Source organism: Vanessa cardui, chromosome 21 (assembly GCF_905220365.1).
Source record: "Vanessa cardui chromosome 21, ilVanCard2.1, whole genome shotgun sequence".
Taxonomy (NCBI): domain Eukaryota; kingdom Metazoa; phylum Arthropoda; class Insecta; order Lepidoptera; family Nymphalidae; genus Vanessa; species Vanessa cardui.
In genome coordinates this window covers 1,019,161-1,080,108 of record NC_061143.1, presented here as the reverse complement: position 1 = coordinate 1,080,108, position 60,948 = coordinate 1,019,161, and the positions used below count along the sequence as shown (strand labels likewise).

The 60,948-nt window shown below is 33.3% G+C and overlaps 5 protein-coding genes across 9 annotated transcripts in view; all 5 read right to left on the bottom strand.

The window, feature by feature from the left end:
- Nucleotides 1-1,685: 1,685 nt before the first annotated feature.
- On the bottom strand, nt 1,686-25,600 carry LOC124538839 (UTP--glucose-1-phosphate uridylyltransferase). Of its 4 annotated transcripts, XM_047116068.1 has the most exons (7): nt 25,455-25,599; nt 24,938-24,964; nt 6,615-6,801; nt 5,853-6,085; nt 5,002-5,207; nt 2,717-3,488; nt 1,686-2,126 (listed from the first exon to the last, which is right to left on the bottom strand). In XM_047116068.1, the coding sequence occupies exons 1-7, from the start codon at nt 25,482-25,484 to the stop codon at nt 2,019-2,021; spliced, it is 1,563 nt and encodes a 520-aa protein (XP_046972024.1). In that variant the 5' UTR covers nt 25,485-25,599; the 3' UTR covers nt 1,686-2,018. The 4 variants fall into 4 exon arrangements, with proteins under 4 accessions (XP_046972024.1, XP_046972026.1, XP_046972027.1 ...); XM_047116070.1 differs by lacking the exon at nt 24,938-24,964 and having other exon boundaries at nt 25,455-25,600; XM_047116071.1 differs by lacking the exons at nt 24,938-24,964; nt 25,455-25,599 and adding an exon at nt 16,233-16,390.
- A 1,356-nt stretch (nt 25,601-26,956) lies between these two features.
- LOC124538823 lies at nt 26,957-29,584 on the bottom strand. The gene is made up of 3 exons (XM_047116032.1): nt 29,466-29,584; nt 28,504-28,644; nt 26,957-27,960 (listed from the first exon to the last, which is right to left on the bottom strand). Exons 1-3 carry the CDS (start codon nt 29,494-29,496, stop codon nt 27,785-27,787), a joined length of 348 nt encoding a protein of 115 aa, XP_046971988.1. The 5' UTR covers nt 29,497-29,584; the 3' UTR covers nt 26,957-27,784.
- Nucleotides 29,585-30,737: 1,153 nt separating this feature from the next.
- Nucleotides 30,738-44,084, bottom strand: LOC124539076. The gene is made up of 8 exons (XM_047116399.1): nt 43,885-44,084; nt 38,479-38,605; nt 37,717-37,881; nt 36,864-37,031; nt 35,940-36,125; nt 33,488-33,691; nt 32,438-32,597; nt 30,738-30,855 (listed from the first exon to the last, which is right to left on the bottom strand). The coding sequence occupies exons 2-8, from the start codon at nt 38,510-38,512 to the stop codon at nt 30,738-30,740; spliced, it is 1,035 nt and encodes a 344-aa protein (XP_046972355.1). The 5' UTR covers nt 38,513-38,605; nt 43,885-44,084.
- A 2,463-nt stretch (nt 44,085-46,547) lies between these two features.
- Nucleotides 46,548-48,113, bottom strand: LOC124539075 (kinesin-like protein Klp61F). The gene is made up of 3 exons (XM_047116398.1): nt 47,750-48,113; nt 46,924-47,057; nt 46,548-46,586 (listed from the first exon to the last, which is right to left on the bottom strand). Exons 1-3 carry the CDS (start codon nt 48,111-48,113, stop codon nt 46,548-46,550), a joined length of 537 nt encoding a protein of 178 aa, XP_046972354.1.
- Nucleotides 48,114-55,414: 7,301 nt separating this feature from the next.
- LOC124538938 (solute carrier organic anion transporter family member 4C1-like) overlaps nt 55,415-60,948 on the bottom strand; it is a 15,781-nt gene continuing 10,247 nt past the window's right edge. For both annotated transcript variants that reach the window (XM_047116211.1, XM_047116212.1), the window contains exons 8-13: nt 60,731-60,817; nt 60,439-60,635; nt 59,989-60,102; nt 57,191-57,333; nt 56,252-56,392; nt 55,415-55,664 (exon numbers count right to left, since the gene is read on the bottom strand). In XM_047116211.1, coding sequence (XP_046972167.1) covers nt 55,489-55,664; nt 56,252-56,392; nt 57,191-57,333; nt 59,989-60,102; nt 60,439-60,635; nt 60,731-60,817 — 858 coding nt within the window. In that variant the 3' untranslated portion in view covers nt 55,415-55,488. The remainder of the gene's footprint in view (nt 55,665-56,251; nt 56,393-57,190; nt 57,334-59,988; nt 60,103-60,438; nt 60,636-60,730; nt 60,818-60,948) is intronic.

Here is a 60,948-nt window from a genome sequence, read left to right as displayed (position 1 = left end):
CTAAAATATGAACACACTATACATACATATAATATAAGTATAAATGTATATATGTAAAATAAAACACTATATTAATTATAATTTTATTTTAATATTTTCAATTTATTTAAATATTTTCTCATTTATATCAAAGAAAAAAATACATAACGAAAATAGAAAAAAAACAACAATTTTACTAACGAGATAAATATACAAATACATATTTTTAAGTAATGGCACGATTTCTTGCAAGAAAAATGTATGAATCAATAAATATTATAATAATTTTTAAGCTTATATCTAAGCTATATAAAAATTACGAGAAAATACAAAATTAAAAAAAAAAAAACATTTATATAAATAATAGCATTGTGCTCTTATAACTGTTCGCTGTCAAGTTACTCTATAACTCACTCACTCATTTGAAAACTGACAGTGAAACGCTGTTTTAATGTAAAAAGGTCACATATCACACAATCGTTGATTACCGAGTTTGCTCTTAAACCTTTTTTCTCTTAAAGCCGTTTTCAGTTAACTTCAATACTTCCAATATATTAATTAAATATACGTTTACTGTTATAACTTTAATCGCACAGCGTTTAAATAACAATATATTAGGTATAGCTTATCCTACCCAAAATAAAACCGAAATAAATTTATCTTAAACAACCTTAGCGAATAATCGAGAAAGCTTGGACCTTCGAGACATTTTGGAATCTCACTCAATAATATCGAAGAGCAAGTGATAGAAGAGAGTTATTTATATAATAAAAAAAAATCAAAGCAGAGATGACAAACCTTGTTATAAGCTATAGAACCTCTTTGTATAAAAGTTACTACACAAATAGGCTATTTGACAATGCGAAAAATAAATTGTGAATTATTGTAATCAGTGTATATTATGAGTTTAAAAATGGTTATTTACTAACGAAACTTGAAAATAATACTTAATGTATTCAAAAATCATGTATTTTTTCAAACGTTTGTCACGTGACACAAAACGCTCCTGATTGGCCGGGCTTATAATGAAGTCACTTTCTTGTAAACCTTGCTTTTCTACTATCTGTACCACAGATTAAAATACAGCAAAGTGACGTCACAGACCTCGTTGCAGCGCCATATTGTCCAAGTAGCGTTTTCGCGCGTTATTTAAATATACATAGAATTTTTAATATGATATTTTTCGGCAAATATGTACTAGAAATAAAAAATCAACTTTTACTGGGTTCATTAACCTCTACTAAATAATATAAAATGGATTTTAAAAACCAGTCAAATAGCCTATTCTCCGTGAAAGCAGTGCTTGAGTCTTCCAGTCTCCAATATATTGAACAGACCTGAGGATCAGCGAATCCCTAATGAGCCATCTGTGTGTGCTCTGGGCTAAGACGGGCAACAAGTTAAGATATAATATTGCATATTATACATATATACATTTTAAAAAAATAAGTGTATTAACTATATCGTATATATTATTCAAAAATTAATTTATTTAAAATCATTTGTAATTAATGTACAGATAACAAAAAAAATATAGTTTAATAGTTTATTACTTTTTAATAAAATGATTGCTTTGAGCGCAATAATATACAGAACATATAAATGTCTCTCAATCTGGTTAAAAAAACTAATATTTAAAAAACATACATATATTATAGTTAATTTAACTCTCTATATCGATTAAAACAAAACCCCCGATATATCTCACAAATAAACCTCCATAGTTAAGCCGACCAACCATAGACTAAAGACTATGTCATAGAATTATTAAAAAGTCTGTAGTCTATGGTTATATAACACAATATATTCGATAACAACTATAAATCAGTTCATCTGCTTATTGAATGAAAAACTTGCGAATACATTCATTCAATCATTCATTGAATGATTCGTGATTGAAATCGGCACCGTTAATATTATTACAAATCTTCGCTTGTACTTCTGATAAAAACGTGTGTTCTTCAAACATGTTGTAACGTGTAAATATCTAGATATAATGTAAATTCAATCCTACTACAATACAATAGAGTTCAATTTCCCTAGTGATCCAGTATACGTAGATTTCCCGACACTATTTTGTTCTCGAGGAGCGCTCCGGATGGGATGTCGATTCGATCTCCGTGGTTTGCGATTACTATGACAGTACCCTGAAATTAAAAAAATAAACATTATAGTAAAGTAAGTAAAGTAACAGCCCGTAAATTTCCCACTGCTGAGATAAGGCCTCCTCTTCTATTAAGGAGAGGGTTTGGAACATATTCCACCACGTTGTTCCAATGCGGGTTGGTGGAATGCACATGTGGCGGATTTCGATGAAATTAGACACATGCAGGTTTCCTCTTTATATTTTCCTTCACCGCCGAGCACGAGATGAATTATAAACACAAATAAATTATATACCTAAACCTTCCTTATGAATTCCTCTGTTCATTATTGTAACCGCATGAAAATCCGTTCAGCAGTTTTGGAGTTTATTACGAACATACAGACAGATGCAGCCTTTTGTTTTATTATATGTAGTGATCTTCATTAAAAAAAGCATGTCGTGTCTACATAACCAAAAATATAATCATGCAATCATGTAAACATGAAGAGGAGGCCTTATCCCAGCAGTGGGAAATGTACAGGATATTACTTTACTTTACTTGGAAAATGTAACAACGAAAAATATTAATAAAAGATAAAAAACAATATGTAAAAATGCGTATTTTTTTATAAGTTTAATTCTCGAACGCACCTTTAAAGTGACACCTCTGCCGAAGGTCACGTCCCCGGACACGGTCAGATGATCCAGCTCGATCAGATCCGGTATCGTCGCGAATCTATTCAGGAACTCCTTGACCTTCGCGAAGTGATTGTCGCCCAACTTGACGAGCGGCGTCGTGGGGAACATCCTCTGCGGGGACATGACCAGGGAACCATGCGACAGGCTATACAGGTTGGACATGACGAGAAGCAGGTCCGACGTCTTCTTGACAGGCAGGAACCTACTCCTCGGCACATTGACCCCTATCCCCCCTTCGAAGCATTTCATGGCGGCACCGACTGCCGTTTCCAGCTGGATCACATTGACCCCATCCGCGAGGCTCTTGTTGTTGACGATGATCTCCATGTTCAGGGAACCCTGATCGACGACCCGCTGTATCGCGTCCAACTTCGCCCAGAGATTGTTGGTGTTGAAGAACTTGAACTGACTGACTGACTTGAAGTCGTCTACGTGCTCCTTCGGGACCTGGGCGATTTCAAGAAGACGCAATTTCTCCTCGTACTGGATTAGGGTTCCACCCTTGACGTCAGCTCGTGTCTTGTCGGTAACTTCCATGACGAACTCCGATTGGGCCTTCTGTTCTGGGTTGAGGAGCAAGTCGAGGATGTTCATGTCGACGGTGGCTCCTAGATTGTCGATGTTGCTGATGAAACAGTACGTTCTGCCCTCCTTGATGAATTTCTGGAGGAGGCCGGAGTTGTAGAACGATTCGTAGAAGTCGCCGTGACCGGGTGGGTACCAACTGAAATTGAAAAATATTTTCTTAACTTAACTCCATCGGATTTTTTTTTTATATAATATTGATAATATCAAATGCTGCTAACATTCTTGCCACCATTCCATGCGGTCAAGATTTATACAGTAAAGTAAAGTAAAAAAAAAAAGTAACAGCCTGTAAATTTCCCACTGCCGAGATAAGGCCTCCTCTTTCATTAAGGAGAGTGATTGGAACATATTCCACCACGCTGTTCCAATGCGGGTTGGTGGAATGCACATGTGACATAATTTCGATGAAATTAGACACATGCAGGTTTCCTCACGATGTTTTCCTTCACCGCCGAGCACGAGATGAATTATAAACACAATTAAGCACATATATATAGTGGTGCTTGCCTGGGTTTGAACCCGCAATCATCGGTTAAGATGCACGCGTTCTAACCACTGGGCCATCTCAGCTCATACTTGAATGTATTTATACAGTAACTAGTTTTAATTCATCATGCAAAAAATATTTATGATCTTACATAATTTGTCAAAACGAAATATATACATGTAGCAAGTTTAACAACAGAAATAAGGGAAATAACATCTTAATTCCCAAGATTTGCGGCGTATTGAAGATGTACAGCATATAAATTAAAGTGCAAATGTCTATGGGCAATGATGATCTCCTATCAGGTAGCCCACTTGCCTACATATTACCTATTTTGTCTAAAAAAATTCCCGAGAACAAACAACAAAATCTTCAACTTTATATAATAGCACAGATTCCATTGACAGCTATAAATAGCGTAACATGAGCCACTGCTGAGCCGATCAGCAGAGATAGATCTGATTACAGTTTATAATTAGATATATATCTGTTTACTCGACTAAATATAATGAAATTGTTTGATATGCGCTATAAATAGATTCCTTTGCTCTTTGTTCGTATTTATTTTCCGTAGGTGGGAAGTTTTTAATTTGGGTATTAATGGCACCTCGAAAGAAGTGTGACCAGCCTATGGACAACGATGTCCCTTGGAATTATGAGAGTCAGGATCCGCATAATCCAAGGGAACGGCAAATCTGACACGAATAGAAAATGATCAGTCGCAAGACCAACCGCTTTATCTATTACGGGGCATGGGAAAGTACACATTTCAGGGCACCGGACCGTTACTGAGGTTTTTTCCGAAAATCCGAAAAACCAACTACTTTATTGTCCTGGATCGATCTGGATCAGAAACTGCGACCTATATCTAGGAACTATGCTCTAGTTCCAGTCACGAGAAAATCTGACAATCAATAAGTAAGCAATATTTAATAATGGAATTTGACATCTAATGAAAGATGGACTATCATATCAGTTGATGTGTTTGTGGTACCGTCGTAACTCTCACTTTCCACTACACGAGTGCTTTAGCACTTATTACTCTGATCCCAATGTAAGTAGCATTGGGATCAGAGTTATGTATATGACGTTGTCCAATATTAGGAAAAGGAAAAATATTAAAAAGAAAGGATGTCAAATAGTTGGAGTTAGGGTCACTCACGCTTCGATGTTGGAGTGCACGTCAGGGCTCATGGCTATCGGCAGCAGAGACTCCCTGTTGATGCGCGGGTGGCACGACTGGTTGAAGGTGTGGATCTCCAGCTTCAGACCTTTGTACTTCCTGATGACCTTTTGCGTGTCCTCGTCCGTGTTGAACGAGTTCATCAGTACCAGTGGAACGTTGCATTTGTAGGTTTTGTTGAGGTGCTGGAAAGAATGTTCGATTCTTAACCATCAAAGAGTTTTTATGTATTTCATTTAGACAGGCTGGCAAATGGACCATCTCATGGTAGGTAAGTTAACCACTACTGATAGGCTATTTGAAATATTAATCCATAAATCGCTAATATACAACCAAGCTTAAGAACTGAGATGTTATGTCCCTTGTGGCTGTAGTTAAACTAATGCTGTAACCAAAAAAAAAAACGCTGAGTTCCTTTCGCCGGTTCTTCTCAGGTCAGGGTTCAGACGCTGTAAGAAATATTAACTATTCCTTACATCGTCAATGCGCCACTAACCTTGGGAACTAAGATGTTATGTCTCTTGTGCCTGTAGTTACACTGGCTCACTCACCCTTCAAACCGGAACACAACAATATTGCGTACTGTTGTTTAGCGGTAGAATATCTGATGAGTGGGAACCTACACAGGCGGGCTTTCACAAAGTCCTACCACCAAGTCAATTGCATCATTCTTACGATGTTTTTCTTGACCGCTAAGCTCGAGATGAAATATAAATACATATTAAGCACATGAAAATTCAGTGGTGCCTGCCTGGGTTTGAACCCGGAATCATCGGTTAAGATATTTAGTCTACTGATTTTGTCTTATTGTAGTCTATAATTAAGCTCACCTCAATTTGTTGTACAGTTAAATCTAGGAAGGTCAATTCGTTGCGCACTTGAATAACTGATTTCGGTCCTTTACAACCCATGGAGGTACCCAATCCACCGTTGAGTTTGACCACCACCAACTTGTCCAGCATGTGGTGGATGTTGTCTGTGGTCGGCGTTTTCAGTGTGGAGTAGTCTATGACAGCTCCCTCTGGCAGCCTCTCGATCTTTTCCCATGTTACAGATGGACCCTCTAGAATTTTAAGTCTATGGTCGTTTTAGAATGTAATTAAAAATAATTTAAATCATCAAGCTTAACTTTATCTTATATAATTAATTTCAATGTGTTGCGTTTCTATTCTTGAAATGTATTTTATGTATTTGTATTATAGATCTACTACTTTACTTTAGTTTATACTTTATTGTACACAATAAAAACAACATCCAGCCTAAATAAAAAAAGGCCTATAAGGGACATAGCGACCTCTTCCAAGCAACGAACAGTGCCTAAACTAATATTTTATAGAAGGTTTTTTTTTGTTTCTATGTGACGAATGGGTAATATTTCTCAAATCGTATATGTGGTGGCTACTTCCTGTCAGGAAGTCCAATAGACCATAACCTAGATAAAAACACGTTGTTGTAGGACACTACTGTGAGGAAACTAGCATGTTCCTCAAAAACTTGGAAGACTAGTTCTTTGAATAACACGGTTTTATCCAATAAAACATTTCTTAGTTATTAAATTTGAGCTATTCTGTGAAACCAGTTGACAAACTTACGTTCAGCTAAGAATCTGCTGAACAGATTCTTGAAACCTCTGAACTCTTTCTCGACGAGCATTTGCTTGTTCTCTGGCAGGCCTGCCAGCAGCCGCTCCAACTCCACTTCCAGTCTGGCGAGAGCATCTCGCTTTGTTGCCTCCTTAAAGTCCCGGGAACCAGATGGCGTACGCTGGTGGCTGCGAATCTGAAAATTGTAATGACAATTACGAAAAGTTTTTCTGACTGAATTTTAGTGAGGATATCACAAGATGTAGCCCATTGCGTGTAGTGTCACTGCACTATAGTGGACGCTTGTTTTATCACTAATTTTCGCCCGCGGCTTCGCTTGCGTTTTAGAATCTTTGAACTAAATTTAATCAAAATCGGTTCATTGATTTGGTGGTGAAAGAACGACAGCCAGATAGAGTTAGTACTTTCACATTTATAATATTAATATAAATGAGCACTAATATTTAGGTTATCCATACAAGTAGGTAGTAGTAGTAGTAGGTAGCAGTCATACCATGGATTTTTTGGAGTCGGCCCTAATGTGTGTTAAATAAATATGAACACAGTAATGAAAATAGGCTTCTTTTTATCCGCCACTCTGTTTTTCTACATCAAAAATTTCTATATAACAGCATTAATGTGGACAATATAAGTCCCTGTAAAAATTTAACAGCGAACTCATGAATAATGCCTAAAATGTTTTTTTTAAACCGGAACCAGCAATGATAAAGCAGTACAAACTATTTTGTTCTAATTGGGCTTTTCAACATATGTATATTACGTTTTAGTACATTTATTTAAAATTTTGCTTATTTTGTTATAAAGAACGAACTGGGTAAAGGAAACAAACCACTACAGATACATTACATTCATATATGTTGTAGAATAGAGCTGAGATGGCCCAGTGGTTAGAATGCGTGCATCTTAACCGATGATTTCGGATTCAAACCCAGGCGAGCACCGCTATACATATATATGGGCTTAATTTGTGTTTATAATTCATCTCGTGCTCGGCGGTAAAGTAAAACATCGTGAGAAAACCTGCATGTGTCTAATTTCATCGAAATTCTGCCACATGTGCATTCCACCAACCCGCATTGGAAGTGCGTGGTGGAATATGTTCCAAGCCTTCTCCTCCTTAATGTGAGAGGAGGCCTTAGCCCAGCAGTGGGAAATTTACCAGGCTGTTACTTTACTTTACTATATTGTAGAATTAGAAACATCTAAAATTATGAGTGTTTCTTTACTATATTATCCATGTTTTATATACAAAAACCTTCCTCTCGAATCTAACTCTATCTATTAAAAAACTGCATTAAAATCCCTTTCAGCTAACTTTATCAGCTAAAAACTTGGTATACAATCGCTCATCATCGAATTTCGAAACTCTTTATATCAAATATGAACACGCTACAGAGAGAGAGAATATAAATCTATACATACAATAAAATTGGTGTGTCTGTTTTTAATATTAAAATAGCCCTTTTATACTCAATGCATCTATACACGGTACATATACCAAAATAATTTTTTTTACAATTTTTGTCTGTCTGTTTGTTCCGGCTAATCTTTGGAACGGCTGGACTGATTTTGACGGGACTTTAACTGGCAGATAACTGACATAAGAAAGAGTAACTTAGGCTACAATAATATTATTTTGTTAAATCCAAACGCGTACAAGGTCAATGGCACAGTTAGTTAAATATATGTTACAAAATTTCTAACCATATTTTAATTTGTTACTTTTTTCTATTTAGCAAATAAAACCTTACGTACCCAAGAAGAAAGATATCCTGAATCACTTGGCATATTGTAAGCAATCACTTAATTATTTAAACACTTACTTATTGAAAAAAAATGTCATTAAATAGAGTTATAGAACATGACATCTCTTGTCGGCGTTGTAGTTGGTACTGAATATGATAAGAGCATTGTAACGCCCGGCGTGTTATCAATAATATATGACGTTGCTTGTATATCTACTAATCAGTTGCTAAACTATAAGTCTTTTTTTTATTAACTTAAAATTAGCCGGTAAATTTCCCACTACTGGGTTTCCTCTCCCTCTGAGTAAAAGGACATCTTTAAAATCTTGTATCGAATAATATGCTCAATGTCATCAATTTTTATATTTTAATTTTAATCTGTTATTTTATATTTGAGACGAGATGGCATGAATGAATGAATGAATTCAACAATGAATAAATGAATGAATTCAACAATGAATAAATGAATGAATTCATGAATGAATGGATGAATGAATGAATGAATGCATGAATGAATGAATGAAAGGATGTATGTATGACTGAATGAATGAATGCATGAATGAATGAATGTACGAACGAACGACCGAACGAACGAATGAATAAATGCTTCTTTTTACCAATGTGTTTTTACAAACGATTTGAATTTACGAAACGGCAAAGTTAAAAATGTCTGTGGAATTTTATTATACAAACGGATACCTTGACCCAAGAAGGATTGATTGACTTTCTGGAGTCGGAAACTTCGTAGGTTTCCCCCTCGAATTATAAACAATAATTAAGCATAAGAAAGTTCAGTGAATTTGAACCCGCAATCATCGGTTAAGATGCACGCATGACAATTATACGAGTACGTGTCTTTTAGTGTATTTTTTTTATATTTCGAATAAGTTTTATAATAAGTTTCGAATAAGTTTGAACAATTTTTTAGTCAGTCAAAATCAAAACACACTTTATTCGTTGGCTTTTACCAGCACTTTTGAACCAACAACAAAACAACAACAGCCTGTAAATTCCCACTGCTGGGCTAAAGGCCTCCTCTCCCTTTGAGGAGAAGGTTTGTAACATATTCCACCACGCTGTTCCAATGCGGGTAGGTGGAATGCACATGTGGCAGAATTTCTATAAAATTTGTCAAATGCAGGTTTCCTCACGATGTTTTCCTTCACCGCTGAGCACGAGATGAATTATAGAGACAAATTAAGCACATGAAACAGTGGTGCTTGCCTGGGTTTGAACCCGCAATCATCGGTTAAGATGCACGCGTTATAACCACTGGGCCATCTCGACTCTTGAACCATCACTTAATATTAAGTGGAATTACCACCAATTCCGAACGAAGATTCTACCGAGAAGAACCGGCAAGAAACTCAATAGTTACTCTGTATCAAAAAAAGGAACAAAAATACAGAGTCATGTAAGTTAAATACAATTATATATGTTGTAATATATCCTGGCTGGAAGTTAACAAGGATCTCACTAGTAATCAAAATCAACTTTATTCAAGTGGGCTTTTACAAGCACTTTTGAATCGTCAATTAACAATCAAGTGAAGCTACCACCGGTTCGTAAAGAGGAAGAATAAAATAGTTATCAGAAAAACTAAGTTATTTCCCAATGGTCTTCTACACTGGATGACCCAGCTGTCAACCAAAAAGATTCTCCTATATATGATATGGCTTCTAAGATAAAAATCATCTTATTAAAATTGGTGTTGGAATATTAGTGTAAAATTGAGACTTCGATGTTATTTAAAGGATTACCATTAAAGTTGGACATTTCAGGTATATGGTATTACTGTGTCCGAGGCCTTCGTAACTCAGATAAATTATAAACTCTAAAAAGTCTATCTAATACTCAAAAGTGATTGCCCAAATTTGATTTCTCTATTTTCGGTTAAGGTTCAATTAAATCTATTCAATAATTAAATATTATTTCGGCACAATCTTTACCTCTACTAATAAATGTGAAAGTAACTCTGCCTGTCTGTCGTTCTTTCACGACCAAACCAATGAACCGATTTTTTTTTTTTATGGTTGGCGGACGAGTATATGGGCCACCTTATGGTAAGTGGTAACCATCACCCATAGACAATGAAGCTGTAAGAAATATTAACTATTCATTACATCGTCAATGTGCCACTAACCTTGGGAACTAAGATGTTATGCCCCTTATGCCTGTAGTTACACTGGCTCATTCAACCTTCAAACCGGAACACAACAATACTGAGCACTGTTGTTTGGCGGTAGAATAACGGATGTTTGGGTGGTACCTACCCAGACGGACTTGCACAATTCCTACCGCCAAGTATGATGAAATTTGGTGTGAAACAAATTTAAACCCCAAAGAAGGACATAGGGTCCTTTTTTTGTCTAACACCTGACAACCAAACCCCTAAAAAGCGAACGAAGGCGCGGGCGTCAACTAGTAACGATCTTTTAATAAATGAGATTGTACGCATTTCAGAATGTGTGGCACTAGCGTTATAAATCAATAGTATGTCCGTTGCATAACGAGTGTTGATAAAATATTTATCTGTCGTAAAGATAACGAAAATTACTTGAATCTATATTATTATTATATAACAAACATATAACACGTTTAATCAAATATAGATTTATAATAATCCATTAAATCTACAGCGTTATTGCCATATTAGAATTAAGTTTATTAAAGCATTTTCAATAAAAAAAAAATCTAAATAATATTTTCAAATTTTATAACATAATTGCTGCTTTAGTTTTGATAAATAACCAATGTTTAATCGTTTTTATAAATCAGAGGAAATCACAAGATTTGCGACAACATCACATACATTACTCTGATCCCAATGTAAGTAGCTAAAGCACTTGTATTATGGAAAATCATAGGTAACGACGGTACCACAAACAGTCAGACCCAAGGACATAGAAAACTAAATGATAATCTACAGCAAGTGGCGAACCCATGAAACCGGTGAACACACCACTCGACCACGGAGGTTGTCAAATTTTAAATGTATACTTTTTCGATATAAATTGATACTTTTTCTTAAATATATTTTTTAGTTACTTCAACTGGTACAACAAATCATAAAAACTAAGCTTTCAAACTCACTGGCTCACTCACTCAACACTTCAATACAGTGTATTGCTGTTTAGGACAACATATGTTTAGTTGTACCTACATATATCCAACTATTACTATCAACTATCAGCGTTGGGTTCTTGGAACCCAACTTGGAAAATGAATGAACACCTTTTAGGAAACGTTACCTATCATTGCTTTGTTTTATTGTTGTTTTTTTAGATTAAGTTAGTCAGTAATTATAATTAGTTAATATGTTTTTTATTTTTGTTGTTTTTCTTTTTTTTATACTTTTTATTCATTTTATTGTGTATTGTGTCCTAATAAACATTTATTTTTATTAGCGAATCCGCCCCAGTTTTCAGCACGGTTGCAATGCTGATACTAAATCCACTGCAGAGCATTTTACATTGCTTTTCAGTCATTCTTGTGCATACATATAAATGAACTTGAATCAATCTATCTATTAAGACGCATCAAAATTCGTTGCGTAATTTAAAAGATCTAAGCGTATATAGGGACAGCGGTAAGCGACTTTGTTTTATACTATGTATGTAACTAGCGACGCGTCCCAGCTTCGCACGGGTACAATACTGATAATAAATATACTACAGAAGTTATTTATTTACGACATCACATTAGAAACTTCTAAAGTTATCAGTGTTTCTCTACAATATTGACCATGTATTATATACATAAACCTTCCTCTCAAATCACTCTGTTTAAAACCGTACAAAATTCTTGGTAGGGCTTAATGCAAGTCTGGGTAGGTACCACACACTCATCAGTTATTCTACCGCCAAATAACTCAGTATTGTTGTGTTCTGGTTTGAAGGGTGAGTGAGCCAGTGTAATTAAAGGCACAAGGGACATAACATCTTAGTTCCCAAGGTTGGTGGCACATTGACGATTTAAGGATTTGTAATATTTCTTACAGCGTCATTGTCTATGGGTGATTGTGATCACTTACCATTAGGTGACCCATATGCTCATCCACCAAACTATATCATCAAAAAAAATCCGTTGCGTACTTTTAAAGATTCAAACACACAAAGGGACACAGGTACAGAGAAGACGACTTTGTTTTATACTACGTAACGATGATGATTGGTAAAAAAATCATCATTCAAAGTAATCTTATCGATGATAAATCATTACATATAATAATTACGTATAGTACGACACTTAGACGTAGCATCGGAAAAATTCGTACAACCGATCACATCCGAATTGAGTACGCAATCCCAAATTATCAATATTTACTTCTTATGTGATCTTTGCACAAACGTAATAACTTGTAATATCATATGACCTGATATATCCGTCAATTTGACACGTCGATTTACATGCACTTGCTTTCTCTGACGCGTGAATCTATAGCGAAGAATTAGCGTCGAATGGTGCGATAGGGAGCTATTTCTATTGGTTGTATAAATCGACATCCGACTATTGACTACCTCTGTGGTCGAATGGTGTGTACACCGGTTCTCATGGGTACGATACTCCGAGGTCCCGGGTTCGATTCCCGGTCTGGGTGTTTGTGGTACCGTCGTTAATTCTGATTTTCCATAACACAAGTGCTTCAGCTACTTACATTGGGATCAGAGTAATGTATGCGATGATGTCTCATATTTATTTATTATTTATTAAATCGTTTAATCAGTTTTATTGAATTTACCGATGCTACATCTAAGCTACCGCACTATACGAACAAATGCACAGACAATTAATTAAGGTCAAGGCGGATTTAATTGAACAAATATATTTATTTGCATCGATTATATATTTTAACACCAATCGTTAATTAATATTGATATTTACTTAATTAACTTCTTCTGTCACGACTTTGGATCCGAGATGGCCCAGTGGGTAGCACGTGCATCTTAACCGATGCTTTCGGGTTCAAACCCAGGCAAACACCACTGAATATTCATGCGCTTAATTCATCTCGTTTTCAGCGGTGAAGGAAAACATCGTGAGGAAACCTGCTTATGTCTTATTTCATAGAAATTCTGCCACATATGTATTCAGCCAAACCGCATTGGGACAGCGTTGTGTAATATGTTCCAAACCTTTTCTCAAAGGGAGAGGAAACCTTAGCCCAGCAGTGGGAAATATACAGACTGATGTTGTTATTGTTTTCACTTATATTATTTATTTAAACAGAGTATACATCTTTGAACCACTATTTTAGCTTCATCAAGTTATTATACTGTAGCATCAATTAAAACGATGTATTCATTAGCAAAATGTCTTAAGTGCTTTAAAATATTATTATAATCGACTCTAAAACTTTGCATTAAGAACGAAATCAGCGAAGCAGTTGTTTTGATTACCCACAAGGCTGTTATCTACATACTGCTAGTGCGCAATTGTCTAGTAACCAAACAATATTGCAGAAATTGTGTAAGAGATCAAAGTTTAATTAAGATAATTAATTATTCTTAAAACATTTATAAAGCTCAATCAAATAAACACTGGCCGAAACAACATAAGGCAGTTATTTAAAAAAATACAGTTACAGTACAGATAAAGAATCGCAAACGCAGAATTTAAATTAAGAACGACTGTTAAGTCAGTGTTGCTATGTAATTTAAATAAATAATTCTAATTATATTATAGAATGGTTTATTTTAATATTAATTGTTTCTTAATAATCAAAGTGTAGCTTGCTTTCATGTCATATTATTAATAGAGCCATAAATATTTTTACTGTTTTATCTTTAAAAAATTAGTATGTCACTTCCATCTTTAATCGTCAATAAATATTCATTCACACAAAGATTTCAAATTCATACTTAAAGCTACCGAAGCTTGTTCGTGTATAGAAAATTTATAAATAATCTTAAACATATTAATGCCAAAGATTGTAATCCAAATACTCGAAAAAAGAAATCGTTTAAATGATGTAAAGGTTGGTTGACATTTCTTACAGTACCAACATCTATCGACGATGTTGACCACTTATCATCACATGAATCATTAAAAAGTCTTACTCACTAAAGACTATTAGAAAACAAAAGTAAAAAGACAGTAACGATGAGTACGAAGTCAGGAATCAGATCATTAGTATATCTATATACAGATTAGGATATACGATTATCGAAAATGTGTAAATTATTGCCTTTTTAGAGTTCCGTATCCAAAGGGCACGTAAAAAACCCTATTATATTAACTAATTACACAAGATTTTGTAGATGATAAAAAGGCATGGAATTAATACCTGTTGACTTCCAGGCAGGATATATTAATTTAAATAATTGTATTAACTAACATGACTGTATTTTTTTTTAATGTTGAAAAAGAGTACTGAGTATCTTGCCGGTTCTTCTCGGTATAATCTACTTCCCGAACCGGTAGCTTCACATAATTGTTAAATGACGATTCAAAAGTGCTTGTAAAAGCCCACTTGAATATATATTTTTTTTGATTAATGTCTATCTGTCTCACCGGGTGACAGTTTTGACACTTGAAATTTTAACAGATGACGTATCTCTGTAGCCGTTATAACAACCAATAGAAACAGAATAAAATATTTATATTGAGCTATCATACAGTAGATTATTTTTGTAGGGAACCCTTAATGCGCGCATAAGACTCGCTCTTGTACAACAATGTAACAGTGCAAACGGCTTTTGTCTATGACACTATGAATAACTACGCTGCAGTCTTGAGTCGTTACACGTGTTAATGGCATTTTAATTTATAAATACCGGCGTTATCATTTCTAATGAGCTGCATCCAATGGACCGGATGGGTAAAAGATTATAAATATGACATAATAGTAAGGTCATAGGTATCATTAGGATTTATGCAAAATATTGTGCTGTCTATGAAAATTGTTAAAATTAAAAAAAAAAAGTTTTGTAAAATAAAATGGTAAACGGTATATTTCTTTCGAAAAATTCATTTGAATATTATTATTTGAAGTTTGCATGGATCTCTGTCCGTACATATGCGATGAGATACATAGCTGTACAATAAACAAGAAACGCATAATTTTCTTATAAATCTCGTTTCAACGATTGCGAAATAAACAGTTCCCTCAAAATTTACCAATAATTACACTATTTTTAAACTTGGAACTTCTATCATATTCAATAAATGAAACTACGTTTTTTTTTTTTTAATTTTAACAGTAAGGCAGTGGCGCTTATATATACTCTGTAAATTTTTTTTTCTTTCAAATGACATGCTACAGTTCAAATCATTCATTTTTAGTTCAGTAACAATGTAATTTTAGTTTTTTATCTGTGTTTACTTGAAACAATTAAACAATTTAAACATAGTAGTAAAATAAGCAGTAGTTTTAAAATGACTGAGGACGCTATGTAAACAGTAGTTAATATACAATTAGTGTCATTATAATAATTTCAATATTACGAAATGAGAAATAACGAAAACGTATAATTATGTTATGTGAAGTAAGCATGATAAAGCAGTTTCCAATAATACGTCATATATTTTTAAAAAACATAATGTAAAATATAAATTCGGTTTAAAAAGAGTTAACTTTGTTGTTTATTAAGGAGTAGTATGACTTGTAAAAAGTCTTTAAAATACTATAAGATTTCATCGTTTTATATATAAAAAAAATATTAAAATAACTATGTAAATATACTTAAAATAAAATATACTGACACGAAAACTTGACGACTATAAAAATAATTCACTATTTATCTTTTTCTAATTATTCTACAGATTAACACAACAATCAACGAAACGTTAATTTCCTTTAAAAATTGATATGATAATAGCATAGTTTTTAATTTGATAATTAAAATGCAAACTTAAATACCTTTGATAGTAAATCCATTGCCAAAATAATTATAATCCGAGATTAAAAAATAAAAACTTCACTTTGACACTTCGAACTGTCAAATTAACGCGGGAAATGATAGACGGCAGAGCGATATTAGCGCTCCGCGGACGTCGTCGGACTAAATGATGAAATGATTGTTACGGTTATGTATACACGAGTGACTTCTGTACGTTTGATATCATTGATATTTATCGTATTTGTTTTGTTCATTGTTATCTTAAACGCTTGGGGATATGACATTTGCATGTATGGTCTGCGATTTGCTTGCATTTTTCACAAGAAAAAAAAAGCGAAGCAGTTAAGAAAATAAATTATAGAGTATAAAACTTCCTCCCATTTCCCTCATTAAAGCTGTCATTTAAAGAAATCCTTTCCGAACAAACTATTTCACAAGCTTTAGCTGTTTTTACAGTATAGGCAACGATTTTTTAAGTACATTTAAACGCTATCAACACATAGGTACAATACAAAGTTCTATTAACACGGAAAGCGGTGTATTCTTTATTGTATATGTATTAGTTTAATTAGTGATGTAATTAAATAAATATTAGTGATAGAACCCTTACCACAGACTATACATAAATGCAATTGGTTACTTTTCATTCAATCGTAAACGCATTCTTTGTGGAGTGACTTTTATTAAGATGAATTACTACTACGCTGCGAAATTATGCGCAAGTATATTCGAACTAAAATGTATTAATAAATGGATCCCAGCGCCGTATAGTATAAATATGTTTAATTAGTAATATTATTAAATTAGATCTTAAGTAAATTTGTTAAAAAGAGCTGAAGCGCCTAAAACTCTGAACACTGATTAATACATATGTATAAAAGCATACGATTGTACTTAATTACATTTATTAATGTGTCTGTACATATATATTTAATTAAACTTTATTTACTAGCGAAAATAATATAAAATTTTAACAGAAAAATATATTTCAAAGATATATTCCAAGGAATGAAACAATTTTGTAAGTTTTTTTAAAAATAATGAAGTCCTAACCTAATAAAAATGAAAAAAACAATCCAATTAAATTGAACCATTAAAAAAATAACCTCTTTTTTTAACACGTTCAAATGAGAGTTTTTTATTTAATCATTATAGCACCAGACCACCGATACATACGTACTTTATAGGTTCTTGTAATTATGGAATAGAGAGATATATTATATTTGTTTAACTTAAACAGAAATCAAGAGTTTTGTTCTTGATATCAAATCGCTCATACGAAGCGTGTACTGTACGCGTACATAAGTGTAATAGTTTATCAGACGGAGTTATATAAATAGATTGATTGGCCAATTACAGAAGTTAAGAACCTCTCAATGATAATATACCAACGATATGGTAGGCAAACTTATTAATTGTGTTTCATAACTGAAGCAACAGGTGAGAAATTGAAATTACTTACATCGTCAACAATACAATTTTACTAATTATAATTCACTAGTAAAAAGATCTAAGCTTATCTCAAATTAATGTAGATTATTTGGTTATTGAAATATTATATTATTCACAATTATATTCAACAAAAAAAAATGTCAAGTGGCCTCTTCTATTTTCCGTTGCCATAGTTACATAATTAAAGTTATTATGTGACTTTGGCCAGTTGTAACTTATGAATTTGAAACTTATTAATATTACATAGTATTAAATAAATACATAATAAAATAAAATATTGGCTAATTAACCTTACACTAGAAACCTGCTCCGGCTTCGCACGGGTGCAATACTGATACTAAATATACTACAGATTTTTTTATTTATAAAATCACATTAGAAACCACTAAAATTAATAGTGTTTCTTAACTATATTTTCCATATTTTACATACAAAAACCTTCCTCTTGAATCACTCTATCTATTAAAAGAAACCTCATCAAAATCCGTTGCGTAATTCTAAAGATCTAAGCATACATAGGGACAGACAGCGGTAAGCGACTTTACTTTATGATAAATATCGATTTTTTCATAATTCTCGTGATATATAACGTAATATTAAAATAGCTCCAAGATCTGGCTTTCATTAAGGTCACACAAGAAATATGAGGCGGCCGCAGCTTGGCGCCATCTATAATTGATATTGACAAATTCTTCCGGTTCAGCGCGCAATTATGTAAAAACAACAAGATTTATTTTATTAAGAATCGAAATTATCAGTCGCCTGAAACAATGAAGGATATTTTTATATCCAAACACGAAATGTTTCTTAAGTAGTCAAAAACTATACCTATATAAATATACTGTTGAAAACCTGCCCTCAACAACAACTACAACATCAGCCTGTAAAGTTCTCACTGCTTGTATTAAGGCTTCCTCTCCCTTTGAGGAGAAGGTTCGGAACATATTCCACCACGCTGTTCCAATGCGGGTTGGTGGAATACACATGTGGCAAAATTTCTTTGAAATAAGAAACATGCAGGTTTCCTCACGATGTTTTCCTTCACCGCCGAGCACGATATGAATTATAAACTCAAGTTAAGCACATGAATATTCAGTGGTGCTTGCATGAGTTTGAACTCGCGATCATCGGTTAAGATGCACGCGTACTGAGTCATACCGTACCCCTGAGTCATCTCGGCTCTCAGGTTCAAAACTAGCCCTCAACATCTATATATTCCTGAAAAATATTTCTGCAGCAGCTTTGTAGGTATTGAATGATAGTCTCCTGCTTAATTATGTATATTAATCAGGCTTAAAACTAAATTGTCCGCTGTGGCGTTCGGTCTTCCAACTATATAAACACCCAAGATAAATAGTATTTCACAATTGTAAGTGCAAACATTGGTTCATAGTTCGAAGGAACGGCAATCAACGCATGAAAAAAACAGATATAGGACCATCAAAAATCTGTGCTTTTAAAAGGAATACAGTGTTATACCAACATATTCGTGTATCAAACCTTTACTGAGAATTTCTTAGCAGAAATTTGAAAAGGCCATTATGGGTTTTGGTCATAAGAACTTGGGATCTAGTGAGTTCTGAGTTACATACTAGAACATAAGAGATGCAATGAAATGTATACTAATAGTATAAATGTGAAAGTAACATTGTTCAGTCGTCATGAATAAGGCGACAAACACTACAAACCAAGAAACCAAATTTGATGGAATTTGTTATGAAGCTAACTTTAATTTCAAGAGACATGGGTTACTTTTTTGCCTAACACATAACAACCAATACTTACTTGGTGGTAGGGCTTTTTGCAAGCCCGTCTGGGTAGGTACCACCCACTCATCATTTATTCTACCGCCAAATAACAGTACTCAGTATTGTTGTGTTCCGGTTAGAATGTTGAGTGAGCCAGTGTAACTACAGGCACAAGGGACATAACATCTTTGTTCCCAAGGTTGGTGGCACATTGACGATATAAGGAATAGTTAATATTTCTTACAGCTTCATTGTCTATGGGTGATGGTGACCTCTTACCATCAGGTGGCCCATATGCTCGTCCGCCAACCTATACCATAAGACAAAAGAGAAGACAAGACACCAATACCTAAAACGGGAGCAAAGCCGCAGGCAACAACTAGTATAGCATACTGAAGTAAAAATATCTCATGAAGGAAGTAGTTTCGATGATTACTGATCAATAAATTTAAAAATCATTGTCACGGTGACTGCATGGTTGGTTATCAATAAATTGAAAAATCATTCTCACGGTTACCTCAGAAATTTTATTTTTTTGGGAAATAATTGTTTATTTTCAGATCATAATCAGATAAGATTGTCTCCGCCAAGGTTTAAATATTATCGTTCGCATAACCAAAATTTCCTATCTTGTACAGAACAGCTCCAAGTATTTGCTATTTTGCTGGTTAAAACTTTCATTGTATATTCCTTTGGTGTCATAATATTTTCACGTACTTAGATATGTCTTACCTTTGAGTATTGCTTTCGTTTATAACGTGGCTGAAACATTGTAATTTCAGACATTTAACTAATCCCATTCGTTAAAGAACATTATTTTCTAACTAGCGTTTATTCATCATGCTAAAGTATCTCCGTTTAAATGTATGATTTATTTTATATTGAGATATGTCTATAAGATTGTCGTCTTCCTTTTATCTGTTAGTTTATCTAAAAGGCGTGTCAATTTAATGACAACACTCTAAATCGAGAAGCAACAGCATTGCGAAGGTTATTCTGCCTTAAATGAGCTTAAATACACTGTACATCTTGTGTAGCTGTTCAGTCTAATTGGAAAATGACTGCAAGTGCCGAAAATGGTCAGAAGTGTGTTAGGATTGTGGACGATTATATCCCAAGGAGTTAGGTTTGATCATGCGACTTTCAATATGTGTATGTATGAGTTTAAACCAAATTATCTGTAATGTGTTCTATGAACAGAAGATTAGTTGAATGTCGTGTGGATACTAATTGATACAGCTTTGTACAAAGACTAGCCTCATAATTGAATGGCTAATTAAGTTAGCTACATACGATATATAAGAGCCATTTGCAATTGAGCAACCGTCAATATTTCTTGTTAGAATTTCTTTATCAATGTTTATAGGCGTTGGTGATGACTTACCATCAAGTGGTCAATTTTCCCGTCCATCTAAATATATCATTAAAAACAATTAAGGAACGGTAGTTTGTAGGTTATTCTTCTTCGAATTATGTTGTATTTAAATATAAAAGGATATTACATTGTATTTTATAATGATTACATAGTATAAAACAAAGTCGGTTACCAACTATGTATGTTTATATCTTTAAAATTACGCAACGGATTTTGATGCGGTTTTTTTAATAGATAGAGTGATTTGAGTGGAAGTTATTTGTATATAATACACGGACAATATAGTAAAGAAATAAGTTCAAATTCTGTAGTATATTTATTCAGCATTGCAGTCGTGCGGTTGGGCGGATCGCTAGTAAATTTAAAAAAGTGTATATATCACAAAATTAAGTAACAATTATTATCTAAACGAAACAAGGTCACGACACCGACGTCTTGGACATTGGATGATGATAAGGAGTTTATTGACTGCCCATTCATGATCGTCATGCGACGGTCAATTTGCACCTTATCGTCATCGTAAGTTGCATTTACTTGGAGGCAGGGCTTTGTTAAATAAGGCATATTACACAATAAAAGATAATATATATAGTATAGACTATACATATATTATATACAGGGTTATTGGTAACTCGACGTATATCCGTTAGTAGGTGATAGGGGTGACTATTTGCAATAATTTTAACCCCTATATGCATTCAAAAGTGAACCATTTTTGTGTTATCACGTTTTTAAGTTTTTTTCAAAATTCGTCAAAAACGCAACTTCAAAACTTTATTTTAAAAAAAGGTTCAATTAAAATGTATTTTTTTCTTTTGTTTTATAAAAAACGATTAATAACTGGATATTTGCCAATATTTAAATAGTAAGTATCGGTCCAAATTAAAAAATGCGAGAGAATAAATTCGTTTTCCAATTTATTTCAATATTTTTTGAACTTTTTTCCTCAAAAATGCCTCAAAAACTAAAAAAATCTTTATGAAACTTGGCCTGCAGATTATTTTAAAAACATAACAGTTTTCTTAGCTTTCCAAAAATGTATAAAAAGAAGGAAATTATTTCAAATCAATCGAAGTAAAATCACCAGAAAGAACGCAGGTGGACATTCGAACATGAACGACTATATTATACTATGACTATTGTTATTTTTGACATACTCTGTAATTGAAATTATGGAAACATTTACGGTTATTTTCGCTAGAATCTGTTTACCGCACCGGTAGTAGCTTTAAATTGATTTCAACATGTAACATGACCATTTAAAAGTGCTTGAATAAAGAATATTATGATTTTGTGCAAGTCAATCTCGGTAGGAAATGATACTGTATAGTATACCATCAAACAGTATTACTTATTGCCTCGTATCATTGTGTGTCGTTTTAAAGGATGAACGAACCAGTATATTTCGGCAGAACGATATGGCAACATTTGTTTTTTTTTTTTTCAATCTGACATTTGTATATAGATGCTTATTGCAGCGTGAAGCCAGGACGCGTAGCCGTTATATTATAAAGCAGGAGTTTTATACATTTTCTTTTTCGGATTAAATAACTTTTATGGAATGAAAATAGTCTTTACTATGGAAAAACATCTAAGAGTAATAAACAAAAAGCACTAATGCATTATTCGTAACACAAATATGCTTAACCGAAAATAATGACTGTTTAATCTTTTAATTATAAGCTGTATACATTTTCTAATACGGTATTGTATTATATTGTTAAAAACAGTACTGTTTTCAAAATGTTATTCATCCTAATTAATAACCACAAAAAATATATATTTGCACAAAATTTTCGTTTTCGGGCAAGAATATGAAATTAAATTTTAAGTCTTTATTCCTTCACAAAACGCTGTCAGTCATTTTGGTCACACCTGTAAAAATAACAGTCCATATCCATAAATACGACCGGAATTCATTCAACGCTAACAGATATAAATATTTGGTGTTTTTTTCTTGGGAAAATAATAAACAGAAGTCTGGGTTACATGCAAATAACTTTGCAAAAATCATTGAATAAATATTTGGCAGATTCGTACTATCTGCTTTTACAAATTTGGTTTGCATTTTAATAAATAAATACGTTCAAATAAAATTCACTTTGATTTTTTAAATTTAATGTAAATCCTTGAAGTTAAAGTTGATACTTTAGCTGTTAAATACTTAACACTGAACTGTCCGTATTTGCCGATCTTACGTCACACCATGGCGGCTCATGTTTTAGGCACATTTTATATAGATTAAAAATTACAACTTTTTATTTTAATATAAGAAAATAATAATGTGCTTATATGATTCAAAAATAAAATATTTAAGTATATTTGTACATAAATTTTAAGTTTTATCAAATTTCATAATTTATTTTTCACCACCGAAAGTACCCTATTATGGATAATCAATGCTTATCATATTAATTACTAATTAGCTATTTCACAACTAGCAAATCCACATCCGTCCGTTCGATATTGATAATAATCCGATCACAGAGCCACCTATAAATTTTGTGATTTAATACTTAGCTCTAAGCCAGAATATACTATGAATAAGGTATTTTGATTATATATACAGGGTTATTGGTAATTCGACGTATTCCCGTTAGGAGATGATAGTGGTGACTATTAGTAATAATTTAACCCCTATTTGCATCATGCAAAAGTAAACCATTTTTAAGTTATTATATTTTATACTTTTTTCAAAATAAGTCAAAATTAATAATTTCTAACCTTAATAATTTATAATTTTCAGTTATGTGCTAAGTATAATCCTAACTATGAATTATTGTATCATCAAACAATCAGACATCAAATACTATGAATTTTAATACTGAAATTTATTTTGTGAGTTCTCATTATTTCCAAATTTGCCTCTTTAAAAGGTAATAAATTAGCAAACAATTTCAAAATCAATTCAATGGTCTAGTCGGGACAGACAGTTATTTCCTTATACATAATATTAAGTATAGATAAGCACAATCTTTTTTTATCTGTACATAATATTATGAATATGAAATATGACAATTCAAAAGTGCTTGTGATGGAATGTGGAGTTTTTATAGATCTGTTCTGTTTGAAAAAACTCGTTTTTTAATTATCTGTGGTGACTAAAATACCTTCTTATAAAATAAAATATATCTTATAAAATATCTTCTATCTGTATTGTCATGTCTTCTTTTTTCAAACATCAATACTATGATATACAGAAAGAGTGTTACCAGTGTTTAATTAAAGACTTGGTTAACAATGCTTACAAGAATAACCATAAGCCGGCGTGCACTGATCCCTACAAGAAAATATTCATATCTAATTTTAAGAAAACTTACACCCACATGACCTCAATTTTGTGTGTAAATGTGTCGTTTTGTTTTCTATACAATTAAAGTATGTTTTTGCACATCATATATTAAACATAGTTATCATTAAATCTTATGACTAATTTCTATTTCATGCAAGCAAACATGACTAAGCAAAACTATGAGAGAACAACATCAAAATTCTCTAGTAACTAAGTATTAAAGGACATTTCAAACACAGTAAACGTAATATTTTTTTTACATAATTAATAATTCTAAAAAATATATTTATTCCATTTATAAATGCCACTCATTGACCTCTCCAGTAATGGTGCAAATTTTATTAAAAAATATAACATCCTGTTTCATAGCTACTGTTAACAGCAGCGCTGGTTCAATTTTAACTCTATAAATTGACATTTACATTCAATGGGTGCCAGTATTCTTGCAGACATTCTGTAAAACTGGATTTGTAGTCGATACTTTTAAATTCATTTGATACATATACAATTGTCTCAGTTTTCAATTTAAATAAAATTAGATTTTTGTGAACAATTAATTTTAATTCATATTTTTATTTAATTCATTTCATGAAAATGAAATCCCAAATTATTGTTATTAACAAAAAACTGCATGGAATAGTACCATCACCATTTTATGATTCTCTTTATTTTCTCGATTGATTCATGCTCTAATACAATTGACTACAAATGACATAAAAAATAAAATGCATGCTTATGATTTGATTTCAGCAAACATTATAACATATGATACTTTTAATTTAAATTAAAAAAAAATCATTTTTACCGATGCCTGTTAATTACAAAACAAAATTTTGGATAAGTTCTAATCAATCTTACCGCAGGTTTCAGCCTGTTGTCATCAGCCTGTAATTTTATCAATTCCTTTATCTTTATTTTATATCATTATATAATTCAAAGATACTATTTATAAATATACAAGTAACAGTGATGTGACTTGGAATATTATAAATTGTGTTTTATTTCAAGTTTATATGGTAAGTATTCATTCTTTCTACCTTTTTATTATAATGAACTAGTTATAGTATTATTATAATCTGTTACTTATTATTTTTAAAATATTTCATTGCAATCAAAATTTATGTTTATACGTGGGTAATTCGTAAATTTTCGTTGTTTGCACAAATTAAAATCCCTAGACTCTAGTTAAAAACGTATACGATTTTTTAATAGATTAATAGTTTCCTATTCTTAAGATACAATCCAGACTTGAACTTTTGGATGACCTCTACATTAGACAAGGTCGTCAAAATAAATAATAGAACTGCGTTATCACTTAACGTACTTGATAACTTCTGTTAAAGTTTACAAGTTTAGTATGAATTATTGTCATTACCTTTGGCCTTGCTTCTACACTATCACCCATCGCGTAAACACTTATAAAATCGCGTATCAAAACGTAATCAGACAGAAACAAAAATTCTTATTACAAACACCGTATTTATATAATTTTGACAGATCTCACAACACTAACTCATTAACTCGTTTGCTTACCAATGTCATTCATAAAATGTCAATTGAAAACTTTGTTTCAATTCACGCTGGAAGAGAATTGCTTCGTAGTCTATGGAGAGTATAAAACAAACAAAAAAGAGGGTCAATTTAATTCATTAGTATATTTGCTTATTGCAGGGCTCAACTAGATGTAAAAAGTATGCTTTTATGTAGAGCAGTGAACAGTAACACATATTTGATTCATACATTATTTCATTCATGTTCATTCATGAGATAATTCTTGATGCACTCTATAGTCGTCATAAATATTTGATTTTATTGTTGCGCATTGACGGTATCAGAAGTGGCAAATTTATATTCATCCAGTCTATAGGTGAGGTAGAACACTTTTTAATATTAAGTTTTGGCCATTTGCTTATCTGTTCATGTTAGTAATTAATACATTTTTATTTTCAAATATATTCAACCTACACATTATTGGTAGTTTATTATTGTTTTAGTTACAATTGTAACTAAGAATGAAATATATTTTATAATCAATAAAATATTTTATTAGTATAACCTAAGTTAAGTTAGTTAGTTAACTCTAATTTAGATTACTTTAAGTTATCACTTTCGACCCACACACACTGATTTTGTCTACGTATTTTTGCATAAGAATGCAAGAAAAGGTCTTTTAGTAAAATAATACTTACCTAACAATCGAATATTCAATACATTCATAATTATTTAACTTAAGCTTAATAAATGTCGCAAAAAATAATTAATATTTATTTTAAAAAAAAAAGTAATATTATAATGTTCTTTCAGAACAACATAGTGTTAGTACATATATAACATTAATGTTATTGTACGGACTGTACAATAATTATCGTTTTTTAAAGAAATGAGTCGATGAGAGGGATGCGGGGTTGGGGGCAAAAAGGATGGATTCCATTTTGTTCTAATTTTATGCAATGAAATTATTTAATTTTATTATAATGCAGTCATAATAAAATTTATTAATAAAACAATTTATTTTGTTAACTTCAGGACGATTTCATAAGAAATAGAGACACTTGTATTTAAGAAGCCACAATGAAACTAAATAAATATGTATTTTCTATATATTTACACATTCATCAACTTAAAAGTGAAAAGTAATAAAAATTAAAAAAAAGTACTAGGTATATAAATATTAAAATTTGTCATTTACAATACTAGGCCAAGAAATTATACACAATAAAAAATACACATTAGTCACATTCACAATTTTATTCATAGAATAGAATAAAATAATATGTATTTATTCGAATATTTTTAATTTATATATTTTTTAATCTTAATAATATACTTATAATTATCTATAACGTTGTATCTTGAAATAGTCAAGCGAAAATACAAAAATGTTCACATGAAAATATACTGTAATATTTTTAAAATACAAAATATGTTCAAAAACTGCATATTCTAAATATAAATAAGCGCGCGAACATTTTTTGGTCATAGCTCTGGATGTTTGTGTAAAACGTAGTGAATATTATAATGTTGTATGTACTCTGTGGCTAGTGTCAGAAACTATTTTGGCGCAAATCGAAGGAACGATTAAATCAGTGTTGCCATTTTAACTAAGTGAAAACGGGAACATTATCAGACTATAAAATATTTTAGTTTTTTAATATAAATTAATTGAAATTATAATTTTAATATAAATTATTAAATTGTAGTGTAACATGGTCTTCAATGTTTTTAAAACCCAATATTTTATAAATATTAAGGCTCTGCATTAGTGACTCAGTTTGATTAAAAAAATACATACTTTGTATTTTGTCTACTAATACGTTTTATTTATTATTTTATACAGCATTTGCCATTATGATGTCAAAGCGATCAGTTATTAAAAGTTACAGATTAAATTATTATTTTGTGTGCAATGTGTACGTGTTGCTCAAGTTCACGCTTTCAGCTTATTTATACATATCATATTACAGCTTATTTTATTGTCTATGACCATTTAAATGTATATATAGAGTTAATTAATTTTCATATTGGATCACTCAACACTTCAATAAATAAAGAAAGTCAGTATTTTTCAACCCTTATTAGTCCATTGTCCATATTATTAGCGTATTTATTGCTATACCGAATTGTTTATAAACACTTGAAAACTACACACGAGTATTTACTCATAAATAAATTATCCTCCATAAACTATGACTAGCACTGTCCTTTTCATAACCTTGACTCGAAACTTTGAACTTTATCTGTTGTCCGGATACAAATCCAAGATGTGATACTGGTCATGATAGATGTGAGGGTCAGGAAGGCACTCGTCGCTCCAACGAGATACGGAAAGGATTGACTTTGCAGGTGACACTTCTCCGCTTCGAGCCAACCACATGTTGCAACTGTAATGATAACATATATGATTAACATAGCACAGGCTTTATAGGTACTGTGTGCTTATGTGTGTTCGTTTATATGCAAGAGAATGAGATTAAGATTTTTATGCTAGTGTTTGGCGGACGAGCATATGGGCTACGTGATGGTGAGTAATCACTACCGTTTAAATAAAACTAGTTTTAATCACTTTACAGCGTTCGTGGTCACGGGTGGTGGAGACTAAGGTGGCATTTGTCTATTTGAAGAACAAAAAAAATATTATTAACAACTACCGCCAACGATTTCTCAATTGGTATCTTGAGTAACGTTCCGTTTACGGAACGTTACTCCTTTCCTTTCATCGCCAATGCGCCACCAACCTTGCCAACTGAGATGTTATGTCCTTTGTGCTTGTAGTTACACTGGCACACAAAACAACAATGTCAAGTACTGTTGTTTGACAGTAGAAAATCTGACGAGTGGGTGCTTCCTACCTAGACGGACTTGTACAAAGCCCTACCACTAAGTGATAGTGGAGTTAGGTGTTATAATTTATAAGAAAACCTTACCTCGAAGCCCTAAGAATACTGAATGTCCACACACGAACGTGACGATTGCAATCATGGACCACATCAGACCCATCGCTACGGACCTATCACGAGGGTCCACGGTACGTAACAAGAGAACTCCTTGAGCTTGAAACACCAATACTGCGAAGATACAAATAGATATTAACTACTAAATTTATAATTGTTGTGTTTGGTGTGTTTTTCAGAATCGGATGAATCTGTTTTTAATGGGTTACTTGAGAGGAGATTCTGATCACAAATTTAAAACGCTCCGCAGAATACTACACTTTCTGAAATGTCAGAAAGTACTAGGCGACATTGACTATAAAAAACCAATACCAATTTAGCGTATCAATACGTTTTTCAAAATTTTAAAGTGGTTACATGTGAATTTTTGCAAAATTACTTCGCCGAAAAATGGCCAAGTATTGCTCTCAGTCAATCACAAGGGTTATCGAAAAGCCCAAGATATTATGTGTTAACACTGGTGCAATTTTTATTCCTTGTCTCGTTCAAAGAGACCATATTCCGATACGATCAGATCAGGCACCCACGACTTCACTTGACTTCTTCAGGAAGGTATTTTATTTACAGAAAAAATTTTACTGAGCAGGGTTTTTTTAAATTGACAATTTATCCATATCGCACGACCCATACTTAATCGTTCGGGAATTTTCAATGATAATAATAAAATATAAAAGTCGCAGAATAATATAATCGGTAGCGTATCGTAATGTCAGGAATAGCCCAAGTTGGATCGGAACAGCATCAAAACTTTTATTCCAATGTACAACGAGACGTACACTCGTTGCACTGATCTGGACTTAGTCAAATTGGTACCAAGGTTGATATGTTCCCGATTATAGGCACTGACAACAACGGCCTGTAAATTGCCCACTGCTGGGCCAAGTCAGTGAATATATAAGGCACTAGATGACCGAGATAATATGAATAGCACATACTTGACATGGTAACGGTGATGAAAAACAGCATGCTGTGGAAGCGGAACGCGCGCCGACAGCTCGCGTCGCCGCACGCGCGCTCCAGCACGCGGCCCGCGCCCGCGCCCGCGCCCGCGCCCGCGCCCGCGCCCGCGCCCGCGCCCGCGCCCGCGCCCGCGCCCGCGCCCGCGCCCGCGCCCGCGCCCGCGCCCGCGCCCGCGCACGTGCAATTCGAATACACCCTGATGGATAGTTCAACTTATTTTGACGACCTCCGTGGTCGAGTGGTGTGTACACCGGTTTTCAAGGGTACGCCACTCCGAGGTCCCGGGTTCGATTCCCGGCCGAGTCGATATAGATTATCATTAGTTTTCTATGGTGTCTTGGGTCTGGGTGTTTGTGGTACCTTCGTTACTTCTGATTTTCCATAACACAAGTGCTTTAGCTACTTACATTGGGATCAGAGTAATGTATGTGATGTTGTCTCAAATTTATTTAATTTATTATTATTATTTAATTCCAACATGTAATAGGCCGAGATGGCCCAGTGGTTACAGTACAAGAATATTTTTTTATTTATTTATAAGGTTTGCTAGATTTTAACATCTTTTCATACTTAACTAGTTACATCTTAAATTATAATCATGCTCAGCGTATGTAAAAATACATGCATTTAAAATTCCATTCATTAAAAATATTAGTTACGATAAAAAGTCTAAAAGCGAGTTAATAACAATTTACAACAAAAAAAAAATAACAACGCAAATTTATACATAGTAATATATAGCTTTCAATCATTAACAAATTTAAATTATATTTCAATTCAAATATTAATTATTTCATACATTTTAAAATTAATAAATATTTAAGCTTTTAATCTTTAACAATTTCTATAATTTTCTAGACCAAAAAAAAACATAAATTTTCTTATAGTACGTTATAAAATTCATTAAATATTCATGGGCTTAATTTGTCTTTATAATTCGTCTCGTGCTCGGTGAAGGAAACATCATGAGGAAACCTGCGTGTGTCTAATTTCATAGAAATTCTGCCACATGTGTATTCCACCAACCCGCATTGAGATATCGTGCTGGAAATTGTCCCTAACCTTCTAAAAGCAAGAGGAGGCTGTTGCTGTTGTTGTTGTTATGTAATAAGCTACCTCGTTACAAACATGACTGCAAATAAATCGATTATCAAAATAAACTACAAATATCGATGTAAACTTTTACATTAAATGGTTGTTTGAAAACTCTTACTCGAGCTTACACTATTATTGTAATGAAATATTACTCACTGTATTCCATTTATTACTTCTGAATCTCTACAACCAGCATGACAGGGCGAGATGTAAGTAACCATGCCGTCAGTCGCGCAGACGGGCTTGAACTCGTCCCACTGAGGCTTACAGCTGCAACAGAAACATTCACAGTCCAATTAACAATTATTCATTTAATGACTATGGAGCGACAACGCCTCACAAGCACCAAACCGGAATGAGTTGATCACTCTTGTCGGCAAAAAAAATCGTTATGCTTTGAACCAATAGGTTTAAACCAAAGAGTCTATCCCGTCTAACGATAAAGTTTGCAAAGCATTACTTGATAATTTTAGTTATTTTTTCTGTTAAAAATAAGGTTTGGCCAATTAATTAATTAGTTATTTCTATTATAACTATTTATCGCACTTTAATTTCCATGCCCTTCTGGCGTACTGTCAAATATAATACTATATCTAATTTAAATAATCGTTAATTATAATATTAATCAAGAATATAAAACCTACTTGCACGACAAACTGCATTCTGGATGTCCATAATAACTCTTTCCCAGTCCGACGACGTTATCTGTGTCGCAGCCGCGAACAGTTGTCATTGCGATGTATAATACGAAAAGTAATACACTCAAAATAACTGTTTGCTTGATCGCCTTCAAATTACAAAACTCCATGAGAATTGGAGCTGAGAATTTAACACCGAAGTACTGAAATTGAAATACTTATTTTAATAACTCTTTCGACTTACACAAAACAGAGTCATTATAATTTTTTTTTATAAATAAGGAAATTAAAACTCAACTTACGGCCACAACAACAGCAACAAAATTATATGTCAATATTTCAGTAAATTGGACGAGTAAATTTGTCTCAGGAATCAAGTTGTATTTAACCTGGAAAAGTTATTCTATATTAACAACTATGCTACTTTAATATATGCCTTGTAACTTAGATTTTTTTTATTTAATTTAGTCAGGCCCGCTTGAAGGCACTGACGTTTTGCGCCTGCGCATTTGTTCAAGACCAGAACAAGCCTCAGCCAATATGGCCGAAATGCTACAACTGACAGTGAAGTATATCACTCAACACAAGAGTAACATTCCACAATTCGTTTCGCGATAACACAAAGTTTTTAAGTCTCCCAGTTGCGTTATATTTTTCGAACATCGGAAGATCATTACTACTTATTATTATGTATGTGATTTTAAATAGAAACGGTGAATAATAAAAAGTTTCTCGACAGCTATTTGCGACGATATCGAAGATTCTGGATATTTCTGCGTTACTTTGTGATGTAAGGTCCGAAATGGTACTTTATGCACCAATTTATTAGTTCAGGATCCATGGTCAATTTTTCACCTGATTACTATCAAACTCACCTGATTTCTAAGACGCCCAGAAATTTCCTGTACGAAAACTCTAGATTGTGACGGCTAACATAGCAAAAAACATTTGGCCTACAAAATGTATGGTTTTATCAAGGAGTCCCATTCTTACAATATGAATCGATGATGAAGTCATCAAGAATGATTACTAACTATAATAGCTGATTATTTTTTATTGCTTAGTTCATATCTATATAACTTAATAGTCATATTGTCCTACACGTTTTGGGCGAAAATTTTTGGGCATCTCATAATGAGGATAATCACGAAACATTAGCTTAATAACAATTAAGTGAAAAAAATGGACCGGGTTTCCCGGACTATATCACCTACAAGCCCGTAATGATATATTGACGTATTATTATAGTTACCTTGACAATATCCAGCTCGTTGAAGCCGTAACCCCACAGGGCAGCCGCCAGAAGGCTCATTGCGAACATTTGTGTCATCGCCACAGAGTTGTTGAACACGCGCCCAACGCTCATGAAGAAACCTTTATTTGAATAAGATAAATATTACGTTAATTACTTATTAAATTACAATCAATACTATCCTAACACTTTAGCCATAATTTCCGCACCGCAAATTCAATACATCCCTCAATACACTGTAGTTATGTGAAGCTTGTAAAAATGGCAAAATTAATAATAGTTTATATTTTTCTAATATTAATTAGATTATTAGGTATAATTGTATATATATAACATTTTATTTCACTATATTACTTTAAATACAGTGACCAAAAATAATTTACTTTTTTCCTTGCCGAACTATGTTTATAGAATCTTATCCGAACTATTAATTGTAAGAGCCTATTCGATTAAAATATAATTCGTTTTTTTCATTTTTAACGGTGGTAGCTTTACTTAATTGTAAAATAACCCCATTGCGAGAATGTGTCGTACTTACAACGATATTGCCGCTAATAATGACTCCATTGACATTTTCGAGAGTAAGATTCGTATATTTAGAAGGTGTTTGACGAATTCAATCTTTGAGACTTAGTATGTAATATATTTGACATTGTTATGTAATATTGTTTATAAAAAAAAAATCTGCTATTTTTATACTTATTGCCTAATTTCTCAAAAAATTTAATATTCGTGTGAGTTTTTTTTTTCTTTAATTTTTACTTGTAATAGCTTCAGCCTTTGTTAACTGTGAATTAATGTATTCTGGCTTGATGTGTACACAAATATTAGGGTGTAACTAATCTTCGAAATTTGTAATTTATTTTCTAGATATTTATCAGTTATTACCTGTCTTGTGTACCATATGTAATAAATAAATAAATAAATAAAATGACGATTCAAAAGTGCTTATAAAAGCCTACTTGAATAAAGTTTATTTTGATTTTGAATCAGTATCAATAAGGCTACTTACTTCTATCATGTAAAGGCACGGCTACTCTCTGTATTCCATCCACTATGGGCACTGTTTTTGGTACAAAGAAAAATAGCTGTATTAGGTTCACTAGAAACCCTATTACTATTCCGGCGGTCTGCAGCGGCATGTTGTCATCGATCGCGCCCGTCAACGTCTTGTAACCCAAAACAAGTGGTAACACTCTAGAAATCAAGAGCACACCTGGAATAAAAAGACAAATTTGATAAAGATTAATCGAATTTAATCTACTTTTTTATTCTCTCGTTAAAGGAAACTGGAGTATTAACTCTCAAACTTCTTATTGAACATGCTGTTGGGTTCTATTAAGTTAAATAACCATCTTGAAGTGAATCGTAATCGATTATTTTTTAACTAAGAAAACTTTACAATAAAGCATTTGGATCGTTGAAATTTTATTTCTTAACTCTACAGACTTTACTCAGATAGCCTACAACGAGAAAATAAAAACGAACGTGCATTTTTGGACATTGAATTGATTATGTTTCGGTCTCTTATTATAATAGGTTGGGGAAAAAGTTTCTTCGTATTTTATATGAAAATTCAAAAAGTTTTTTTTTATAGTTTATTTACATTTGACTAAAGTATGTAGGTGCCATTTTGTTCCATAACTTTTTGCCATCTTGTTGGTAGTGACATGATCCCATTGCTGTAAAAATTTTGGGGCTTCTGATCGAAAAACTGCGACAAGTGGTTTTGGCAGTCCTCTCGTGATGTTAACCTTTCACTGCCTAAGGAATTCTGCAGAGACCGAAACAGATGAAAATCTGAAGGTGCAAGGTCAGGACTATACGGCGGATGCATTAATACCTCCCAGCCAAACTCTCGTAATTTTTGTTGAGTGGCTAAAGATATCTGAGGTCTAGCGTTGTCATGGTGAAAAACCACAGCCCTTCTGTTGATCAATTCTGGCCGCTTTCTCTCAATTTCTTGCTTCAATCTCATCAATTGTTCGCAATACAGTTCTGAATCGATGGTCCTGCCGGGCGGTAACAGCTCATAATGAATGATGCCCTTCCAATCCCACCATACACACAGCATTACCTTGTTGCGAGTTAATCCGGGTTTTGCCACAGTCTGTGAAGCTTGACCGGCCTTTGACCACGATCTTTTTCGCACGTTCTTGTCGTATGTGATCCACTTTTCATCACCAGTTATCAGCTTTTTCAAAAATGGTTCGGTTTCATTACGTCGTAATAAAGAATCACAGATGAGTACACGGTTCATTAGGTTTCTTTCAGTGAGTTCATGAGGCACCCATATATCGAGCTTTTTTGTGTACCCAGCTTTATTCAAATGAGTCAAAACCGTTTTGTGGTCAATTGCCAGTTCTTCAGCTACATCGTAACTACTAATATGCCGATCTTGCTCCACTTTTTCAAAAATGGCATCAAGTTTGTCCGTAACAGGGCGACCAGAGCGAGATGCATCTTTGATATCAAAATTTCCGGCTTGAAAACGCTTAAACCAAACTTGCGCTACTCTCACAGATACTGCATTAGGTCCATAAACATCACAAATTTTTTTCGCGGCTTGAGTTGCATTTTTACCTTTTTTATAGTAAAATTTTAAAATGTATCGAATTTCCTCTTTAGATTCACTCATTTTAACAACAACAAAAACAAATTAAAATCACACAAATTCCTAATTTGAATTTGGAAGTGCCTTCTTTAAAATTTAAACTTTTTAATGATACCAAAACCAGCCAGATACAAATGGTATAGCCAAAGAGATTTTATTACAAGTTCATACATACTATATGCGAAAAGATTTTTCCCCAACCTAATATGTGGGTATGTCATTGCGCAAAAACGTTCTCTTTGCCGTATCCAAGCAGAAAGAAGGTGTTACAAGTTTGTCTTTACTTCTTGTATTAATAGTACATCAGTTTTTATGGACCATATTTATACATTATTTATTAAATGGTATGAACATATATAATTTGAAGCATTCAGAGAACTGTTTGAAGAGCATTTGCCTGCAGTATAAATACAATTTCAGTGTCTTCTACTGGTGACCAGTAACTAATGATACATCAGTGGTACAAAAAATATCACACCTGTTGCGTTGAAATGACAAAACTATGTAACAACAACAACAACAGCCTGTAAATTTCCACAGCAGGGCTAAAGGCCTCCTCTCCCTTCGAGGAGAAGGTTTGGAACATATTCCACCACGCTGTTCCAATTCGGGTTGGTGGAATACACATGTGGCAGAATTTCTATGAAATTTGTCACATGCAGGTTTCCTCACGATGTTTTCCTTCACCGCTGAGCACGAGATGAATTATAAAGACAAATTAAGCACATGAATCAGCGGTGCTTACCTGGCTTTGATCCCGCAATCATCGGTTAAGATGCACGCGTTCTAACCACTGGGCCATCTCGACTCTAACAACACTATGGTAACTTAAAATATAATGTACACTTACCGTAATGGACACTGGCGCGAGCCGGGGCGTATTCGTCGGAGTAAGCAACACTGTGGCTCCAACAAGCCACACGGGAGAGCACGAAGGCCATGCATGAGATTATAACGATCACGAGACGGATTATGGAGCGAGCTGATGTTCCACGAAACGCAACACTGTTGTTTGAGTTTGCCGCATCACACAGCTCTGAAAACATATAATAAATAAATAAATATGGGACAAAATCACATACATTACTCTGATCCCAATGTAAGTAGCTAAAGCACTTGTGTTATGGAAAATCAGAAGTAACGACGGTACCACTATATATATGATAAAATACATTATCAACTAATAAACTCTAAAACTAAACTATAAACTGTAGTTTTCAGATAATATGACCTAGATGGAACCAGTGCTGTCCTAGAGCGTACCAAACGATGCAATAGAATCTGGTAGCCAGCAGGGATTACCAAAATTCGCAATTAAAGTATTAAATACACATTGCTCTGATCCCAGCGTCAGTAGCTAGAGCAGTTGTGTTGTGGTAAATCAGAAGAAACGACGATACCACAAACACCCAGACTCAAGAGAGCATAGAAAATGAACTTTTTCTACGTCGACTCGGCCGGGACCCCGGTGTGTCATCAAATTATTTTTTTAGTTGTTTTAATACTTGAAACATATAAAAAAATCAAACTCCTCATAAATCTTTTATATCATTTTAACTTGATCTAATTATTTATCTACAAACTAATTAGGGTTTTACTGATTTTTATTTCGTTTTCTATTTTATGTTTAATAACTCCATTATTAATTACAACAACAACAACAGCCTGTAAATTCCCACTGCTGGCCCATCTCGACTTTTATTAATTACGTGGACAAATAATTAAAATAACAATAATAATGTCTTTAATATTCTATAATTATTAGAAATATTACCTGATTCCTGTCTCTCTAATTTCGATGGTAGAAACCACCATGTTACACAGGTCAATGTGACAGCAGATGTGTAGCTGATCAGCAGAGTGCGTCGCTTCCTAAACCCGCACCAGGAAATAAACGGCGCCACAATCGCTTCGAATATCGAAAACACTATTATCATGAGATCTGAAAAATACATTGAGCTTGAGTATATCCATTTAGCGTGACTCAGATTCGAAAGACAATTCATTCGTAATCAACAAAACAACTAAACAACAGCCTGTAAATTCCCACTGCTGGGCTCAAGGCCTCCTCTCCCTTTGAGGAGAAGGTGTGGAACATATTCCACCACGCTGTTCCAATGCGGGTTGGTGGAATACACATGTGGCAGAATTTATATGAAATTTGTCACATGCAGGTTTCCTCACGATGTTTTCCTTCACCACTGAGCACGAGATGAATTATAAAGACATATTAAGCACATGAATCAGCGGTGCTTGCCTGGGTTTGAACCCGCAATCATCAGTTAAGATGCACGCGTTCTAACCACTGGGCCATCTCGACTCCATTAATCGTAATCAATTATTACAAATTATAATTATAGTTTAGTTGATCAGACAAAACCAAAATGACCTTTCAGATAAAAACTACAAGTTAACGTAACTTTGATCGGCGTTTCCGCCACAGGAATAAGTAATTCGTGCAAGATATTAAAAAAAGCATTTCTTCTTCCATACTTCTCTGTCTGACTTCATCTCAGAAGTATACATGCATTGCATGCATTAAGTAAGAAGCATAATTTTAATATTACGCAAAGACACTTCAATTTTACTATAGGTATAATTTATTATTAATAATAATTAATATTTACCACCGAGATAGGAAGGTAGTTCTCCAGCCTTTATATCCTGCTTGATGATTTTGTAAGAGCACACCTCTCCAAGTGTGGCAGTGAGCGTGATCCCCAAGATTATACCTCTTAATTTTTGAGGATTAAAATTCTTCCCGTTACACCATGACGCTATGCGACTCCGCACTGAAAAAATACCTTAAAATATTCGAAATATTTGAAATTATTTGTCCATACTATTAAAATAATTGAATTTGAATGTAGAGTTTTATAAAAAAAATTATGTACGAGTCAAATACAAAATACATAGCATTTAAGAAATTCAAGAAAATCGATTTAACGAGGAAATGCTGCTAGCATTCTTGCCACCATTCCACGCGGTCAAGATATACAGAAACTATTTTTAATTCATATTTGTATACTTAGATAAATAAGCATTTAATGTTATTAACTTTATGCATTCTAAGCTATGATGGTATCCATGTTCTATTGGAGATCACCTTTGTCCTTAACCAGTCGGAAACTCTAGTGCTCAAGTCTACTACTATCTTTTGTTCCTTTCAGGTTTCAAAGATGACCCAATTTAACTATGGGCACATGAGAAATAACATCTTAGTTTCCAAGATTGGTAGCGCTTCAGCGATGTAAGGAATGGTCAATATTTCTTGCATTACTAATATTTATGGCTGTGTACTTATCATTAAGTTTCCCACTAGCCCTATCTTTTATACCTAATATAGAAAGAAAAATATTTGGATAACTAAATCCATTATTGATATTTACCCGATGGGCGTTCGAATATTCTCTGTTGTTCCATTTTTTCGTTATCTTGTTAGTTTTTTCAATCTCAGTCTTGTTTGTTCAGGTGTTATAATCTTTTAGTTTACTTGGTAAATTTATTTCGTTTTTCCTGAAACAATGAAAATAATCTTCGTTAATTCTTCGTTTTCGTAGAATTAATTTATAACAATGGCAGTAAGCAACAGTTTCTACTAGCAATTTTAAAGTCTAGTCAGGCTAATTGTTGGAACGGTAAATGGGGCACCGCATTCAGGGACAGAAATGATATCTTCCTGCTCTACGAAACACGAAAGTCTATGCAATACAAACTTCAGAGCTACTAAGAAAAACACAATAACTTTTCTTTGCAGTCCAAAAGGCAGATAGAAAAGTAACATTTATCCCAATACGCAGGGCTGGATTTTACAATTGCGGTATTCAAGTTTAGTTCCTATGACGGAAAATTGTCAGGGGAGAAAAAATTAGGAGAATAACAATAAAAATCTTTGCATTATCGCAAATGCCATACAAATGCATTCTATTTTTTAACTTTATATATTACAGTACAGTAAAAAATGTAATTATATATGTTGAATATATTCTTTTATATTAATACTAGCAACTCGTTCCGGCTTCGCAGGGATGCAATGCTGACACTAAATATACTATATTTTTTTATTTACGACATCACATTATAAACTTCTAAAATGATCAGTGTTTCTTTACTATGTAGTGCATGTATGATATACAAAAGCCTTCCTCTCGAATTACTCCATCTATTGAAAAAAACCGCATGAAAATCCGTTGTGTAATTTTAAAGATCTAAGCATACATAAAATGTCCGTACAGACAGCGGTAAGCGACTTTGTCAATTAAATTCAATTATCTGCTATTTTTTTTTTTTTTTTATTCTAAAAAAAAGGGCTTTTTCGTATAAGCGAACATGCCGCCCTGGTTGAGAATTCATAAGAGGTTACAAAATATAATATATTAAACTTAAAACTACCTTAATTAATCACAGATCTAATACTTAATTTGGATAACATTTTTGCGAGATTTGACGTCGGATCTGACAGAATGACATTGCATTGTCCAACAGACTTTATATCTAAATTAAGTCTAGTTCTAAGAGATTCGTTCTGAGCACATTCCATCAATACGTGCAAAAGATCATCAGGTACATTACACGTTGAGCAGTTCGGAGAAGTTGATTTCCGCATCAGAAATGCAAACTTATTGCATGGGATGTGCCCAGACCGAAGCCGCAGAATTAATTTCGTTTCATTAAAATTCATGTTACTATTCTCAATCCAAGGATATCTGCATGGATGAGGCTGGATCGTACGGTACCAAATACCTTTCTCCTTAGCTCTTTCGTCAAAGTACTCTTTCCATAAATCATAGCAATGCACTTTTAGATTTGGCAAGTAACTTTCAAATGAAGGTGTAAAGAGGACTTCATCACCGTCAGATATAGCTTCTTTGGCTAGTACATCTACTTGTTCATTCCCTTCTATGCCTACGTGAGATGTCAATTATCTGCTATGAATGAGTAATTTTATTTATGCAATATTTGACCCATTTTTTATAGCGTATAGTATATATGATAATTTTTCTATTGTGTATTATATTATGGATAATCCATAATTCTTATAACAGGAGATCACCATGCAGGGATTTGCCCAACAGTGGCCTTTACAGATTGTTTCTGTAATACTTGTTGTAAAAGTTCTTTATCTACCAAATCAAGTTTTTATTCCGTAGCTATTGTTATCAGAGCATATCATTTTTAATCAGATAGATATGTAGGTTGGAAATGGAAAACGATTAGATATAGGTACTGAAATTTGGTCAATGTTTACTTCTTTCGATGATGTAATGCGGAAAGTTTGTTTCCATCGTCAAAAAGTAGTACATTCCAATTGATAATCGATTATGAACTAATTACTATATCTTTCTTAAATATTCGAATAAAATATATTTTCCACTGGACTGTCTTCCTCTCATTTGAGGAGAAGGTTTTTTGGAACATATTCCACGCTACCAACCGCATTGGTTTGATAAATTCGCATGTGGCAGAAATTCATTGAAATAACATGCAGTTTTCACAAATTGAGTACATGAAAATTTATTGGTGCTCGCCTGGGTTTGAACCCGCAATCATCGGTTAAGATGTACGCGTTCTAACTACCGGGTCATCTTGGCTCTTAAAAGTTTATTTTGAATTTTTATTCAACATCATAACATAACAAGTGCTTTAGCTACTTACATTGGGATCAGATTAAAATATGTAATGTTATCCAATAATTATTATTTATTTATCTCCTACTGTGCTCATAATTATTTTTATCGACAATGAATTCAAATTTTTATCTTTTTTGTTTCATGTTCGTATGAGTCATACAAAAACTTATCTGCATACATAATAATTATAATTGTCATTAAGCAAATTTATATAAATATGAGCAAGTCATGACAATCTTATTTATAAATCATGAACGCGCGAAATAGTGAAAATAATGTTATCTTTTGACACATTTAATCGCAATTCCAAAACTTCATGACGGAAAAGGCACCCAGGGGTAATATTTAGTAAATGTGTAATAAAGGTTTGGTTTTTTTTATGTTATATTTTGACGGTCGAGCTTATGGGCCACCTGATAGAAAGTGGTCACCATCACCCATAGACAATGACGCTGTAAGAAACTTTAACTATTTCTTACATCGTCAATATGCCACCAACCTTAGGAATTAAGATGTTATGTCCCTTGTGCCTGTAGTTACACTGGCTCACTCACCCTTCAAACCGGAACACAACAATACTCCGTACTGTTATTTGGCGGTAGAATAATTGATGAGTGGGTGGTACCTACCCAGACGGGCTTGCCCTACCACCAAGAACATTACTTCAAGGTACAACTTTTATAACTGCAAATGATATTCAACGACACTTTCCAAGCCTTTATAAGATAGATAAAGCGAGGTAACGCCAATTATAACAATACTAGTAGTCGCCCGCGGCTTCGCTTGTGTTTTAGGGTGTTGGTTGTCATGTGTTAGGCAAATAAAAGTAGTCTCTGTCTTTTCTTTGAGCTCAAGTTTGCTTCATACCAAATTTCATTAAATTCAAATTAGCGGTTTGGTGGTATAAAATCGTCGAACAGAGTTACTTTCACATAATATTAATTGTGATTATATTAAAGTTGAATTCAGCTTTGAAATCTTACAAAGAAATATTACTATTAAATTTTCGTCTTTTATGAAAAAGCCGAAGTTATTTTTAAGCTGTAGGTCATCCTGATCCTTTAAGACTCCGGCCTTATTCAAAAAAGATTCTGATTTATTTGTTTCGGGCTTTCAACCCAATACAAAAAACCCCTAATAACATGTAATGAAAAGCCGATTACTGTACCAGCTATTTTTTATTCTATTTCCTGAACCTTTAGCCCTATCTCATCTTCACGTCAGTCGGAACTTTATCTTGATTGATTTCAAGAATGAATGAGATGTAAATAGATACACGAACATCTGTAGCAAACATATTTGAATATTATTTATGACATAACACAAGTAATATTGGTCATACACGAGATACGACTTGATATGTAAGTAAAAACTTATGTTCTATTCCAACTATAACGGGAAAAAGGCCAAATAACCAACATTTGACAATAAATTATCATTCGTCGAGATTCGATTTCGATAGAGGTACTTTTTCTGTAGAATCTTTGAATGTTGAATCGTTTTTGGAACATCTCGTTAAATCTCTAAACATAAAATCATATTAACAAAAGCCAAATAATCAGCATTTGACAGTAAATTGACCCAAATTTTTGGTTGAGAGCTTGATTAATCTGTTATCCACTATGGATTTGTGAAAAAAAGTGTTTAGGACGTCGTCGAAACTGTTATCAGAATTTTGGAAGTAAAGTAAATTGGATATTAGTAGTAAAGTGTAATAGTGTCGTATTATAAATAAAGATATATTTATCATAATCTCTTTATAACAATACAGCTAAGTTATTCAAAAAATCGCTTGAAATAAGTAAACCTAAGGCTTTATATATTTTTTTCTATATATGGTATATAGTAATGAACAGGCTATATATAATATAAAAGCATACACATAAATCGTCATTTAACAACTACATAGGATTAATCATATTCATGATATGAGTCGAATGACATCTTATCGAAAGCAGTTTTGCGATTACTTGAGCGTCAATACAATCTGTGTCTGATTAGACAACAAAACGCAATGACTCAATTCAATATGACGCTGCTGGCTGCCAATCAAAAATATGAAGATACCATTGATCAAAGGAGCTGGCTTTAACATTCACAAAGGCATATAAAATAACTTTAACAAGTGGGCCTAAATATAAAAGCCTTCGATTATAGGTGCTCGAATAAAGATGCTGACAATTGTTCAATTACGATAATATACGAGACTTTGTTTCACTTATAAATACACACACACACAGACATCCTACTAAATATATAAATTTATATATGATGTCTGTATTATTTTATTTCATTTATTTATCATTTTGTATAATGAATCAATGTTAAAACACAAAAATCTAACGAAAACGAAGCACAAATATGATAAAAATTGGAAATCAAAACCCATCTATACAATAACTTTAAATTTTTTCCCATTATAAAAAAGCCATTTTTATAAGGTTACTTGGTAGGTCTATAGCAAGTCCATTGCGTTAGGTACCACCCACTCATCAGATATTATGATACAGTTGTATGTTGTTGTATTGTGGCTTAAAGGACGAATAAGCAAGCAATTCGCCACATTAGACACAACTTCTTAGTTTGTGCATTAAAAAATTATAAACATTTCTTACAAATCCAGTGTCGTTGCGGTGGTACCTACTTACCATCCGGCGGGTCATTTAGTACACCGTCGTATTATTGTTAAAAATAAAAATATTACTTTAAACAGTGCTCTTTCTTTAAAATAAAATACTTCAAAAAATCAAGATTATCATTATTATAATTAATTATTATTACACTAAGAAATGGAATTGAAATTTGATGGGAAATCATTATCATTGTCCTTATATTGTTCTCCACCATAATACAGGAACATTGTTACTTTTTTTTACACCAAGACCGAAAAACATAATTCATTAGTCCACTCACTGCATGATTTTAAAAATGAAAAATATCTCTTATGATTAATATGACGATTTAAGCTTTTAAGAACTAAGAATGAGCTTCGATAAATTAGCTAATTTTCTCTTTATAAAGAAAGTATTATATATACACATGAGTGGCTCGAGAAATACTCAATTATAAAATTTAAAAAAAAACTACGATTTTCTCAAACGTGAAACATCTCTATCAAATATGTAGTTTTTCTTTTTATTAAAAAAATTACGTATAAAAACTCACCGTCCATATTCTGTGTTCAAAATAATTCCAAAGTTGTTTACATGCTCTATAATCACAGACTATAAAAAACGTATCGTAGAAAAAAAAATGTTGCACAGTCGTTGTCTCGATTCCGTTATTAAATGAGCCTCAGTCGAAGACACAACACGTGTTATACTAAACACCAGACTGATAACAGTGCTGTTACTTTCGGATAGATTGTGGAATTATTTATCAACATTTTTTTTTATTTAATAACTTTCAGCCATTTCTACGAATCAACGCCACACTTGACAGACGCATTATAAAGTTTATCTCACTTGCAATCATGTAAATAAACCCTATATTATCCGCGTTGTAATTATCGTGAAATTATCGTTAACAATAACATTATCTAATTAAAAGCTTAAAATTATTAGCTGTTTATTAGAAATGGCGAAATTAGGAACTGATATCAAAACAAACATTACATTTTAATTTTACCGTGGCTATTTGACTGGTTTTTTAAATACATTTTATATTATTTAGTAGAAGTTAAGGAACCCAATAAAAGTTGTGTTTTTTTATTACTAGTACACCTTGCCGAAAAATATCATATTAAAAATTCCATATTTAAATAGCGCGCAAAAACGCTACTTGGACAATATGGCGCTGCAATGGGGTCGGTGACGTCACTGTATTTTAATCTGTGGTACATATACTAGAAAAGCAAAGTTTACAAGAAAGTGACTTCATCATAAGTAGTGTTGCCCAAATTCAGTCTTGGTCTTGCAGTCTTGGTCTTGTTCTTGCGTTTTTGCAAGACCAAGACCAAGAACAAGACCGCGTATTTTTAGCAAGACCAAGACCAAGACTGACCATGCAAGACTTGCGCAAGAACAAGACATAGCCTGCAAGACTCTTGCGTCTTGCAGCTAGGACTTAGCGCTACTTCACGGAGTAGTTAGGTGAAACAGCTCGGTGTATAGGTACGCTTAGGAAATCTATGAGACGCAAAAAACTGTATCAAAGAATATGAAAAACTGGACCTATGCGCATTACGACTAATACCGTAAACATACCTACATAGCGAATAAAAAAATATCCATTAAAATCAAACTGAGTGCATGCATAGTTATGTTTTAATCATCGGCACTTTGATAATGCGGCATCAAAGGTTTTGTAGTTACTTCTCAAAGAAATTTGCCGTTTTTCGGAAGTACATGGTTATGATACACGCGCCGGCGGCTTCTTTTGAAATCATATACAACAATCGTTGCCGCCGCACCGAAATCACAACATTTGACACTATTTTATGGCCGCCACAGGGCGTAGGTATACTCATGCAAAATAATTTCGAATTTTAAGAGTACCTACAGGTGTTCCAAAGAATAAATAAGTTTCATAGAGCTTAGAATGAAAATGAATACATTATAATGATCACGCAAGTAGTATTATGATTACGATAAAATGGTAAGAATAGGTAGTAGATGTCATAATAATTTATTCTAGTAAGTATATATTATAATATTGATTATATAGTTTTAAACTAATTACTTAGGTTTACTATTATTGTACATTCAGTCATTTATATTTCTTAAGTTTTTACAAGACAAAATAGCAAAAAAGTGTTCAAATATCACCCGTTTGATAAATATTGTAGCCACTTTTAAATATACCTGAAACGTGTAAAACAATCCTACAATACTAATAAAATAATATAGAAAGCGTAGATACTTACCTTCTAATAAAACAAAAAGCCTGCGATAAGAGTTTTGTATTGCTTACCAGCCCGAATATCTCTGAGAGAGATGATGAGAGTAAGTATTTACTAGCAGTGCCCGCGACTTCGTCCACGAGGAATAGTAGCTTTGGAGGTATAGTGACGTTCAGGATTTATTTATTTATTTTAAAACCTCTGTCATCATACATACAAACAAACTCTTCAGCTTTATAATATTAGTATAGATGTACGCCAAAACATTCACTTATATGTGAAGGATAGTGATTGGCACTAATTCTTTTCTTATATTTTATTCACGCGTCGACTCTGAACAAGTAGGTAATAAATAATCTGTGTTTGTCAGTTGATTTTTCAAATTTCTTATCAAATCTTCAGCAATTTATTAATCTGCTTGATCTTTACTATGGCCATGTTAATTCAAGCTCACAATGTTCCAATTCTAATACGATTTTCTGAGATTTAAAATAAACTTTACTAAATAGTAATAGACTAATAGGTAATTGCAAGACTTGCAAGACTCTTGCTGCAAGACCAAGACCAAGACCAAGACTGGGAGCGCAAGACCAAGACCAAGACCAAGACCAGGTGTATTGGCGCAAGACCAAGACCAAGACCAAGACTGGCTAAGTCTCGTCTTGGTCTTGCATTTGGGCAACACTAATCATAAGCCCGGACAATCAGGACCGTTTTGTGTCACTTGACAAACGTTTGAAAAAATGCATTTTTATTCTTGGTTTTATGAATAAATTAAGTATTATTTTCTACTTTCGTTAGTAAATAACCATTTTTAAACTCATAATATACACTGATTACAATAATTCACAATTTATTTTTCGCTTTATCAAATCGCTTTATAAAGGCTTTATATAAGATTATAAAATTAGTTAGATTAAAATCTATCTGGTCAGATTGTAATCCGTCGAAATTTTGTGAACCGTGAAATATGATTGCAATGTAACAACTAATATGTCAACCATCTATAGTGCATTAGGTAGCAGAACTATTAGCAAACCACATAAAATATATAAAGCTTCTATTGTAGTAGAGAACCTCTTGAACAGATAAGACTGGCTGCGACAGCGAAATCAGTCAATTGAAAATAATCACCAAAGTTATATAATCTTCAGCTACATTAGAATAACATTAAGATTCCCCGAGAATACCCCCTAGGTTTTCAAACGTCAGGGAGTCACGGTAGCATGCTTAAGCGATCCCGTGGCGATCACCGAAAGACGGAGAGGGTACCGCTGGTTTTTTACTGGGTAAATTCGGTGGACAGGAAACCGGGGAGTCCCACACACCCCCCCACATTCCATCACGTGGGGGAAGCGCGTAACGCGTTTTTCCAGCGATAAAAAAAGCCGCTCCTCCTCCATCGCGCGCTTCTTCAGCAGTAACTGCTGGATTTCCTTGCGCTGTTCTTCTTGTTTAAGCGTCATTTCAGCGAACGTCTCGTTCGCTAGGTATACACCTGGAAAAGTATTGTGAGGATTGAATATTATATTACTTGAACAGCGTTAAGTGTACCAACAGGCCAATGAACCAAGTGAATGATGACACACAGAGAGGAAATAAAGAGAATTTGATTGCAGTTGTTTCTCATTGGAAGTAGATAATGAATAACTTTCAAGCTTACTTTCAATATAAATATAATATAGTACTCAAGAAAAATGTATGTTAAACCAGTGAAATAAATTCAATCAGATTATTAGTTCCCAAGATTTTTTATGTTATAGGTAGGCAAGCGAGCGTATGGGCCACCTGATGGTAAGTGGTCACCATCACCCATAGACAATGACGCTGTAAGAAATATTAACTATTCCTTACATCGTCTATATACCACCAATCTTGGGAACTATGATGTTATGTCCCTTGTGCCGGTAGTTACACAGGCTCACTCACCCATCAAACCGGCACACAACAATACTGAGTACTGTTATATGGCGGTAGAATAACTGATGAGTGGGTGGTACCTACTCAGATGGGCTTGCACAAAACCCTACCACCAAGCCTCCTGCCTCCTCACACAATTTTACCTCTTCATAATAGTAGTATAGATTCTGTTCATTAACAGAATCTGAAACCCTGAAGTCAGAGTTAATAGTGAGGAGGCAAAACCGCACTCATTTCAGTTACAATATAAGAAAATAAAGTATTATTTACCATTCTTTTCCCTGGCTGCGTGTAAGTCCCTCTTAAGCCTATCTATCTCCTCGGCGTAGTCTTTGAGGATCGCCTTCTTCGTCATCTTCTGGTTGACTTCCGGCTTATTCTGGATGTTCTTGGCTCGGTTGGCGTACTCCAGCGTGCTCATGGTCTCCTCGAGGTCCTTGTGGCCGGGCGATATGGTCGCTATTATGGACGTCTTCGTCCGACCACCGAGAGACTCTTGTAAGATTCGTGTTAATTTTGACTCTCTGGAAGAAGTATATTGGATAATTTTATATGGTGACTTTAATCCCAGAGGCGTAGCTACCGGGGCCCCCGGGCTACGAGGGCCCCAAACACACTTAAGTAATTGACACATGACAGATATTATTAACACACACGGATAATCATGATGATAACAGATAATTATGATAAATAAATATTTATTTAAATATTATGCAATTACTTTTGTGAGAACTCTTTCCTGTTCCTAAGGGTCCCAAACAATTATTTATAGGGGGCCCCATCAAAGCACGCTACGATTCTGTTTAATCCATGCTATGAATGATTAATGATAATTATAATAATAATGTAATTTAATATTATTTATTCTCTCCCACATTACAGACATTACAGTTTAAACGCATCTTAATAACAAGTACAATTGTGTGTGTGAGACAGGAGCCCAAACTAGGTTGCCCTGTGCTAAGGTAAATGTGCTAAATTGATGACAGAGTAAAATAAAAGTCGTTTAACGCGGTCTGTCCCTATGTATGCGTAGATCTTTAGTATTACACAACGGATTTTGATGTGATTTTTTTTATATAATAGATAGAGGGATTCGAGAAGAAATATTTTGTAAATCATACGTTTACAATAAAGCAAAACCCTCTCCTTAATGGAAGAGGAGGCCTTATCTCAGCAGTGGGAAATTTATTTTTATTTATTTATTTATTTTTTATTATTTATTTGAGCACGCTAACAATATATATATTTAACACACTTACATAATTTCAGTAGTAGACAATCATGTTCTTAATATATACATCAATAACTAGCGTACATGACTTTCGCAAACAACGCGACACGGAACAATTATACATATATATTAAATTTATTTAATATAAAATTAGAAAAATTAAAACCTAATAGAAAATACCTAAATAGAAATTGAACAAGATAAAATTATTTAATTAAAATGATTGAAAAGTTTTCTTTTAAAAGCATTCAAGGAATCACTAAATATGTCAATGCCAGGTATATTTTTATTAATGGTGTTGTAATTCATGCATAACCTTGCGATAGGTGCTTGATTTCCCATTTGTGTTCTTGTTTTAGGAATATGAAATATATTACGAATTTTGTTTCTTGGATATTTACTCGGAACCGAAAAAGACATACGCTCGACTAAGTTAGTACATTTAACACTGTTATGTAGAATTTTATATAAGAAACACAATTCGAGGACTGTTCGTCTGTACCTCAGAGATATCATCCTAAACCATGTTAATCGCTGATTATATGGCTGCCTATGGGAGATGCCACTGGCTGAAAAAGCGAGACTTCTCGTGAAAGCACGCTGTATACTTTCAACTCGTTGAGAGTGGATATTAAAAGTGGGATTCCAAATAACACAAGCAAATTCCAGATGGCTGCGTACTAATGCATTATATAATATAATTTTTGTAGCTTGAGAGAAACCTTTAGTATTGCGCCTAATGAACCCGAGAGCACGAGCTGCTTTCGTAACTATTTTAGTGATATGAGATGTGAAAGTTAATTTTTTATCAATAATGACTCCTAAATCCCTTATTTCAGTAACCTCTTGTAATATTTTATTACAAATAGAGTAACTAGAAACAAGTGGTTTTTTCTTTCTAGTATATTTTATGAAAAAGCATTTGTTAACATTAAGAGTCATATTATTTTCATTACACCAGGTAGATATCCTGTTTAGATCTTCTTGAACCAGTAGGGCATCTCTGTTGTCATTAATTGTTCTATAAATTTTTAAATCGTCAGCAAATAATGAGCTTTTGCAATGCAATATTTCATCAGTGATGTCATTTATGAACACGAGAAATAATAGTGGCCCGAGATGTGGTCCTTGTGGTACCCCAGATTTTGCGTAGTACGTTTTTGATTCAAAACCATTGACAGCAACACATTGGGGTCGCATGTCTAGATAATATTTAAACCATTTTAATAAAGATCCCTCTACTCCATAGTGCTTTAGTTTGTTTAGCAATAAGACATGGTCGACTTTATCAAATGCACTGCTAAAATCAGTATAAATTGCATCGATTTCTTGTCCCATATCAATAGCACGTGACAGGTCTGAAATAAAAACTGATAAATTGGTTTCGACAGAGAGACCTTTCCTGAAACCGTGCTAGGCACTTGTAAGAAAACGGCCAACATGGTTAGATATTATGGGATATACTAATTTTTCAAATAACTTGGAAAAACAAGAAAGAATTGATATGGGTCGATAGTTTTTTATATCCATTCTATCGCCTTTTTTGTAAACGGGAACAATTCGTGCTTTTTTCCATTCATCAGGAAAAATACCCTCATTTATAGACTGATTAAAAATTAACGTTAATGGAAAAGCGATTGCCGAAGCACATCGCTTAATGAAAATAGGAGGAATGTTATCTGGGCCGGAACCTTTATGTATATCTAAAGATTTTAATTGCTTTAAAACCGCATTTTCATGAAAACTTACTTTACCAATGTGTGGGATGTTTAGATTAAAATTTCTAATTGTATTATGGCTATTGATTGTAAAAACTGAGGAAAAGTGGTTAGCAAATAAATTAGCAATTTCAACACCTGAATTAGCCGTAATGTTGTCTAAAGCCATTGACGCAGGTAAAGACGATTCATCGCTTCTTTTGTTTTTAAAGAAATTCCAAAACGCTTTAGGATTCTTTAAAATATTGGCTTGAGTTTGCTTTTTATATTTAACGTAGCATCTGTTTAAAAGTTTATGACAACGTCTGCGAAGTAACTTAAATTCTAAATTGTCTCTTGGATTTCCGTATTTATTAAAACGTTCACGAATTCTCTCCTTTTCAGCAATTAATATAATTAAATTTTGTTCAAACCATATGGGAAATCTAGCATCGCGTAGTTTACGCATAGGTACAAATTTTGTAATTATGTTGGACAGAGAAGTATAGAAAATCTTGACCATGGCATTAACATCGTTACAAGTAGAAAATTCTTTAAACCAATCTATGTGTTTTAATTCGTTAACAATTGAAGGGTAATCAGCTTTATAATAGTTATATTTAGGACATCGTTTAAGTCTAAGACATGAGACATGTGTATATAAAATTTTTATTAATAACTGAGGATGGTATGAATCAAGTTTGCTTAGCAGATCTGGAGGTTTACTAACTGATAAATTTGATAAATTACTTATAACCAAGGCTAGAAGTTTATTGTCACAATTTTTAACAGTATTGAACTGAGAGAAATTGTTAATAGACAAAAAATCAACTAATGCATAACCCAATGGAGTAGTATAATTTGAAGGAGTGGCATATTGACTGTCACAATTTGTATTCCAGTTTATGAAGCTCATGTTAAAGTCTCCCAAGATAATTATATCTTCCACCTGGCTAATAACATTATCAACACTCTCTAGAAATTTATTTCTAGTAGTCTCTAATTTTACCAGGGGGGTTAGATACACTACACAAATTGCTATTTTTTTTACAGTATTATCTACATTTATTTCTAGTACAACCCATAAAGCTTCATTATCAATTTCCCAATTCAACATTCGAGACGAAGATATTTTGCGTGAGATTGCAATCAATACACCTCCTCCATCTTTTTTGGTGTTTTGACAACACAATCGATCTCTTCTATATACGACATAGCGTGCATCAAACAATTCGTTACTAGAGATACTAGAATTTAGCCAAGTTTCAGTGAAAGCAATTACTTTATAATCCGAAATTAATATATTTTTGAACACATCATTTGTTTTGGATCTTAAACCTCTAACGTTTTGATAGTAAATTTCGAGCATTGGGATATAACTGAACACTATAACATTTCCGTTTTTTTTTTTTTTTAATTTCCTTCAATTTATTAGCTTTAGAGAATCTTCATTTTTTATTAATTTTGCTTGACTGAATTCATCCTTTCGAACATAAATTCTTCCATTGCGCACCCAAGTGAAACGATAGCCCATTTGTTTAGCTTTTAAGCGAGCAGCTGCGTGCAGAGCTTTATTTGTAGGAGTTAGATGTTCGGATATGTAAACGGGTTTCCGTGTGCCACCAATACCTAGATGATGGGTGCTTAGTTTGTCTTGAGCATTAGCTTTATTAAAAATTACGACAGCTGCCAAAAGCGCATCACGTTGTCTACCACTACGCAATTTAGCAACAACTGAGCGTGGTTTATCGCTACTTCTTTTAAGCTTAGAAACTCGAGTAACGCTCTGGACATCATCAATAGAGAGAGGATGGCTTACGACTTGCCCCAACTGAATTACAGTGTTTACTAAGTTTTCCGATTTGTGCTCAGGAATACCATTTATTTCAACATTACATTCCCTCATATGTAATTCTACGGTATTAAGTTTATTACTAAATTCTCTTACTGCAGATTTAAGGTATTCATTATCAGTCTTTAACTTATCAATTACGGCAGTTTTTTCTTCCAATTTTGTTTTCATTTCTTCATACTGGATATTAATGAATGAGAGAGATTCACAGAAACTTGCCATTTGTTCGTTTATTGCGTTTAATTGTGATGTAACTAATGACTTTATTGTATTTGAGAGTTCCTGTTTAATAATATCACGAAGTGTACTCTCGGTTACAGAGCCATAGTTATCGCTGCTCATCGAAACACCTTGAGATTTGCTTAATTTCTTTCGTGTAGTAACGTTTGAAGATTCTGATAATCCTTCAACCAATTTAGTGCCACTAGCGCCAGTAAACGTTTGTCGAACGGGTGTATTTATGTTTCCTACTTTCGGTTGCTTACTATAACATTCTGGACATTTCCAGTTACACTTGTCGACCATCTCATTGAACTTTTTTAAACTAATATTTACGCATTCAATTTCGTATTTAGACTCGCATGTTAAGCAAGTAAGAAATTCCATATTGCGTAGTTTATTTTTGCATCCAGCACATCGCTCAGTACCGTCTGTCGCCATCTCTTCAGGTCTAAGAAAGATAAATAATTTTAAAGAAATAAAAATTAACGGAGGTTCTGGGATTTGATCTTGCGGCCTTCGAGCGCTACAGAGTATAATTCACACTAGTCACCACTGCGCTAGTAGCTGACACGTTGGTTAAGCGAATTTATGAATCCCAATATTATAGTTTATCAACGTGTTTAATAATACATATAATTAAAAAATAAGGAGGTATTTCTTTTATAAAATAGTAGTACCATAACACATATATACACCTTGGTTTTGTTTTATTTTAACAGTTCAATTTGCACTTGTAAAGTAGTTTATTGAATCTACACATACAGAAACGTCTTGTACCACTTGTATGTTTATTGTTGATTTAACAAGAAAAAGTCAAAAATCTGATAATAATTTTAGAATACGTTTCCAATATAACAAGAAGTTCACTATTTCACAGATTTTGCAAATTTTATAATGTTATCTTATAGATAACACACACTAACACTAATATATCCTATGTCCTAATAATTTAAAAACTATAGTTTATCACTAAAAATTACTAAAAACAACTATGAACAATTTTAATTTCGATTTATGTGCGGAGCTGAATGAAACACTGTTTATGCCGCGAGAGCGCGTACGCTTATGAAATGTACAGGCTGTTACTTTACTTTACTTTACTTTATGTTAAACATAAGTTAGATTTGATTCAGTGATAATTTATCGCAGTGGTTACACGAGAGGTAATAATACGCCTGTAACGCAAAGTTTCCGACTTTGCAAAGTCAAATAAAGATCACAGTGGCGTGCATTTGGAGAGGCCTATGTCCAGCAGTGGACGAATATGAGCTGCTGATGAAAGTCAAATAAATACTACTACTCAATGGTCTCGTACAAAGCCTTTATAATATTATAAAGTTACACAATTTAGGTCACATTTAAATAAGTATAAATAAATATATGAGACAACATCACTTATATTACTCTGATCCCAATGTAAGTAGCTAAACCACTTGTGTAATGGAAAATCAGAAGAAACGACGGTACCACAAACACCCAGACCCAAGACAACATAGAAAAACAATGATAATCTTCATTGTCTCAGCTGGGAATCGAACCCAGGACCTCGGAGTGGCGTACCCATGAAAACCGTTACGCAGGTTACACCACTCGAGCACGAAGGTCGTCAATATAAATCTAAATACAATGATTTACTTGCAAATATATGAACGAAATCTCAAAGAGATCTTAACAATACATATGAACCAATTACAGAAAGAATTTTCAACAAATACACTCAACTAGCTTGAGGATTTGTTTGTGAATTGAATGATTGATTGTTTGTGTGTCAGTCTACAGGTACATACATCATACAAACAGTACTAGTAAACTAAAGTAGTAGTAGACGATTTCATGAGAAATAGAGACACCTGAATTTAAGAAGCCACAATGAAACTAAATAAATATGTATTTTCTATATATTTACACATCCATCAACTTAAAAGTGAAAACTAATAAAAATTAAAAAAAAGTACTAGGTATATAAATATTAAAATTTGTCATTTACAATACAAGGCCAAGAAACTATACACAATAAAAAATACACATTAGTCACATTCACAATTTTATTCATAGAATAGAATAAAATAATTTTTATTCGAATATTTTTAATTTATATATTTTTTAATCTTAATAATATACTTATCATTATCTATAAGTTTGTATCTTGAAATAGTCAAGCAAAAATACAAAAATGTTCACATGAAAATATACTGTAATATTTTTAAAATACAAAATATGTTCAAAAACTGCATATTCTAAATATAAATAAGCGCGCGAACATTTTTGGTCATAGCTCTGGATGTTTGTGTAAAACGCTGTGAATATTATGCAGTATGTACTCTGTGGCTAGTGTCAGAAACTATTTTGGCGCAAATCGAAGGAACGATTAAATCAGTGTTGCCATTTTATTATATTTTTAACTAAGTGAAAACGGGAACATTATCAGACCATAAAATATTTTAGTTTTTTAATATAAATTAATTGAAATTATAATTTTAATATAAATTATTAAATTGTAGTGTAACATGGTCTTCAATGTTTTTAAAATCCAATATTTTATAAATATTAAGGCTCTGCATTAGTGACTCAGTTTGATTAAAAAAATACATACTTTGTATTTTGTCTACTAATACGTTTTATTTATTATTTTATACAGCATTTGCCATTATGATGTCAAAGCGATCGGTTATTAAAAGTTACAGATTAAATTATTATTTTGTGTGCAATGTGTACGTGTTGCTCAAGTTCACGCTTTCAGCTTATTTATACATATCATATTACAGCTTATTTTATTGTCTATGACCATTTAAATGTATATATAGAGTTAATTAATTTTCATATTGGATCACTCAACACTTCAATAAATAAAGAAAGTCAGTATTTTTCAACCCTTATTAGTCCATTGTCCATATTATTAGCGTATTTATTGCTATACCGAATTGTTTATACACTTGAAAACTACACACGAGTATTTACTCATAAATAAATTATCCTCCATAAACTATGACTAGCACTGTCCTTTTCATAACCTTGACTCGAAACTTTGAACTTTATCTGTTGTCCGGATACAAATCCAAGATGTGATACTTGTCATGATAGATGTGAGGGTCAGGAAGGCACTCGTCGCTCCAACGAGATACGGAAAGGATTGACTTTGCAGGTGACACTTCTCCGCTTCGAGCCAACCACATGTTGCAACTGTAATGATAACATATATGATTAACATAGCACAGGCTTTGTAGGTACTGTTTGCTTATGTGTGTTCGTTTATATGTAAGAGAATGAGATTAAGTTTTTTATGCGAGTGTTTGGCGGACGAGCATATGGGCTACGTGATGGTAAGTAATCACCGCCGTTTAAATAAAACTAGTTATAACGGATTTGAATCGCGTATATTAATTATTTTTGACATCCCGACGTTTCGAGCACTTTACAGCGTTCGTGGTCACGGGTAGACTAAGGTGGCATTTGTCTATTTGAAGAACAAAAAAAATATTATTAACAACTACCGCCAACGATTTCTCAATTGGTATCTTGAGTAACGTTCCGTTTACGGAACGTTACTCCTTTCCTTTCATCGCCAATGCGCCACCAACCTTGGCAACTGAGATGTTATGTCCTTTGTGCTTGTAGTTACACTGGCACACAAAACAAAAATGTCAAGTACTGTTGTTTGGCGGTAGAAAATCTGACGAGTGGGTGCTTCCTACCTAGACGGACTTGTACAAAGCCCTACCACCAAGTGATAGTGGAGTTGGGTGTTATAATTTATAAGAAAACCTTACCTCGAAGCCCTAAGAATACTGAATGTCCACACACGAACGTGACGATTGCAATCATGGACCACATCAGGCCCATCACTACGGACCTATCACGAGGGTCCACGGTACGTAACAAGAGAACTCCTTGAGCTTGAAACACCAATACTGCGAAGATACAAATAGATATTAACTACTAAATTTATAATTGTTGTGTTTGGTGTGTTTTTCAGAATCGGATGAATCTGTTTTTAATGGGTTACTTGAGAGGAGATTCTGAGCACAAATTTAAAACGCTCCGCAGAATACTACACTTTCTGAAATGTCAGAAAGTACCAATTTAGCGTATCAATACGTTTTTCAAAATTTTAAAGTGGTTACATGTGAATTTTTGCAAAATTACTTCGCCGAAAAATGGCCAAGTATTGCTCTCAGTCAATCACAAGGGATAACGAATACCCAAGATATTATGTGTTAACACTGGTGCAATTTTCATGCCTTGTCTCGTAGTTCAAAGATACGGTATTCCGATACGATCAGATCAGGCACCCACGGCTTCACTTGACTTCTTCAGGGAGGTATTTTATTTTTTTAAATTGACAATTTATCCAAGTAGGGTTTTTGTTAAATTGACAATTTATCCAAATCGAACCACCCATAATCGTTCGGGAATTTTCAATGATAATAATAAAATATAAAAGTCGCAGAATAACATAATCGATTTCGTATTGTTATGTCAGGAATAGCCCAAGTTGGATCGGAACAGCATCAAAACTTTTATTCCAATGAACATAGACCGAGATTTACACTCGTTGCACTGAACTGGACTTAGTCAAATTGGTATCAAGGTTGATATGTTCCCGATTATAGGCACTGACAACAATGGCCTGTAAATGGTCCACTGCTGGGCCAAGTCAGTAAATATATAAGGCACTAGATGACCGAGACAATATGAATAGCACATACTTGACATGGTAACGGTGATGAAAAACAGCATGCTGTGGAAGCGGAACGCGCGCCGACAGCTCGCGTCGCCGCACGCGCGCTCCAGCACGCGGCCCGCGCCCGCGCCCGCGCCCGCGCCCGCGCACGTGCAGTTCGAATACACCCTGGTGGATAGTTCAACTTATTCCAAATGAGCTTTATAATTCATTTTTTGAAGTAATACTAAAAGAATTTAACAATATATTTAAAATGAAATCATGTTATAGTAACACAAAATTAAAGTTTAGTGACTGGGCTACTGTTGGTATTTATAAAAGTAGAAATAAATTATACGACTTATATGATATGAGGCGGTGGAATCGAAGCGTAGCCTTTTTAGAATACGTCATTAAATATTCCAAAATTTTTAAAACAGTATGCATTTCTGCTAAGTCCTTATATTTAAAGAAAAAAATCCTGAATTCTGATAATAGAATTAAAGCCACATGGGATGTTATTAGTAGTGTTAGTGGAAAACCCAAAAAGGAAATGATACCAATAGAATTGAACACAGGTAGTAGATACACGAGTTCTGAATTAGAGGTTGCTAATTTATTTGAATCATTTTTTGATAAAGTACCCCATAAAATAACATTTCATTTAAAATCATCTACATCAAATGCAGCTAGGTTATTAAATAATAGTGTTTCTAAATGCGTTATTGATTTTTCATTTGAAACGGTTTCTGCAATAGATGTCATAAAAGTATTTAAAACTATAAATATTAAAAAAACTAACGACATATGGGGCATTTCGGTAAAATTTTTTAATAACATCATATACGATATTGCTCCGTATATAGCAGTAATTTTTAACAAGAGTTTGGACACGGGTTCATTTCCTAACTTGTTAAAATGTAGTAAAGTTTTACCACTTTTTAAAACTGGAAACAGAAGCGATCCCGGTAATTACAGGCCTATTTCAATACACCCATCCTTAAGTAAAATTTTCGAAAAAATTATTTTAAATCAACTTCTCGTCCATTTCGGTACAAATGCTATTTTTCATGGTGAGCAATTCGGTTTTAGAAGAGGTCGCTCGACAACTGATGCGGGAATTGCGCTTCTCAAACATATTTACGATGCTTGGGAGAAATCACAGAACGCTATTGGAGTATTCTGTGATTTATCTAAAGCATTCGATTGTGTAGAACACGAAACGCTTCTTTATAAGCTCAAATATTACGGTGTTAAAGGTAAAGCTCTTGATCTCATCGCTTCATATTTAAGTCAAAGAATCCAGCAAGTTTTCATTAATGGAATAAAGTCTTCTGGATCTACGTTAAAAATGGGAGTTCCACAAGGTTCAATTTTGGGTCCCTTTCTATTCCTAGTATATATAAATGATCTTCCTTTCTATGTTAAGGGTATTTGTGATATAGTGTTGTTTGCTGACGATACTTCGCTGATTTTTAAGGTTGACAGGAAAAAAAATTACTATGACGATGTGAACGGTGCATTATCACAGATACACAATTGGTTTACGGTAAATAATTTAGTTTTGAATGCTCAAAGAACAAAATGTGTAGTTTTTACCCTACCTAATGTTAGCAAGCAAAATTATAATATATCTTTAAATGGTGACCGTCTTGAAGTAGCTTATACTACGGTGTTTTTAGGAATAGAATTGGATTCTAGACTTCAGTGGACTTCTCATTTATCATCCCTAACAGGAAGACTCAGCTCCGCAACATACGCGGTTAGAAAAGTTAGACAACTAACTGATATTGATACCGCTCGTTTAGTTTATTTTGGTTATTTTCACAGTATTATGTCATATGGCATATTACTTTGGGGTAACGCTGCAGATATTGAATCTGTCTTTATTTTACAAAAGAGAGCAATTCGGTTTATTTATAATCTTGGAGCTAGAGACTCTCTTCGGGATGTTTTTAACAGAGTAGGAATACTTACTGTTGCGTCGCAATATATTTACAACAATATCATGTATATTCACAGTAACATTGATCACTTTGATAAAATCAGTGATAATCATTGTATATGCACTAGAAGTAAGGATAAACTTATAACGCCAAGTTTCCGACTCCGCAAAGTCAATAGATCCTTCTTGGGGCAAGGTATCCGTTTCTATAATAAAATTCCGCAGAAATTTTTAATTTTGCCGTTTAGTAAATTCAAATCGTTTGTTAAAAATACATTGGTAGAAAAAGCATACTATTCGATACAAGATTTTGTAGATGATAAAACAGCGTGGAGTTAATACCTGTTGACTTCCAAGCAGGATACATTAATTGAAATAATTGTATTTATTTACATGACGTTGTATTTTTAAATGTTAAAAAAGAGTAACTACTGAGTTTCTTGCCGGTTCTTCTCGGTAGAATCTACTTTCCGAACCGGTGGTAGCTTCACTTAATTGTAAAATGACGATTCAAAAGTGCTTATAAAAGCCTACTTGAATAAAGTTTATTTTGATTTTGATATTTAATTCCAATATGTAATAGGCCGAGATGGCCCAATGGTTACAGTACAAGAAAGAAAGAACACTTTTATTTGGGACAAGATGACAATTGGTACAAAATAAAAAGTAAAAATAATAATAAAAAAATAAAAAATAACTTAAGTACTAATAATTTATCATTTACACAAAAAAAGAAATAAAATGAACGATAAAAAAAAGTAACGATACAAAAAAAAGAAAGAAAAAGAACAACTACAAAAATAATAACTCGATTAGCAAAATGTAAACTTTTACATTAAATGGGTGTTTGAAAACTTTTCCTCGAGCTTACACTATTATTGTAATGAAATATTACTCACTGTATTCCATTTATTACTTCTGAATCTCTACAACCAGCATGACAGGGCGAGATGTAAGTAACCATGCCGTCAGTCGCGCAGACGGGCTTGAACTCGTCCCACTGAGGCTTACAGCTGCAACAGAAACATTCACAGTCTAATTAATAATTATTCATTTAAAGACTATGGAGCGACAACGCCTCGCAAGCACCAACCCGGAATGAGTTGATCACTCTTGTCGGCAAAAAAAAAATCGTTATGCTTTGAACCAATATTATAGTTTTAAACCAAAGAGTCTATCCCATCATCGATAATTTTAGTTATTTTATCTGTTAAAAATAAGGTTTGGCCAATTAATTAGTTATTTCTATTATAACTATTTATCGCACTTCTGGCGTACTGTCAAATGTTATACATTATCTAATTTAAATAATCGTTAATTATGATATTAATCAAGAATATAAAACCTACTTGCACGACAAACTGCATTCTGGATGTCCATAATAACTCTTTCCCAGTCCGACGACGTTATCTGTGTCGCAGCCGCGAACAGTTGTCATTGCGATGTATAATACGAAAACTAATACACTCAAAATAACTGTTTGCTTGATCGCCTTCAAATTACAAAACTCCATGAGAATTGGAGCTGAGAATTTAACACCGAAGTACTGAAATTGAAATACTTATTTTATTAACTTTTTCGACTTACACAAAACAGAATCATCATTTTTTGTATGAATAAAGAAATAAAAACACAACTTACGGCCACAACAAAAGCAAGAAAATAATATGTCAATATTTCCGTAAATTGGACGAGTCCATTTGTCTCCGGAATCAGATTGTATTTAACCTGAAAAAGATATTCTATATTAACAATTATGCTACTTTCATACGTGTCTTGTAACTTGGCAACATTTATTTTATTAATTCTATCCTGCGCACTTGTTCAAGATCAGAACGAGCCTCAGCCGATATGACCCG

What these genes read in the sequence shown, in the direction of transcription:
- LOC124538839 (XM_047116068.1), bottom strand. Translation starts at nt 25,484, where the DNA reads ATGGGTGATAGTGTAGAAGCAAGGCCAAAG. An exon ending in ACAACAGGCTGAAACCTGCG is followed by an intron (nt 6,802 to 24,937) that starts GTAAGATTGATT and finishes TACAATTTTCAG; the next exon opens with ATTCGCAGCCACCAGCGTAC. An exon ending in GCAGAGGTGTCACTTTAAAG is followed by an intron (nt 2,127 to 2,716) that starts GTGCGTTCGAGA and finishes TTTTAATTTCAG; the next exon opens with GGTACTGTCATAGTAATCGC.
- LOC124538823 (XM_047116032.1), bottom strand. Translation starts at nt 29,496, where the DNA reads ATGCTGTTTTTCATCACCGTTACCATGTCAA. An exon ending in CATCACCGTTACCATGTCAA is followed by an intron (nt 28,645 to 29,465) that starts GTATGTGCTATT and finishes GTATCTTCGCAG; the next exon opens with TATTGGTGTTTCAAGCTCAA. An exon ending in AGTATTCTTAGGGCTTCGAG is followed by an intron (nt 27,961 to 28,503) that starts GTAAGGTTTTCT and finishes TTATCATTACAG; the next exon opens with TTGCAACATGTGGTTGGCTC.
- LOC124539076 (XM_047116399.1), bottom strand. Translation starts at nt 38,512, where the DNA reads ATGGAACAACAGAGAATATTCGAACGCCCATCGG. An exon ending in ACTACCTTCCTATCTCGGTG is followed by an intron (nt 37,032 to 37,716) that starts GTAAATATTAAT and finishes TGTATTTTTCAG; the next exon opens with ATCTCATGATAATAGTGTTT. An exon ending in ATTAGAGAGACAGGAATCAG is followed by an intron (nt 36,126 to 36,863) that starts GTAATATTTCTA and finishes ATATGTTTTCAG; the next exon opens with AGCTGTGTGATGCGGCAAAC.
- LOC124539075 (XM_047116398.1), bottom strand. Translation starts at nt 48,113, where the DNA reads ATGTGTCAATTACTTAAGTGTGTTTGGGGCCCTCGTAGCCCGGGGGCC. An exon ending in CGCAGCCAGGGAAAAGAATG is followed by an intron (nt 47,058 to 47,749) that starts GTAAATAATACT and finishes ATACTTTTCCAG; the next exon opens with GTGTATACCTAGCGAACGAG. An exon ending in TTTTATCGCTGGAAAAACGC is followed by an intron (nt 46,587 to 46,923) that starts GTTACGCGCTTC and finishes GTTTGCTAATAG; the next exon opens with TTCTGCTACCTAATGCACTA.